Source organism: Anomaloglossus baeobatrachus, chromosome 1 (assembly GCF_048569485.1).
Source record: "Anomaloglossus baeobatrachus isolate aAnoBae1 chromosome 1, aAnoBae1.hap1, whole genome shotgun sequence".
Lineage (NCBI taxonomy): Eukaryota > Metazoa > Chordata > Amphibia > Anura > Aromobatidae > Anomaloglossus > Anomaloglossus baeobatrachus.
The window spans coordinates 228,725,598-228,797,686 of NC_134353.1; positions in this window are offsets into that span (position 1 = coordinate 228,725,598).

The window sequence follows — 72,089 nt, forward strand, 5'->3', positions numbered from 1 at the left end:
TCCAGAGAATAGTAGTCATGCAGGGTCAAAAACATTAATTGAGGAAGAGGAACAGAATGGGATGGCCAGGACTTAATCACAAAACAAGCAGAGGTGAAATGCGGATCGGCCAACGAGGTACATAAACAGCAAGCAGGAAAAGTAGTCAGGTAACAAGCACACAAACTCATAAAACTGAACTGGGGGTAACAGTAACAAGAGGTTCATAGCTTTGTCTGGCAGTGGTCTGCAGACAGGAGGGGCCTAAAAAAGGGTGTGGTGTCTTCCCATTGGTTGTAGCTGAATGATGGTACTTCATCTGTGAGATACCCACCACCTACATTCAGCCTGTAGTTCTGTATCTGTCAAGGTAATGCAACCCAGTGGGTGACCATAACCTGCATCCAGCTGCGCCGCAGGCATCGACTCCTTTCCCATCATCAGCACTATGCACGAAAGGAACACGTTGTCACCTGGCGACCGGAGTACAAATTGATTGAGTGGACTACGTTGGTGACTTAACAGCCGTGTGCGGCAATGATGCAAACCTGTCTGCGGCCCTTCGTCAGGGCAATGTGACACACGTGCCTTGTATGGCTCACGTGTTGAATCTGATTCTCCAGCAATTTTTAAAATACCATCCCGGCCTACATGGCCTTGTGCAGCGGGCACTCTGCTATGTGCTCACTTTCATCCTTCGCACCCAGCAGCTCAACAACTTTCATCGCTCCTGAAGTCTTAGGGTCTGGCGGTTAAACGCCTGAAATGCGATGTTCCGACACGCAGGAATTTGAATCTGCACATGTCGCAGCGTCTTTGGCAGCACCGCAGAGCCCTGCTGAAATACGGTATGACGTATACCCTGGGCTAACTTGATCCAGAGGTGGTGCAGATCACGCTGCTGGAGTGGTGTCAGATCAAGGACCTATGCACCCTTCTACACAGTTTACAAATATCGACGAAGATCTTTAGCACTGGCGATGCCATTCTCAGCGTGACAATTCTGGTCATCTACAAGATGGAGCACACTGTATGCATTATTCGGAGTCAGGTGTTGGTCCAAGAGGAAGGGGAGGAAGTACAGGAAAAGTCATATGCAGAAGGGATAATAAGATCTACAAGGTTTAGACGGTGAGCGGCACCTAGGCGGAAGTCAAGGGACGGTGGGGGAGAGGGATTAACAAGGGCGCATAGTATCTGCAAAAATTGTTGAGGAAGGTGCAGGAGCCTGTGAAGAAATGGAGGACGAACTGGCGATGGGCATGGAAGACTCAGCAAATGAGTGAGAGCTTGCTCACATTTAGGTTGTGCGAGGTTGGGGGGAGAGGGCAGAGGAAGGAGGCACGATTCTCACCTCTCTGCCACCAACACACCAAGGACTTGGTCCTCCTGGATGCACAAGACACATGAGCGCCTTCTTGCTGCACTACCTACAACATGACCCTCGGATTGTACGAATTTGAATTAATGCTGGGTTGCCACACTGTTAGATCCCCGGTACAAGACAAAATTTGGCGAAATAATTCCTGCCATAGAAAGGGACGCACGTATACAGGAGTATCTGCAGAATGTGGTACGCAATCTTAGATCTGCTTTTCCAGTAAACAACAGTGCTGCACAGAGTGTATCTCAATGCTTTGTCATGGATAGGAGGAAATGGTCTTTTACTTGTCCACATATGAGGGACCGAGGGCTGGCTGCTGTGCTGAGATGGCATTGAGTACGGTGTCCCTGCAGAGTTGCACTTTTGGTCATATACCAAATGAGTTGAAAAAGGACAGATGCTGGTGGAAAGGGGAACAGGTGTGTTGGAAAGGGGAAGAAAGTTTTTGTCCGTGGGTTTGGTGGTTAAGCAAAAGTAACATTTGATGAAGAAACACCATCTGTTACGGTGGGACTGGCAGATTTGGATAAGGTAGTATATACTATGTTACCGCTATATAACGAAAATTAATAAGAAAAGAAAGAGATAGGTATATATCCCCATCAGCAGTCAATGTCCACCGTGCTCCCAGATGGAAAAGGAGAGGTTGGCAACTGGAAGGTTAGATGGAGGATACAGATCTGTGTGGCTATGAAACTAATAGTTGCCTGAACCGAGTTAGACGCCACTTGGATCTGGAGACTGGGAGCCCTGTTAGCTTCACAGGGTCCACACGCAAACCCAGCCCAGGAACTCCCTGTTAACATCACAGGGGCCATTCAGTACGCTGACCGTGTGCATTGGGGCCACACCTGTGGACAGCAGGCGCATCAGCAGCAGCAGGCCTGTTAATGCCACTGGGCTGCACAAGCAGGACTTGTAGGACAGGAGCTGGTCTTAACCGTTCTGCGTTACCAACTGTGGTGGCGGCCTGCATCGATGCCCTATCCCTGCCTACCTCTGGCCTAAAGCCGCAATGGGTTCAATACATGGAGGTGTGCTCTTTCGGAGCATAATAGAAGACTGCGCACCTCCTTGTTGGCTCCAGCACGTTTTATAACCTTGGTCCGCCCCAAACCAGGGTGGACCACAATGCACCTCCTGGAGACAAAAGCAGAGTGACACGTCATGAGTGGCATAACTAGCATCCTATTTGGAACCGAAACTTCAATAATGACCTCATGGCTGCCACGAAACAAACACCTCACCAGTCATCGTCTGACCATCAATAATGAGGTGACAAGTCATAGGGGCGGGTCTCTGCAAGCCATTTGGGAGTGGCCTATCCACATCGTCAGGACACCTGATGCCCTGTGGTCTATATGGGCCCCCCACATCAGGGGCAGGGCCAAAGAGTTCATTACCGGACCTAGTCTCTGATGCAGTAAGTGCCTGAGCATGCTCAGTTGCATGAAATACAGTCTCTGAAAAAAGACTATCAGCTTTAGCATGGTATCTAGGCACAAAACAGGACTTAGACCCGGCACAGAATGCAAGTACATGTGCAAAGAGGCTTTTCGCACTAAGTGTTGGAGCATGCGCTGTATCCCGAAATGAAGACTTAGCCTCAGGAATGGCACAGTCAGGCTGAGCATACTCACTAGGCGAAACACTGTAGTTAGGCTGCAGCTGGGGTAAATCGGCACACGCATGCGCACTAGCTGCCTCTCCACACTTAGACGTGGAGGAGAAATTGCTCTTCGGATGTGGACTTGGAGATGCTGTCTATGAACAGAAGGAAAAGCTAAAGGAAGCATCACTTTCTATCCCTCCGAATTATAAAATGCAGCAATGAATTCCCTGAGTTTGCTATAAAATTAGCATAGCAAAATGTGCATGAGGGTGTAATGCAGAGGTGCTGCAAATAGATTTGCACCAGTAGGACACTAATGGAAGTCCAACAGGCAGTTCTATGATGCCACTAAATGGCAGTATTTTTTGCTATCATTATAGCTTATTAAAAACAGAGCAGGAGGGTGTCCTGCACAGGTGCTAGAAATAGCTTGGCACTAGTGGGACAATAATGAAATACAACAGCCAGTTCTTTGATGCCACTAAATGGCAGTATTTTTTGCTATCATTATAGCTTATTAAAAACAGAGCAGGAGGGTGTCCTGCACAGGTGCTAGAAATAGCTTGGCACCAGTGGCACAATAATGAAATACAACAGCCAGTTCTATGATGCCACTAAATGGCAGTATTTTTTGCTATCATTATAGCTTATTATAAACAGAGCAGGAGGGTGTCCTGCACAGGTGCTAGAAATAGCTTGGCACCAGTGGGACAATAATGAATTACAACAGCCAGTTCTATGATGCCACTAAATGGCAGTATTTTTTGCTATCATTATAGCTTATTAAAAACAGAGCAGGAGGGTGTCCTGCACAGGTGCTAGAAATAGCTTGGCACCAGTGGGACAATAATGAAATGCAACAGCCAGTTCTATGATGCCACTAAATGGCAGTATTTTTTGCTATCATTATAGCTTATTAAAAACAGAGCAGGAGGGTGTCCTGCACAGGTGCTAGAAATAGCTTGGCACCAGTGGGACAATAATGAAATACAACAGCCAGTTCTATGATGTCACTAAATGGCAGTATTTTTGCTATCATTATAGCTTATTAAAAACAGAGCAGGAGGGTGTCCTGCACAGGTGCTAGAAATAGCTTGGCACCAGTGGGACAATAATGAAATGCAACAGCCAGTTCTATGATGCCACTAAATGGCAGTATTTTTTGCTATCATTATAGCTTATTAAAAACAGAGCAGGAGGGTGTCCTGCACAGGTGCTAGAAATAGCTTGGCACCAGTGGGACAATAATGAAATACAACAGCCAGTTCTATGATGCCACTAAATGGCAGTATTTTTTGCTATCATTATAGCTTATTAAAAACAGAGCAGGAGGGTGTCTTGCAGAAGTGCTGCACATAGATTTGCTCCAGTGGGGCACTAATGGAGTACAATAGCCACTTCTTGTATGCCACTAAGTTTACTCAATTTTTGGTATTATAATGTCTTAGTAAGTAACAATGAGTTTGAGTGTGCAATGCAGGCAGAGGTGCTGCAAATATCTTTGCACTAGTGGGACAATACAGAAGTCCAACAGCCACTTTTTGTATGCCACTAAGTTGCAGCAGTTTTTGCTATTATTATAGCTTTTAAAAATAGAGCAGGAGGGTGTCATGCAGAGGTGCTGTAAATAGCTTGGCACCTGTGGGGCACAAATGGAGTACAACAGCCACTTTTTGTATGCAACTAAGTTGCAGCAGTTTTTGCTATTAAAATGGCTTAGTAACAATGAGCTTGAGTGTGCAATGCAGGCAGACGTGCTGCAAATATCTTTGCACTAGTGGGACTATACAGAAGTCCAATAGCCACGTTTAGGATGCCACTAAGTTCACTCAGTGTTTGCTAGTATAATGGCTTAGTAACAATGAGTTGGAGTGTGCAATGCAGGCAGACGTGCTGCAAATATCTTTGCACTAGTAGGACAATACAGAAGTCCAATAGCCACGTTTAGGATGCCACTAAGTTCACTCAGTGTTTGCTAGTATAATGGCTTAGGAACCATGAGTTTGAGTGTGCAATGCAGGCAGATGTGCTGCAAATATCTTTGCACTAGTGGGACTATACAGAATTCCAATAGCCACGTTTAGGATGCCACTAAGTTTTCTCAGTGTTTGCTAGTATAATGGCTTAGTAACAATGAGTTTGAGTGTGCAATGCAGGCAGACGTGCTGCAAATATCTTTGCACTAGTGGGACTATACAGAAGTCCAATAGCCACGTTTAGGATGCCACTAAGTTCACTCAGTGTTTGCTAGTATAATGGCTTAGTAACAATGAGTTGGAGTGTGCAAAGGGCAGGAGGGTACAGTGGCAGTGTTGTGGGTCTCTGGGTAGAGGAAAGGAAGCCTCCCTTTCTATCCCTCCTAATGGGGAAATGCAGCGAGGAAATCCCTGACCTTAGCTACACAGACGCTGTCATCTTGTGTAGCTGTTAAACTTTGTTTTCACGGACCTGTCACCTATGGCTCTGACCCTGCCGGTATGAGCCCTTAAAAGGACTGATAGAAAGTGCTATGCCTAAGCTGTCCAGCGCTGTGTATGGAGCGTATACAGCAGTATCGGCGATAGGACTCAGGACGGAGCTGCGCCAGTGATGTCTGACACCAAGGACGCAGAAGGCAGATAATGGCGTGCTGGAGGAAAATGTCCGGTTTTATAATGCAGGGACATGTGACATCCTATCACACATGCCGTTGCTTCTCTGGCTAAAAGTCCACTTAGCTGTGTGTGTGTCTGGGATTGGCTGACATGCTGGCCCACCCCACTACACGCGCGCGCTTAGGGAAGGACTAAGGACATACAGCAGTGATCTGAATGCGCTGTTCCCGCACACTATACACTGAAATGTCATAATAGTGTGAGTCACAGAGTGACTTACACTATTACAGCGGAAAGCCAGCTAGGAATTAGCTGTTTTTTTTGCTGCTAGAACCGTTCTCGACCGTAACTAGAACTATCGAGCTTTTAGCAAAAAGCTCGAGTTCTAGTTTTATCTAGAACAACCCCCAAAAGTACTCGTATTGCGAACTGGAGAACCACGAACCGCGCTCAACTCTAGTCAGAATGGACAGATACTTGGCAACGAGGTTTAATGTTGATAAAAGTAAAGTAATGCACCTAAGACGGAGTAATCCTAGAGCTGCATATACATTAAATGGAAGTAAGCTCGGGACTACAGAACAGGAGAAGGACTTTGGTTACAAGTAAGCTGAGCAGCAGCATTCAATGTCAAGCAGCTGCTGCTAAAGCAAACAATATTTTAGGGTGTATAAAAAGAAGTATTGTTACTCCTCTATAAATCACTTGTAAGGCCACATATGGAATATGGGATCTAGTTTTGGGTTCCACATTTTAAAAAGGACATTCAGAAGTTAGAGTCAGTTCAAAGGTGGCTAACTAGACTACCACAAGGAATGGAAGGCCTCCTATATGATGAGAGGTAAAAAAAATTAGATAAGTTTAGCTTAGAAAAAAGACGTCTCAGAGAAGATCTCATTTATATGTATAAATACATGTGTGGTCAATATAAAGGACTGGCACATGACTTATTTCTTCCAAAGACAATACTAAGGACCAGGGGGCACTCACTGTGACTAGAAGAAAAGAGATTCCAGCAGCTGAATAGGAAAGGGTTCTTTACAGTTAGAGCGGTCAGACTGTGGAATGCCCTACCACAAGAGGTAGTAATGGCAGATACTGTAAGAGCTCTTAAAAAAGGGCTGGATGACTTCTTCAATACACATAACATTGTTGGTTATAAAAGACTTAATGGCAAAATGTAGAACTGGTGGAGGAAGGTTAAACTAGATGGAGCTAGGTCTTTTTTCAACCTATGTAACTGTGTAACTATGTAAAAATCAAGGGCTGTGTATTGTAGAGCTATGATTTATTTCCCTGGCACAAGTCACTTAAATCATCTAAAGTGATACAAGATAACAAAATCAAACACAGTGAGGTCCGCTGTTTTAACACAGTTACCGTTAATCATTAGTTACCAGTAGGAAGATTTCTATTATATTATGTTCAATCCAGGTTAATGCAATGATGAACAGCATCATAACAAATGTAACAGATAATAATAGAATATGGGATGCTCTGTGTAAATATATTTGCAAGTCCATACCTATTTGTTTCCCACCATGTAGCATGTTTTGCCATAAGTATGTGACCTGCTTTAGCCTACTCAAAATAGTTTGCCTCATCTGGAATATATTTAACAAACCTCTAAATATAATTAATATAAATAACACTCTACCATATCATGATTAATTCTTACCAACAGAACACTGCCATGTAAATACTGTATATTAAAGAAAGGCAGATAAACAGCACTTTATTCACATATATGTAAAGTACTGAGTGTAAATTAGTACAACTCAACAGATTTGTCAGAAAACCTTTAGCTTTCTTTCAGAATCAACAATTTTGATGGGATATAAAACTACAGAAAACTCTAACAAAATGTGGGCCATTGATTGCAAAGACTTGTTATTTTGCACACCCAAAATGTAATTTCCCTAACAAATTAATTCAAGACTATGTTGCAAAAATGAGAACACCCCAATGAAAGTGTAAGGAGCAAAGCTAAAGTTTAGGCAAGGGCTGTGTGCACAACACAGCGCATATGATGAATAGTAAAGAGATTTAAGTAGCTGCAACAAGATCATCTAATGCTAAAGGATCCTTCTGCTGTTCTGTGATAATATCTGTTTGTTCCTCAGTTATATGAATAGGACGGTGGCCTTCCATTTGAAACATACTGAATCTGAAATTTTCTTCTAGCTGCTGATCACCTTCATTATTCTCATTCATCAGTTTAATTGTACTCATCATGTTTGAATCATTGCCAGTTACAATTGCAAGAACCGATCCCAGAAGTCCTGAGATGAGTGCAGATGTTCCTTCCTTCCCAGTGTGTTTTTACCCTTATCTATGGAGGAGGAGCTTCACTTTTTATCATGTACTTATAGTGCAGCACAGATTCATCACAACTAAAAGCCTAGATCCTTTGATCAGGAATAGAACAGACATTTATAGAACATTTCATAACTTTCCCAAATTCTTATGAAAAAATATTCAGCACATTCTGCATTGAACTCATGTACCCAATTTATTATATATTTTTGGAGTCGGAGTCGGTCCATTTTATACCAACTCCAACTCTGACCAAAGTAGAAACTTAAGGCTACTTTACACACTGCGATATCGGTCCCGATATCGCTAGTGTGGGTACCCGCCCCCATCTGCTGCGCGACACGGGCAAATCGCTGCCCGTGCCGCACAACATCGCCCAGACCCGTCACACATACTTACCTGCCCGGCGACGTCGCTGTGACCGGCGAACCGCCTCCTTTCTAAGGGGGCGGTCCGTGCGGCGTCAAGCGACGTCACTGAGCGGCCGCCCAATAGCAGCGGAGGGGCGGAGATGAGTGGGACGTAACATCCCGCCCACCTCCTTCCTTACTCATAGCGGCCGGGAGGCAGGTAAGGAGAGCTTCCTCGTTCCTGCGGCATCACACATAGCGATGTGTGCTGCCGCAGGAGCGACGAACTACATCGTTACTGTTGCAGTAACTATAATCGAAAATGGACCCCCATGTCACCGATGAACAATTTTGCACGTTTTTGCAACGATGCAAAATCGCTCATCGGTGTCACACGCAGCAACATTGCTAATGCGGCCGGATGTGCGTCACAAATTCCGTGACCCCAACGACTCCGCATTAACGATGTCGCAGCGTGTAAAGCCCCCTTTACTCTGACTCCAACTCCACGATTCTAACTCCGACTCCACAGTCCTGGTTTAGACTACAATATTCTAATTAATAAGAATGTAACAAACTTAATTATTCACTAAACAGGAGTCCAGCAAACAGTTGGTTATAAAAGGGCATTACTGAACAATGAACACCCTTTCCCATTTCATGCGGTCAGCAATGGGACCACATGGAAGAGAAATGTCACAAGAACAGGAAAAGAAAAAAAAATTCTTTACACAAAAAAGATGAGGTCCACAAGAAGATCAGCAAAGCTTTACTTATTAGTCAGAATACAGTAGCAAAAGTGATACAAAAATATAACAAAGATGGAACTGTAACCATCTCACAGCGATATCTAGGCCAATCACGAAAGTCTTAAACAGGAGTGTATTCTGATGAGGCATAAAGAAAATCAACATGCAGAAAATGAAGTAGAAAGCTATACTGGGGTGAGTGTTTTGGGTGACACTGTACAGTACGCACTGGAGAGGAATGGCATGAATGCATGTTATTCACTAAGGTAGCCTCCTCTATTGCCCATGAACAAAAAAGCCCACCTACAATAGGTAGTAAGGTTTAGGGGACTGCAAAAGGAAGCAAAATGGGGATAAGAGCAGGACGATCGTTCGGCAAACAAATGTGGATAAGATAAATAAAATAAATAAAAAAATGACGTGTGGTCCTCTCTATTTTTTGAGGATTTTTTTTAATTTATAAATTGGTGCATGAGGGAGTGTGGGGGAGTCTTTATTCAAAGAAACTTATTTATCCAGCCTGTGTGTGCTCCCTTTAACTGTATACTTACCTGGTTAGTAATCAATGTGTCTGATGGATTACTTTCCATTATTAAACCGGGGCTTGATGCCAGCTGTCAATTCACAGCTTATATCAACCACAAAAGTATTACTGCGATTACCACCCTAAAACGACAATTTTGAAATTAATCCCTTATTGAAATTTAAACAACTATTATCAGATATAATTGGGGTGGGGCTAAGTGACAACGTTGTCACCGAAAGTCTGGCTACTGCTCTACAGATTAAAGAACCATCTATCTCAACCTTCTATTTGTTGCCGAAACTGCATAAGAATATGGAAACCTCCTGGCCGCCCTATTATATAAGGCTGCGGTAATTATTTGGAAAATGTCAACAAATGGATTGACTTCTATCTCCAGCCAATGGTGGAGTGCCTTCCATCTTTTCTGAGAGATACTGGGGATCTTCTCAGAAAGGTGGACGGCCTACACCTTGGCAAAGATACCCTTATGATCACTGGAGATATCGAGTCTCTTTACACTAGTATTAAACACGTAGACAGTCTATAAGCTACAAAATTCTTTTTAGACACATCTAATGTGTCGAGGTCTACAGGCAACTTCCTCATGTCACTTCTGGAATTCGCATTGATGCATAATTTTTTTACGTTCAAGGGATCCTTCTACCTGCAGCTCCAGGGTAGAGCAAGGGGCGCATCGTACGCACCATCTTATGCTAATCTGTTCCTGGGGCTGTGGGAGAGGGACCTCCTCCTGTCAGATTGGGAGTTATCGATAGACCGCGTCCTTTTTTGGGCGCGGTATATCGATGACATTTTCCTGATCTGGCAGGGGACTGCTGATGAATTACATCTGTTTATGAGTTATCTTAACATTAATGATTTAAATATTAAAATTACGTATCAATGGTCACGGGATTTGATTGAGTTTCTAGACGTGACACTAAAGAGGGATGAGCAGGATGTCATACAAACGGATCTATATAGAAAACCATCTGCTGCTAATGTACTACTTCATGCATCCTCCTCTCACCCTAAATTCATGGGGAATGCTATTCCAATTGGGCAATTCTTAAGACTACGGCTTGTATGTTCTACGGACGCCGACTTTGAAAAACAGTCAGTGGATCTTATCGCCCGGTTTAGAAAACGAGGATATAGTAATAGAATACTTAAACGTGCGTACCATAGAGCAAAATATTCCACTCGACATGCACTCTTATATTCTCAGAATAAAGATCGATCAAGTGATGAAATTCGATTTATTACGAATTTTCACTCTGAATCTGAATCCATGCGGAAATGCCTTGAACGGGCATGGCCTGTTTTACAGGCTGACCCTATCTTGGCAAAAATTATTCCTAATAGACCTTTAATAACATTCCGTAGGTCCAAAAATCTGAAAGACCACCTAGTTCATAGCCACTATGATGTTGGCTCACAGAGGACATTATGGGATACGAATATGAAGATGGTTGGTAAGGGAAGTGCCCCTTGCGGAGGTTGTGTTGCTTGTCCCAACATTGAAAAATGCCAATCCTTTACAGATTCGAGTGGAACAAAAAGTTTTAATATCACAAAAACCATCAATTGTAATACTCGGGGCGTAATTTATTACGCCACCTGTCCCTGTCCAAAAATTTACATTGGGCTAACAACAAGACAGCTAAAAGTCTGTGTAAGGGAACATGTGTTGGGGATTTTTGCGGCACCCGATGTGAGTGACGCATCTACATTAAAAACCATCCCCCGACACTTTTTGCAACATCATCAGGCGAATGGAGCCCTTTTGAAGGTCCGAGGCATCGATATGGTCGATATGGGTATCAGAGGGGGCAATTTGGGTAAACGGTTGGCCCAGCTTGAGACCAGGTGGATATGGATGCTGTCCACACTATGTCCATCTGGTCTCAATGAAAATCTTAGTTTTGCCCCATATTTATAAACTTGTTGATGTATATGCGTGTGTACATTTAATTATGTGCACGTGTATATGTAATTATACGTATGTATGTGTGTGTTGATATATACAGTTAGGTCCAGAAATATTTGGACAGTGACACAAGTTTTGTTATTTTAGCTGTTTACAAAAACATGTTCAGAAATACAATTATATATATAATATGGGCTGAAAGTGCACACTCCCAGCTGCAATATGAGAGTTTTCACATCCAAATCAGAGAAAGGGTTTAGGAATCATAGCTCTGTAATTCATAGCCTCCTCTTTTTCAAGGGACCAAAAGTAATTGGACAAGGGACTCTAAGGGCTGCAATTAACTCTGAAGGCATTTCCCTCGTTAACCTGTAATCAATGAAGTAGTTAAAAGGTCTGGGGTTGATTACAGGTGTGTGGTTTTGCATTTGGAAGCTGTTGCTGTGACCAGACAACATGCGGTCTAAGGAACTCTCAATTGAGGTGAAGCAGAACATCCTGAGGCTGAAAAAAAAGAAAAAATCCATCAGAGAGATAGCAGACATGCTTGGAGTAGCAAAATCAACAGTCGGGTACATTCTGAGAAAAAAGGAATTGACTGGTGAGCTTGGGAATTCAAAAAGGCCTGGGCGTCCACGGATGACAACAGTGGTGGATGATCGCCACATACTTTCTTTGGTGAAGAAGAACCCGTTCACAACATCAACTGAAGTCCAGAACACTCTCAGTGAAGTAGGTGTATCTGTCTCTAAGTCAACAGTAAAGAGAAGACTACATGAAAGTAAATACAAAGGGTTCACATCTAGATGCAAACCATTCATCAATTCCAAAAGTAGACAGGCCAGAGTTAAATTTGCTGAAAAACACCTCATGAAGCCAGCTCAGTTCTGGAAAAGTATTCTATGGACAGATGAGACAAAGATCAACCTGTACCAGAATGATGGGAAGAAAAAAGTTTGGAGAAGAAAGGGAACGGCACATGATCCAAGGCACACCACATCCTCTGTAAAACATGGTGGAGGCAACGTGATATCATGGGCATGCATGGCTTTCAATGGCACTGGGTCACTTGTGTTTATTGATGACATAACAGCAGACAAGAGTAGCCGGATGAATTCTGAAGTGTACCAGGATATACTTTCAGCCCAGATTCAGCCAAATGCCGCAAAGTTGATCGGACGGCGCTTCATAGTACAGATGGACAATGACCCCAATCATACAGCCAAAGCTACCCAGGAGTTCATGAGTACAAAAAAGTGGAACATTCTGCAATGGCCAAGTCAATCACCAGATCTTAACTCAATTGAGCATGCATTTCATTTGCTCAAATCCAGACTTAAGACGGAAAGACCCACAAACAAGCAAGACCTGAAGGCTGCGGCTGTAAAGGCCTGGCAAAGCATTAAGAAGGAGGAAACCCAGCGTTTGGTGATGTCCATGGGTTCCAGACTTAAGGCAGTGATTGCCTCCAAACGATTCGCAACAAAATATTGAGAATAAAAATATTTTGTTTGGGTTTGGTTTATTTGTCCAATTACTTTTGACCTCCTAAAATGTGGAGTGTTTGTAAAGAAATGTGTACAATTCCTACAATTTCTATCAGATATTTTTGTTCAAACCTTCAAATTAAATGTTACAATCTGCACTTGAATTCTGTTGTAGAGGTTTCATTTCAAATCCAATGTGGTGGCATGCAGAGCCCAACTCGCGAAAATTGTGTCACTGTCCAAATATTTCTGGACCTAACTGTATGTGTCTATATGTGTCAATCATCGGTAACTGTGTTGTTTGTATTTTAATTGTTTTTAATTATCTTTTTAGGGTGGTTATTACTTTTTGGAATACCTTATTATTGGTATATTGAATTCTGATCGATCTGGATTAACTCAGCGTGTGCTACTGTCAACTTTTGGATATTGTCTATATGGAATATCTAATGACTATTTATACTGTTTTATGTATTTATGGAATGTATTGACTGTCCTCTAGTATGCTGTATTTATGTATTATTTCCATTTGGATATTTTTTACTATTGTATTATATGATGGATCTTTCAGATTGATATGCCTATTCGAAATGCAATATCTATTGAATGATCAGTATCGTCTATGTAGTATGTGTTAAATGTCTGTTGCATTACTGTATCTTACCTGCATAGCAGCGATGCTGTTTGCAGAGCTTATATCTCTTATCGGTAAGCGGACGTCCAGCACGCATGCGCGCGGTGGTTCCCCTGGCCCTCTCTGGCTGCCGTATCTCTATGGACGGACGGCATTCCGATCATGTGACTGTATCTGGTGCCGCCCGGACATGACGCGGTGGCCGGCAGGCGTCGGGGATGGCCATGGCGACGCATGCGTCACGATGGGAGTTGCCCGCTTCCTGATGTATGGACATCAGTATAAAAGGCTGCAGGCACCATTCTAACATTGCCCCTGGACGAAGGCGTTGCCGAAACGCGCGTAGGGCGTGTTTGGACTTGTTTGACCTTCTTTACTTGCAGGTAAATATACTGTCTTTATCCTTCTAATCTTATCTTTTGGAGACTTATGAAGGTTGGCTACCACTGACACCTAGTGGTTGGGCTAATTATATGCAATCTCTATGTAGTTATTCAAGCCTCTATTTATGGTTTACTGACACCTAGTGGTTGGATTGATTATATGCAATCCCAATGTAGTCGTATAGGCTTGGATATGGTTGTCTATGATCATTGTATCAATACTTATATCCTTTAAGGAGATTATATTGCTATATATTAATCCATCACTATATACAGCCTTCTTGCCTTCCTCTATAATAATTGATTTATCACTCCTCTATGACATTATTGTGTTTTTGCACAAGAATTTCTTTCCATATGGTATATGAATTATATATTTACAAGTATCGTGTGGTGTGAATTAAGGATATCATTGGTACCTGCTTCCTATGCGGTTTTTTGCTCATATGGCGATTGTGTATAAGGTCATTCATTGTTCCTTGATATTGTTTTTATATTGCACATTGTGGTGTCTATCCTCCTGGTCTTATCAATAAAAAATGTGGTTGTAATGCATAGGACTTTGGTCGTTTTCTTTCTTCTTTCTTAGTAATCAATGTGTCTGATGGATTACTCTCCATTATTAAACCGGGGCTTGATGCCAGCTATCAATTCACAGCTTATATCAACCACAAAAGTATTACTGCGATTACCACCCTAAAACGACAATTTTGAAAAGATGAGAAAAATGCCAGAATTGGTGCATCTAATGGATGCACCACTTCTGGGGTGGCTACAGGCTGTATATTTAGACTGGGAAGGGCCAAATAACCATGGGCCTTCCCAACCTGATAATACCATCCCCTAGCTGTCTTCTTTACCTTGTCTAGTTATCAAAAGATGGGGGAATTGCATGCCATTTTCTTAAATAATTAAAATAAATAATGTAAAAAAGGTATAGGGTCCCTTGTATTTTTGAGAACCAACCCTTCTACAGCAGAAATGCACCAAAAATGCATACGCTATTTTTACTTGCAAATTTTCTGTTTCCAAAGCAATTCTATAGGGAAATTTGCCATGTAAAACTGAGCATACTCGCAAGAGAAATTAACATGTTGCTGATTTGAAACATGCACAGCAGGTCACATTACACTGAGTAAAAAAAAACACAGAGAGCCTGAGATTTCTATAAATCTCATTAACTTTTTTGAAAACTGTAAAACGCTGTATTTTTGACACAGTGGAAATTCACAGCATCAAAAATCACCAAAATCTCATCACCTCATCTATCAAACACCCCCATTACTAACACAATAAGCGTAACATTAAAAAACACCGACAGGAAAAACTAGTTTATTTGAATAAAGACTTCCCCACACAATCCCTCTTTCACCAATTTCTAAAAAAAACATGAAAATTCAGATATTATCCATTGTTCAGTGTTCCCACGATATCCCCCGAATCCGTACATCATTAGACTTCATAGCTCACTTTCAGTCAGTGCCAGACCCGGACTTTCTCATGCGCGGTGATATCACTGAGTTACTCACCTTGAGTGAGAAAATCAGGGGTGCATGTGTAAAACCCTACCTATATGCCTGATCTATTCTAAGCTGTACCTTTTATGTGAACTCTCCCTGTACCGCAGTACACCAAGCATCACACCCCCAGGACGGAATGCGGCCGGCCAATCACAGCAATGTCAGTATCTAACATGGCTATAGCATTACTGTGATTGGTAGGCAATCCCCGCATATTTAGTGCCTGAAAAACAGCTGCAAAACATTTGGGGCAGGCATTCGAGCATAGCACTCAAGTACTTACCATACTTAATCAAGTAAAGAACGTGCCTAAGCACACTGATGCTCAATCAAGTATCGAGTAGTGACAAGTCCGCTCGGTCAACATCAAAGCCAAGAAAACTCTCAATTAGTTTCAGAGAAAGAAAATAAAACTGCTAGAATGGCCAATCACTTGACTTGAATCTAGTAGTAAATTTATGGAAAGAACTAAATCTCAGAGTTCGTAGAAGGAAATCACAGAACCTTTAAGATTTGAAGAGTGTGTTGAAGAGTAGGCCAAAATCCCACCTGAGCAATGCATGGGACTAGTTTCTCCATATAGGAGGCGTCTTGAAGTTGTCATCCCAACAAAGACTAGAAATGTATTTACTTACAAAATTGGGGATTTCTAAAGGTGATTTTGACATGAATGTCTCAGCAGGTGTTGGTAACAACAAATCCAATCCACAAGGGCAAAGAATTAAAACTATAGATATGCATAAATTTAGTGATATGTAATAATGAGCAATGACTGAGAAAAAATATTGAACACACTTACTGAAAGTTATTTAATACTTTGTATAAAAGCCTTTGTTGGTGATGACAGCTTCAAGGCTCCTCCAGTATGGAGAAACTAGTCGCATGCATTGCTCAGGTATAACTTTGGCCAATACTTCCACTCACTCTTCAGATCCTGAAGGCGATGTGTGCACCTTCCATGAACTCTGAGCTTATTTTATTTCCATACATTTTCTGTTGGACTCAGGTCAGGTGATTGGCTAGGCCATTCTAGCAGCTTTATTTTCTTTCTCTGAAACCAATTGTGACTTTTCTGGGCTGTGTGTTTGGAATCATTGCCTTGATGAAATGTCCACCCTTGTTTCATATTCATCATCCCATGCTTTTTGTTCAGCAATGCAGGTTTGCATAGTGAGCATTCATGCTGGCCATGGAGGTTGAAGGCATTACTTATTGTTTTCTTTGAAACAATTGTAGCTGCTGATTCCAGGTCTTTCGGAGTATCTCCTTATTTAGTTATAGACTCTTGGACAACCCTTCCAATAATTATTTTTTATTCCTCTGTCTGAAATTTTGAGATGAGCACTTGGTCATGACCAGTTTATGGTGAAATTATGTTCTTTCCACAGCTGAATTATGGACTCAACAGTGCTCACTGAAACCTTCAGTAATTTAGAAATTCTTCTGTAACCAATGCCATCAGGATGTTTTGCAAAATTATGGTGGCAAAGTTCTTCTGGTTTTACCCATCATGAAATATTTCTTGTGTGGCAATTTGGTAATGAGACAGCTTTTTATATGCCATCAGTTGAACCAGCTGATATTATTTTTCACTAAGTGGCAGGATTGCTAGATTTCAGCCGATGTCCTGACTTTCTATGGGGTTTTTTGTACTGCTCATTCTTTGTGTTCAATACTTTTTCCCTGCATAATTTCTCATTATTACACATTACTAAATGTATGACCATCTATGGTTTGATTTAATTGCCTGTGTGGATTGCATGGGTTGTTACTCACATCTGGTGAGAAATTCATGCCAATAGCACCTTTAGATATATACATCCATGAGTAGAGTTGAGCGCGGTTCGCGGTTCGAGGTTCTCCAGTTCTAGGCTCGAGTGATTTTGGGGCCTGTTCTAGATCGAACTAGAACTCGAGTTTTTTGCAAAAGCTCGATAGTTCTAGAAATGTTCGAGAACGGTTCTAGCAGCAAAAAAACAGCTAATTCCTAGCTGGCTTTCCGCTGTAATAATGTAAGTCACTCTGTGACTCACACTATTATGACATTTCAGTGTATAGTGTGCGGGAACAGCGCCTTCAGATCACTGCTGTTTGTATAATGGCGATCGCCATTTTTTTTTTTAATTTCCTTGTCTTCCTTCCCTAAGCGCGCGCGTCTTGTGGGGCGGGCCAGCATGTCAGCCAATCCCAGACACACACACAGCTAAGTAGACTTTTAGCCAGAGAAGCAACGGCATGGGTGATAGGATGTCCATGTCACATGTCCCTGCATTATAAAAACGAGTATCTGCCCGTCCGGACGCCATTATCTCTTCTGCGTCCTTGGTGTCAGACATCACTGGCGCAGCTCCGTCCTTTGTCCTATCGCCGATACAGCTGTATGCGTTCCATACACAGCGCTAGAAAGCTTAGGAAGAGCACTTTCTATCAGTCCTTTTAAGGGCTCGTACCGGCAGGGTCAGAGCCATAGGTGACAGGTCCTGAAAACAGAGACAGCGTCTGTGTAGCCAAGGTGAGGGATTTCGTCGCTGCATTTCCCCATTAGGAGGGAATAGAAAGGCAGGCTTCCATTCCTCTACCCAGAGCCCCACAATCCTGGCACTGTACCCTCCTGTCCTCTGCACACTCCAACTCTTTTTAACTAAGCCATTATACTAGCAAACAGTCAGTGTACCTAGTGGCATCCTAAACGTGGCTATTGTACTTTTGTGTAGTCACACTAGTGGAAAGATATTTGCAGCAAGTCTGCCTGCATTGCACACTCAAACTATTTTTAACTAAGCCATTATACTAGCAAACAGTCAGTGTACCTAGTGGCATCCTAAACGTGACTATTGTACTTTTGTGTAGTCACACTAGTGGAAAGATATTTGCAGCACGTCTGCCTGCATTGCACACTCAAACTCTTTTTAACTAAGCCATTATACTAGCAAACAGTCAGTGTACCTAGTGGCATCCTAAACGTGGCTATTGTACTTTTGTGTAGTCACACTAGTGGAAAGATATTTGCAGCACGTCTGCCTGCATTGCACACTCAAACTCTTTTTAACTAAGCCATTATACTAGCAAACAGTCAGTGTACCTAGTGGCATCCTAAACGTGGCTATTGTACTTTTGTGTAGTCAAACTAGTGGAAAGATATTTGCAGCACGTCTGCCTCCATTGCACACTCCAACTCTTTTTAACTAAGCCATTATACTAGCAAACAGTCAGTGTACCTAGTGGCATCCTAAACGTGGCTATTGTACTTTTGTGTAGTCACACTAGTGGAAAGATATTTTCAGCACGTCTGCCTGCATTGCACACTCCAACTCTTTTTAACTAAGCCATTATACTAGCAAACAGTCAGTGTACCTAGTGGCATCCTAAACGTGGCTATTGTACTTTTGTGTAGTCAAACTAGAGGAAAGATATTTCCAGCATGTCTGCCTGCATTGCACACTCCAACTCTTTTTAACTAAGCCATTATACTAGCAAACAGTCTGTATACCTAGTGGCATCCTAAACGTGGCTATTGTACTTTTGTGTAGTCAAACTAGTGGAAAGATATTTGCAGCATGTCTGCCTGCATTGCACACTCCAACTCTTTTTAACAAAGCCATTATACTAGCAAACAGTCAGTGTACCTAGTGGCATCCTAAACGTGGCTATTGTACTTTTGTGTAGTCAAACTAGTGGAAAGATATTTGCAGCATGTCTGCCTGCATTGCACACTCCAACTCTTTTTAACTAAGCCATTATACTAGCAAACAGTCAGTGTACCTAGTGGCATCCTAAACGTGGCTATTGCACTTTTGTGTAGTCACACTAGTGGAAAGATATTTGCAGCATGTCTGCCTGCATTGCACACTCAAACTCTTTTTAACTAAGCCATTATACTAGCAAACAGTCAGTGTACCTAGTGGCATCCTAAACGTGGCTATTGTAGTTTTGTGTAGTCACACTAGTGGAAAGAAATTTGCAGCACGTCTGCCTGCATTGCACACTCAAACTCTTTTTAACTAAGCCATTATACTAGCAAACAGTCAGTGTACCTAGTGGCATCCTAAACGTGGCTATTGTACTTTTGTGTAGTCACAATAGTGGAAAGATATTTGCAGCATGTCTGCCTGCATTGCACACTCCAACTCTTTTTAACTAAGCCATTATACTAGCAAACAGTCAGTGTACCTAGTGGCATCCTAAACGTGGCTATTGTACTTTTGTGTAGTCACACTAGTGGAAAGATATTTGCAGCACGTCTGCCTGCATTGCACACTCAAACTCTTTTTAACTAAGCCATTATACTAGCAAACAGTCAGTGTACCTAGTGGCATCCTAAACGTGGCTATTGTACTTTTGTGTAGTCAAACTAGTGGAAAGATATTTGCAGCATGTCTGCCTGCATTACACACTCCAACTCTTTTTAACTAAGCCATTATACTAGCAAACAGTCAGTGTACCTAGTGGCATCCTAAACGTGGCTATTGTGCTTTTGTATAGTCAAACTAGTGGAAAGATATTTGCAGCATGTCTGCCTGCATTGCACACTCCAACTCTTTTTAACTAAGCCATTATACTAGCAAACAGTCAGTGTACCTAGTGGCATCCTAAACGTGGCTATTGAACTTTTGTGTAGTCACACTAGTGGAAAGATATTTGCAGCATGTCTGCCTGCATTGCACACTCAAACTCTTTTTAACTAAGCCATTATACTAATTCAATGAAGAAAAAACAAAAAGCAGCACCAAATGTGCACTACAGCACTAAACATTCCAAACTGTACTTATTTTAAAAAAAAAAAATTTTTTTAAAAAATTTTTTGAGATTTTTGGCAAAAAATTGCAATTTCTTGAGCTGCTTCTCCACGTCACGGCAAATCTCATTTGAAGCAGTCCTACACTAAAATATTTTTATAAAATGTGCCATACGGCCTCACATATGAATAGTAGAACTGCTCTTAGCAGCACTCACCTGGTCTATTTCAATCCCGTACCCATGACTGAGCCATGGCTGTGGGCGGGACAGGTCCAAGCAAATGCTGCATGAAGTAAATAGCCTGTGGACAAAGCCTGATGACTTAATGTGAACAGTCACCAACCGCCAAAATCTAGACAGATGGAATACATCCCAAATTGGGGTGCAAAGCAAGGTGGAGGTCAACCACCGACCAATTCAATGAAGAAAAAACAAAAAGCAGCACCAAATGTGCACTACAGCACTAAACATTCCAAACTGTACTTATTTTAAAAAAAAAATTTTTAAAAATTTTTTTGAGATTTTTGGCAAAAAATTGCAATTTCTTGAGCTGCTTCGCCACGTCACGGCAAATCTCATTTGAAGCAGTCCTACACTAAAATATTTTTATAAAATGTGCCATACGGCCTCACATATGAATAGTAGAACTGCTCTTAGCAGCACTCACCTGGTCTATTTCAATCCCGTACCCATGACTGAGCCATGGCTGTGGGCGGGACAGGTCCAAGCAAATGCTGCATGAAGTAAATAGCCTGTGGACAAAGCCTGATGACTTAATGTGAACAGTCACCAACCGCCAAAATCTAGACAGATGGAATACATCCCAAATTGGGGTGCAAAGCAAGGTGGAGGTCAACCACCGACCAATTCAATGAAGAAAAAACAAAAAGCAGCACCAAATGTGCACTACAGCACTAAACATTCCAAACTGTACTTATTTTAAAAAAAAAAAAAAATTTTTTTTTTTTTAAGCCATTATACTAGCAAACAGTCAGTGTACCTAGTGGCATCCTAAACGTGGCTATTGTACTTTTGTGTAGTCACACTAGTGGAAAGAAATTTGCAGCACGTCTGCCTGCATTGCACACTCAAACTCTTTTTAAGTAAGCCATTATACTAGCAAACAGTCAGTGTACCTAGTGGCATCCTAAACGTGGCTATTGTACTTTTGTGTAGTCACACTAGTGGAAAGATATTTGCAGCATGTCTGCCTGCATTGCACACTCCAACTCTTTTTAACTAAGCCATTATACTAGCAAACTGTCAGTGTACCTAGTGGCATCCTAAACGTGGCTATTGTACTTTTGTGTAGTCACACTAGTGGAAAGATATTTGCAGCACGTCTGCCTGCATTGCACACTCAAACTCTTTTTAACTAAGCCATTATACTAGCAAACAGTCAGTGTACCTAGTGGCATCCTAAACGTGGCTATTGTACTTTTGTGTAGTCACACTAGTGGAAAGATATTTTCAGCACGTCTGCCTGCATTGCACACTCCAACTCTTTTTAACTAAGCCATTATACTAGCAAACAGTCAGTGTACCTAGTGGCATCCTAAACGTGGCTATTGTACTTTTGTGTAGTCAAACTAGAGGAAAGATATTTCCAGCATGTCTGCCTGCATTGCACACTCCAACTCTTTTTAACTAAGCCATTATACTAGCAAACAGTCAGTATACCTAGTGGCATCCTAAACGTGGCTATTGTACTTTTGTGTAGTCAAACTAGTGGAAAGATATTTGCAGCATGTCTGCCTGCATTGCACACTCCAACTCTTTTTAACTAAGCCATTATACTAGCAAACAGTCAGTGTACCTAGTGGCATCCTAAACGTGGCTATTGTACTTTTGTGTAGTCAAACTAGTGGAAAGATATTTGCAGCATGTCTGCCTGCATTGCACACTCCAACTCTTTTTAACTAAGCCATTATACTAGCAAACAGTCAGTGTACCTAGTGGCATCCTAAACGTGGCTATTGTGCTTTTGTGTAGTCAAACTAGTGGAAAGATATTTGCAGCATGTCTGCCTGCATTGCACACTCCAACTCTTTTTAACTAAGCCATTATACTAGCAAACAGTCAGTGTACCTAGTGGCATCCTAAACGTGGCTATTGTACTTTTGTGTAGTCACACTAGTGGAAAGATATTTGCAGCATGTCTGCCTGCATTGCACACTCAAACTCTTTTTAACTAAGCCATTATACTAGCAAACAGTCAGTGTACCTAGTGGCATCCTAAACGTGGCTATTGTACTTTTGTGTAGTCACACTAGTGGAAAGAAATTTGCAGCACGTCTGCCTGCATTGCACACTCAAACTCTTTTTAACTAAGCCATTATACTAGCAAACAGTCAGTGTACCTAGTGGCATCCTAAACGTGGCTATTGTACTTTTGTGTAGTCACACTAGTGGAAAAATATTTGCAGCATGTCTGCCTGCATTGCACACTCCAACTCTTTTTAACTAAGCCATTATACTAGCAAACAGTCAGTGTACCTAGTGGCATCCTAAACGTGGCTATTGTACTTTTGTGTAGTCACACTAGTGGAAAGAAATTTGCAGCACGTCTGCCTGCATTGCACACTCAAACTCTTTTTAACTAAGCCATTATACTAGCAAACAGTCAGTGTACCTAGTGGCATCCTAAACGTGGCTATTGTACTTTTGTGTAGTCACACTAGTGGAAAGAAATTTGCAGCACGTCTGCCTGCATTGCACACTCAAACTCTTTTTAACTAAGCCATTATACTAGCAAACAGTCAGTGTACCTAGTGGCATCCTAAACGTGGCTATTGTACTTTTGTGTAGTCACACTAGTGGAAAGATATTTTCAGCACGTCTGCCTGCATTGCACACTCCAACTCTTTTTAACTAAGCCATTATACTAGCAAACAGTCAGTGTACCTAGTGGCATCCTAAACGTGGCTATTGTACTTTTGTGTAGTCAAACTAGTGGAAAGATATTTGCAGCATGTCTGCCTGCATTGCACACTCCAACTCTTTTTAACTAAGCCATTATACTATCAAACAGTCAGTGTACCTAGTGGCATCCTAAACGTGGCTATTGTACTTTTGTGTAGTCAAACTAGTGGAAAGATATTTGCAGCACGTCTGCCTGCATTGCACACTCAAACTCTTTTTAACTAAGCCATTATACTAGCAAACAGTCAGTGTACCTAGTGGCATCCTAAACGTGACTATTGTACTTTTGTGTAGTCACACTAGTGGAAAGATATTTGCAGCACGTCTGCCTGCATTGCACACTCAAACTCTTTTTAACTAAGCCATTATACTAGCAAACATTCAGTGTACCTAGTGGCATCCTAAATGTGGCTATTGTACTTTTGTGTAGTCAAACTAGTGGAAAGATATTTGCAGCACGTCTGCCTCCATTGCACACTCCAACTCTTTTTAACTAAGCCATTATATTAGCAAACAGTCAGTGTACCTAGTGGCATCCTAAACGTGGCTATTGTGCTTTTGTGTAGTCAAACTAGTGGAAAGATATTTGCAACATGTCTGCCTGCATTGCACACTCCAACTCTTTTTAACTAAGCCATTATACTAGCAAACAGTCAGTGTACCTAGTGGCATCCTAAACGTGGCTATTGTACTTTTGTGTAGTCACACTAGTGGAAAGATATTTGCAGCACGTCTGCCTGCATTGCACACTCAAACTCTTTTTAACTAAGCCATTATACTAGCAAACAGTCAGTGTACCTAGTGGCATCCTAAACGTGGCTATTGTACTTTTGTGTAGTCACACTAGTGGAAAGATATTTGCAGCACGTCTGCCTGCATTGCACACTCAAACTCTTTTTAACTAAGCCATTATACTAGCAAACAGTCAGTGTACCTAGTGGCATCCTAAACGTGGCTATTGTACTTTTGTGTAGTCACACTAGTGGAAAGATATTTGCAGCATGTCTGCCTGCATTGCACACTCCAACTCTTTTTAACTAAGCCATTATACTAGCAAACAGTCAGTGTACCTAGTGGCATCCTAAACGTGGCTATTGTACTTTTATGTAGTCACACTAGTGGAAAGAAATTTGCAGCACGTCTGCCTGCATTGCACACTCAGATAACAGAAAGTAGTAGATAGGGATGTTAAACCGCGCCACTGACTCAGCCGATCCAGGAGATTAATGGATAGGTGTTGCTTTAATTCATTACACAGATCAGGTCAACGCGTTTCGGGAGTCGCAGCTCCCTTCATCAGGACAGTCTGGCAAGCAAAACAAATCTGCTGTACAGGGAATACTTCCAGCAATATATACCTTACTGATGACGTCATAGTCCGCCCACTTCTGAAAAAAATCGGCGGGAATCCATATAGAAAAAAATGTGTATGTTTCATCTCTATTACCTTCAGCCTTTCTTATAGTACGTCACTTTGCCCTTGTCATATCTGTCCTGACGACTCAGAGGTTTAAAATAAAAATGAATTACAAAGAAAATAAAAACATATGTTTGTGCAAAATCTATATGCGTCTCTTTCTTTTTCATATGGTGTCAAAAAAAGTTCATGGGGAACCCATGTAAATGTGCACCTCAACCATCGCAACATTACCTAGAACCTGCTTAGGAAGATATCAATTTGATCAAGCGGCCGGAATGTGATCGTATAATCCGCCCGTACCATATGGGAGGTGACCGTCGGGATGTGTTCAAAAAACGGGAATCATTATAAGGAGTACTACAGGGAAAAAATATATATATATATAATGAAAAAAGGACGTAGCTAAGAGGATCAATTATCACATAAATGAAAAAATATATATATATATCTACATTATGAGATATTCACTGGATGGAAAACAATTTTCTTTTTTTTTTTTTTTTTTTTTTTTAATATAAATTGGATTAATAAGAAGAAGAGGATCACAATAATATACCTTAAAGAACGGTGCCATTGTCTGAGACCCAAAAACCTAATTCAGCCTGAGCTCCATGACGGGAACATAAAGCAAACCAAGGACGCTATAGTGTCTTGTGTGTATGTGCAGGTTTAAAAACCCTATTACTATGATTGCTAAACGCCTCGACCAACCCGCTGGTGCGGGTCAAGCTAAGGGAAAGAACTCCATCAATGTTTTTTAATCGGGAACCAGCATTACATCACCATGTAATCTAGTTTAATTTTATTACCGATCTGTGGAATAGTAAAAAAATTTTTTTAAAATTATTATTAATTACTTGACTATACCCGGTTACTAAGTGTGGGAAAAAATACAAACAACTATTTGGTGAAGGTATGGAAATAGTATAAAAAGACTGAATTATGCCGTGAGGGTGAATAAGTACAACATGGGAGGAAAAATCAGGTGCCCATATCAAGAAGAACCTCTTTCGAGGAATGTGCGCAGACCTCTGCTGAGTGAAGGTAAGGAGCTAGTGTAAAATTGAGGTTGAATAAAGTTCAAAACCGTGGGAAAAATTCCAGTGCGCATGTCAAGTCAAACCTCTCTCGAGGAAAATGTCCAGATCTCTGTTCAGTAGAAATATGGAGCTAGTATGAGAGAAGCTATACCGTGCGGGTGAAAGAAGTTCAAAATCGTGGGAACAATTCCAGTGTGCATGTCAAGGAGATCCCTCTTGAGAAATCCGTTTCTCTGAAGCTATGTGTGGTCTGTAGTGTGTCATAAAAACCTTACAACTGTTGTATCTCTAGCTATTATTAAGAATAAATATATGTACATATGAAGAAGGAAATTGTGTATAAAAGTGTCTAAAATTATGTTAAAACCTGAAGCTATGACCTGATCAAATTATTACAATAAATTCTTAAAATTATTAAGATAATGACTACCTGACAGGATGTAAATCCTCTAAAACAATATATATATAAAAAAATTTATTAAAACGTCATAAAGATACATAAAAATACATGAAAAATACATAAAAATTAGATTAGTGAAAACTACATAAGGACTCATAGTCCATGATATTCTCTAATCAGGGAAGATCCATTGCTTATTAGACGGCGGCCCTGAGCCATCCTATCCTTGGGGACATCATTGTCATTTCTCTTACAGCACAGGTATATCAGTATTAAAGGGACTTTCTTTCGGGAAAAACTAGTGAACTAATAAAATAGATCCGTTACTTCATTGAGCCCAAATGGTTTTAATGTGTTAAGTTTATAGATCCAATAGGTCTCTTTCCTCTTTAGAGCATCAATACGATTGTGTGAAAGAGGGGTTATCTGTTCGATCGGGGTGATCCTGATCTTTGCTCTCCCATTATGCTCCATAGTGATGTGTCTCGACAGACCATGTAACATGAATCCTATTTTAATGTTGTGTCTGTGCGAGTTTAACCTCTTATGCAGTGCCTGTATTGTTCTCCCAATATATTGTCTATCGCATTCACATTCAATCAAGTATATCACAAAGTCAGACTGACAATTTAAACGTGATTTGATGGAAAACACTTCCCCCCCCGTTTTAGAGCAAAAATTGACTCTTTGATGTTGAATTGACCTACAGCATAGACAATTCTTAGAGAAACATTTGAACGATCCCTTAGTATTATCCATGGATTCCATGGGTTTATTTTCTCTGAGCCGGCTAGGAGCTAACTGGTTTTTTAATGTCGATGCTCTTCAATAGGTGATCCCAGGCACCTCTGGGATAGCATCCTTCAGAAAGGGGTCATTCCGAAGAATACCCCAGTGTTTACGGATAATACTCTTGATCAAATCCCCATCGTTACTGTAAGTCGTCACAAAATTGGACGAAAAATTTACACTCGTGTCCTTCATCCCGTGACTGTTTGAACTTACTAAATCTTTCTGTGTAAGTTTTTTGTTGATCTGGTATGCCTTCTTAATTAATGGTATAGGATAGTCTTTCTCCAAAAACCTTTCTCTCAGGATATTGGCTTGTAGTTCAAAATCCCTATCTAAAGAACAATTCTTTCGGATTCTTTGGAACTGATTCTTTGGGATATTTTGTAACCATTTATTGTAATGGCTGCTAGTAAAATGAATATAGCCATTGCTATCAACTTTTTTGAAGAAAGTTTTCGTAAGGATAGCTCCTTCATTATGTGATATAGTCAAGTCTAGGAAATCAATGCTATCCTTATTTATAATAGGGGAGAAAATGAGACCCCAATTATTATTGCATATTTGTCCTAGGAATTCATTCACATTATTTTGTGAGTTGTCCCAAATCAGGAACAGGTCGTCGATGTACCTTTTATAGACAATCACATGCTTGAATAATACCGACCCAAAAATGTATAATAACTCAAACATACCCATGAACAGATTTGCGTATGTAGGTGCGACTTTGGACCCCATCGCAGTCCCATAGCATTGGTGGTACAGTGTGTCTCGGAAAGTGAAGTAGTTATTACATAGTATAAACCTCATTCCTTCAAGGAGGAAGTTTTTTTGCCCTTCCGGCAGACGTTCATCCACTAATAGAAATTGTCTGAAGCACTCTATTCCCAATCGGTGGGAGATGTTAGTATACAGGGCTGAGATATCCAGGGTTACAAAGACAAACGTATCTTTCCACTCAATATTCTTAAATGTATTAATGAGCTCTGTGGAGTCACGGAGATAGCTCCTCAAGTTGGTGACATGACTTCTCATAATGCGGTCAATATAAGCTGCCAGATTTGCAGTCAATGAATCTATACCTGAAATGATAGGTCTCCCAGGGGGATTCTCCAGATCCTTATGGATCTTCGGTAGGTGATAGTAAAAGGCTAGTTTCGGATCTTTAATATTGAGAAACTTAGCCTCATCCTTATTTAATATTCCTTCTTTGACCGCTTTATTAATCAAAGTATGGTACTCAATAATAGCTTGATTATAAATGGCCATGTCCACAGTCTCATAATGGAGAGGGTTCGATAGGTTCCTAAGTGCCTCCTGTATGTAAGTTACTTTATTTTGTACTACGACCCCACCTCCTTTGTCAGCGCATCTAATCACTAGGTCAGGATTATTTTTTAAGGAGAGTAAAGCTCTTCTCTCCTCCATATTTAAATTAGTTCTTATTGAATTCCTATAGCATGAGAGTTTTTTAAAATCTTCCAAAACTAAATCACTGAACGTCTGTAGATGGTGACCCTTGCTGCGTACAGGGTAAAAATTGGATTTTGATTTCAAATCCGTATGATAAAAATTATTAACAGGACTCTCCAGGTCCATATTAGGGCGAGTTTTATGTATCTCAAAATGTCTTGTTAGAGTCAGTTTCCTCACATACTTCTGAAAGTCCAAATACAACTCGAAGTCATTGGCATTAGTGGCAGGACAGAAGGATAAGCCTTTCCTGAGAACTTTAAGCTCCCCTTTGGATAGCGGGTGATCAGATAGATTGAAAATCCCTATATTAGTGTCTCGTGTAGTGGATCTCTTCTCTCTTTTTTGTTTGACCCTAATTCCAGCCCTGGATCCTCTGTAGTGCTTTTTCTCTTTCTTATTCTTGGTGTTAGAAAGTGGGTTATGTGGCTCTGTGATTTTTTGGCTAGGGCTAAAAAAGGAACACAAGTATTACCTTTTTGGGAGTTATCAATGGTGATCGTGTTAATTTTAGGGCTTATATTAGGGGGGTCCCTAGGGGATAGGATAGTCATCGGTTCATTAACATTGGGTATCTCTGGTAGGGGAATTAACTCCTCATGTGTCGATAGTTCAAGGAGATCTATGAAATCCTTGTCAGGTTCATCTAGGGGGATCAAATTATTGAACTCTTTTTCTAAGGCTATATCTCTTTCCTTACGGATTCTTTCAATCTGAATCCTTAAAGATTCGAGTTGTCTTTTAGTACTCTCAAAATCTCTCACTTTGCCATCATTTTTGGGAACGTCTGTCAAAAACTCATTGGACGGTTCACTAGGAACCACTTCCTTAGGTGCCATGTTTAAATTTCCCCCTGGAGGTTCAATGGAGAATATTTTGAATTGTGATCCCCTTGCATCAGAATTTATGGGAGTCTGATGAATAGGGGTCGTCTCAGAGTTCAAGGAAATAGGGCCCACCATCTCATTCCTAGATGAGGATAAAGATCCTTTTCTGCTCTTATGGAACTTGCTGTTAAAAAAGCTTTTGCTATTGAAGCTATTAATCCTGAGCCTGCGATTGACCGGTTCTCTGGACGAATCACGAGGGATAGGGACCTGAGATTTTGAGGGAATCATGTCCTGCCTGTCTCTCTGTAATTTTTTCGACTTTCTGAAAATCGTATCTTGTTCCATTTGTGTGAGTTTAGTGTTAATATCGGAATTGGCTATTTTATATTCAGGGTGCAATTCAAAATGACTGAGTTCTTTATACAGATCCTCAATTTTAGCAGTGGCCTCATTGGCAATCATAGTTCTTTTCTTATATAAACATTGTAGCATATTCCTCATACAATCATTAAGGATCTCCTCCCATTCCAGTGAAAAAACCGGATCAGAGGGGAAAGGAGAGTCATGTTTAATCCTTAAGCCCCTAGGGCACAACTTCTCTTCCATATATATGGTCAGAAAACGGGCATCCAACCCAAAGCGGAGTTCTTCTTTCAAAAGATCCTCCAATCGTACAAACAGTCTTTTCATGCTCAAAGTATCCTCCTCTGAATAGACATTAGGTAGATCCAAATCACAGTCAGTATTGATCAATTCACGGGTACCTACTGTTTGTAGGATTAGTTTTTCCCTAGAGGACAACCGGTTGTTGAAATAATCCATTATATAGTCAAACGACCCTCTGCAGCTATATCCACCAAGGGAGCTGGTCACACCAGATCCGGAAACAGTCAGAGAAAAACACTGTGGAAAGAAAGCGCAATAGGGTCTTACCCCAGAAAAATGGGGGAAATTCAAGGAGGGTGGTCTTACTCACCTATAGGGGTTGTGAAAGTCACAACGCCTATAACAGCATATGAAATTATCCAAGCCACGGCAGCGGACCCAAGAGTAGCAGATAACAGAAAGTAGTAGATAGGGATGTTAAACCGCGCCACTGACTCAGCCGATCCAGGAGATTAATGGATAGGTGTTGCTTTAATTCATTACACAGATCAGGTCAACGCGTTTCGGGAGTCGCAGCTCCCTTCATCAGGACAGTCTGGCAAGCAAAACAAATCTGCTGTACAGGGAATACTTCCAGCAATATATACCTTACTGATGACGTCATAGTCCGCCCACTTCTGAAAAAAATCGGCGGGAATCCATATAGAAAAAAATGTGTATGTTTCATCTCTATTACCTTCAGCCTTTCTTATAGTACGTCACTTTGCCCTTGTCATATCTGTCCTGACGACTCAGAGGTTTAAAATAAAAATGAATTACAAAGAAAATAAAAACATATGTTTGTGCAAAATCTATATGCGTCTCTTTCTTTTTCATATGGTGTCAAAAAAAGTTCATGGGGAACCCATGTAAATGTGCACCTCAACCATCGCAACATTACCTAGAACCTGCTTAGGAAGATATCAATTTGATCAAGCGGCCGGAATGTGATCGTATAATCCGCCCGTACCATATGGGAGGTGACCGTCGGGATGTGTTCAAAAAACGGGAATCATTATAAGGAGTACTACAGGGAAAAAATATATATATATATAATGAAAAAAGGACGTAGCTAAGAGGATCAATTATCACATAAATGAAAAAATATATATATATATATATATCTACATTATGAGATATTCACTGGATGTTGTACTTATTCACCCTCACGGCATAATTCAGTCTTTTTATACTATTTCCATACCTTCACCAAATAGTTGTTTGTATTTTTTCCCACACTTAGTAACCGGGTATAGTCAAGTAATTAATAATAATTTTAAAAAAATTTTTTTACTATTCCACAGATCGGTAATAAAATTAAACTAGATTACATGGTGATGTAATGCTGGTTCCCGATTAAAAAACATTGATGGAGTTCTTTCCCTTAGCTTGACCCGCACCAGCGGGTTGGTCGAGGCGTTTAGCAATCATAGTAATAGGGTTTTTAAACCTGCACATACACACAAGACACTATAGCGTCCTTGGTTTGCTTTATGTTCCCGTCATGGAGCTCAGGCTGAATTAGGTTTTTGGGTCTCAGACAATGGCACCGTTCTTTAAGGTATATTATTGTGATCCTCTTCTTCTTATTAATCCAATTTATATTAAAAAAAAAAAAAAGAAAATTGTTTTCCATCCAGTGAATATCTCATAATGTAGATATATATATATATATTTTTTCATTTATGTGATAATTGATCCTCTTAGCTACGTCCTTTTTTCATTATATATATATATTTTTTCCCTGTAGTACTCCTTATAATGATTCCCGTTTTTTGAACACATCCCGACAGTCACCTCCCATATGGTACGGGCGGATTATACGATCACATTCCGGCCGCTTGATCAAATTGATATCTTCCTAAGCAGGTTCTAGGTAATGTTGCGATGGTTGAGGTGCACATTTACATGGGTTCCCCATGAACTTTTTTTGACACCATATGAAAAAGAAAGAGACGCATATAGATTTTGCACAAACATATGTTTTTATTTTCTTTGTAATTCATTTTTATTTTAAACCTCTGAGTCGTCAGGACAGATATGACAAGGGCAAAGTGACGTACTATAAGAAAGGCTGAAGGTAATAGAGATGAAACATACACATTTTTTTCTATATGGATTCCCGCCGATTTTTTTCAGAAGTGGGCGGACTATGACGTCATCAGTAAGGTATATATTGCTGGAAGTATTCCCTGTACAGCAGATTTGTTTTGCTTGCCAGACTGTCCTGATGAAGGGAGCTGCGACTCCCGAAACGCGTTGACCTGATCTGTGTAATGAATTAAAGCAACACCTATCCATTAATCTCCTGGATCGGCTGAGTCAGTGGCGCGGTTTAACATCCCTATCTACTACTTTCTGTTATCTGCTACTCTTGGGTCCGCTGCCGTGGCTTGGATAATTTCATATGCTGTTATAGGCGTTGTGACTTTCACAACCCCTATAGGTGAGTAAGACCACCCTCCTTGAATTTCCCCCATTTTTCTGGGGTAAGACCCTATTGCGCTTTCTTTCCACAGTGTTTTTCTCTGCATTGCACACTCAAACTCTTTTTAACTTAGCCATTATACTAGCAAACAGTCAGTGTACCTAGTGGCATCCTAAACGTGGCTATTGTACTTTTGTGTAGTCACACTATTGGAAAGATATTTTCAGCACGTCTGCCTGCATTGCACACTCCAACTCTTTTTAACTAAGCCATTATACTAGCAAACAGTCAGTGTACCTAGTGGCATCCTAAACGTGCCTATTGTACTTTTGTGTAGTCAAACTAGTGGAAAGATATTTGCAGCATGTCTGCCTGCATTGCACACTCCAACTGTTTTTAACTAAGCCATTATACTAGCAAACAGTCAGTGTACCTAGTGGCATCCTAAACGTGGCTATTGTACTTTTGTGTAGTCACACTAGTGGAAAGATATTTGCAGCACGTCTGCCTGCATTGCACACTCAAACTCTTTTTAACTAAGCTATTATACTAGCAAACAGTCAGTGTACCTAGTGGCATCCTAAACGTGGCTATTGTACTTTTGTGTAGTCAAACTAGTGGAAAGATATTTGCAGCACGTCTGCCTGCATTGCACACTCAAACTCTTTTTAACTAAGCCATTATACTAGCAAACAGTCAGTGTACCTAGTGGCATCCTAAACGTGACTATTGTACTTTTGTGTAGTCACACTAGTGGAAAGATATTTGCAGCACGTCTGCCTGCATTGCACACTCAAACTCTTTTTAACTAAGCCATTATACTAGCAAACAGTCAGTGTACCTAGTGGCATCCTAAACGTGGCTATTGTACTTTTGTGCAGTGAAATTAGTGGAAAGATATTTGCAGCACGTCTGCCTGCATTGCACACTCCAACTCTTTTTAACTAAGCCATTATACTAGCAAACAGTCAGTGTACCTAGTGGCATCCTAAACGTGGCTATTGTACTTTTGTGTAGTCAAACTAGTGGAAAGATATTCGCAGCATGTCTGCCTGCATTGCACACTCCAACTCTTTTTAACTAAGCCATTATACTAGCAAACAGTCAGTGTACCTAGTGGCATCCTAAACGTGGCTATTGTACTTTTGTGTAGTCAAACTAGTGGAAAGATATTTGCAGCATGTCTGCCTGCATTGCACACTCCAACTCTTTTTAACTAAGCCATTATACTAGCAAACAGTCAGTGTACCTAGTGGCATCCTAAACGTGGCTATTGTACTTTTGTGTAGTCAAACTAGTGGAAAGATATTTGCAGCACGTCTGCCTGCATTGCACACTCCAACTCTTTTTAACTAAGCCATTATACTAGCAAACAGTCAGTGTACCTAGTGGCATCCTAAACGTGGCTATTGTACTTTTGTGTAGTCAAACTAGTGGAAAGATATTTGCAGCATGTCTGCCTGCATTGCACACTCAAACTCTTTTTAACTAAGCCATTATACTAGCAAACAGTCAGTGTACCTAGTGGCATCCTAAACGTGGCTATTGTACTTTTGTGTAGTCAAACTAGTGGAAAGATATTTGCAGCATGTCTGCCTGCATTGCACACTCCAACTCTTTTTAACTAAGCCATTATACTAGCAAACAGTCAGTGTACCTAGTGGCATCCTAAATGTGGCTATTGTACTTTTGTGTAGTCAAAGTAGTGGAAAGATATTTGCAGCACGTCTGCCTGCATTGCACACTCCAACTCTTTTTAACTAAGCCATTATACTAGCAAACAGTCAGTGTACCTAGTGGCATCCTAAACGTGGCTATTGTACTTTTGTGTAGTCAAACTAGTGGAAAGATATTTGCAGCATGTCTGCCTGCATTGCACACTCCAACTCTTTTTAACTAAGCCATTATACTAGCAAACAGTCAGTGTACCTAGTGGCATCCTAAACGTGGCTATTGTACTTTTGTGTAGTCATTCTAGTGGAAAGATATTTGCAGCACGTCTGCCTGCATTGCACACTCAAACTCTTTTTAACTAAGCCATTATACTAGCAAACAGTCAGTGTACCTAGTGGCATCCTAAACGTGGCTATTGGACTTCTGTGTAGTCCCACTAGTGCAAAGATATTTGCAGCACCTCTGCCTGCATTGCACACTCAAACTCTTTTTAACTAAGCCATTATACTAGGAAACACTGAGTGAACTTAGTGGCATCCTAAACGTGGCTATTGGACTTCTGTATAGTCCCACTAGTGCAAAGATATTTGCAGCACGTCTGCCTGCATTGCACACTCAAACTCATTGTTACTAAGCCATTATACTAGCAAACACTGAGTGAACTTAGTGGCATCCTAAACGTGGCTATTGGACTTTTGTCTAGTCACACTAGTGCAAATCTATGTGCAGCACCTCTGCATGACACCCTCTTGCTCTGTTTTTAATAAGCTATAATGATAGCAAAAAATACTGCCATTTAGTGGCATCATAGAACTGGCTGTTGTATTCCATTAGTGCCCCACTGGTGCCAAGCTATTTCTAGCACCTCTACATGACACCCTCATGCATATTTTGCTACGCTAATGTTATAGCAAACTCAGGGAATTCATTGCTGCATTTGATAATTCGCAGGGATAGAAAGTGAGGCTTCCTTTAGCTTTTCCTTCTGTTCATAGACATCATCTCCAAGTTCACACCCGAAGAGCAATTTCTCCTCCACGTCTAAGTGTGGAGAGGCAGCTAGTGCGCATGCGTGTGCCGATTTACCCCAGCTGCAGCCTTACTACAGTGTTTCGCCTAGTGAGTATGCTCAGCCTGACTGTGCCATTCCTGACGCTAAGTCTTCATTTCGGGATACAGCGCATGCTCCCACACTAAGTGTCAAAAGCCTCTTTGCACAGGTACTTGCATTCCGTGCCGGGTCTAAGTCCTGTTTTGTGCCTAGACACCATGCTAAAGCTGATAGTCTTTTTTCAGAGACTGTATTTCATGCTACTGAGCATGCTCAGGCACTTACTGCATCAGAGACTAGGTCCGGTAATGAACTCTTTGGCCCTGCCCCTGATGTGGGGGTCCCATATAGACCACAGGGCATCAGGTGTCCTCCCAAATGGCTTGCAGAGGCCCACCCCTATGACTTGTCAGCGCATTATTGATGGTCAGACGATGACTGGTGAGGTGTTTGGGTCATGGCAGCCATGAGGTCATCATTGAAGTTGCGGTTCCAAATAGGACGCTAGTTATGCCACTCATGACGTGTCACTCTACTTTTGTCTCCAGGAGGTTCATTGTGGTTCACCCTGGTTTGGGGCGGACCCAGGTTATAAAAGGGGCTGGAGCCAACAAGGAGATGCGCATTCTTCTATTATGCTCCGAAAGAGCACACCTCCATGTGTTGAACCCATTGCGGCTTTAGGCCAGAGGTAGGCAGGGATAGGGTGTCGATGCAGGCCACCACCACAGTTGGTAACGCAGAACGGTTAAGACCAGCTCCTGTCCTACCAGTCCTGCTTGTGCAGCCCAGTGGCATTATCAGGCCTGCTGCTGCTGATGCGCCTGCTGTCCACAGGTGTGGCCCCTACGTACACGGTCAGCGTACTCAATGGCCCCTGTGTTGTTAACAGGGAGTTCCTGGGCTGGGTGGGCATGTGGACCCTGTGACGCTAACAGGGCTCCCAGTCTCCAGATCTGAATGGCATCTAACTTGGTTCAGGCTACTATTAGTTTCATAGCCACACAGCTCTGTATCCTCCACCAAACCTTCCAGTTGCCAACCTCTCCTTTTCCATCTGGGAGCACGGTGGACACTGACTGCTGATGGGGATATATACCTTTCTCTTTCTTTTCTTAATAATTTTCGGTATATAGCGGTAACATAGTATATACCACCTTATGCAAATCTGCCAGTCCCACTGTAACAGATGGTGTTTCTTCAGCAAATGTTACTATTGCTTAACCACCAAATCCACGGACAAAAACGTTTTTCCCCTTTCCAACACACCTGTTCCCCTTTCCACCAGCATCTGTCCTTTTTCAACTCATTTTGTATATGACCAAAAGTGCAACTCTGCAGGGACACCGTACTCAACGCCATCTCAGCACAGCAGCCAGCCCTCGGTCCCTCAGATGTGGACAAGTAAAAGACCATTTCCTCCTATCCATGAAAAAGCGTTGAGATTAACTCTGTGCAGCACTGGTGTTTAGTGGAAAAGCAGATCTAAGATTGCGTACCACCTTCTGCAGATACTCCTGTATACGTGCGTCCATTTCTATGGCAGGAATTGTTTTGCCAAATTTTGTCTTGTACCAGGGATCTAACAGTGTGGCAACCCAGTAGTCAGGATTACTTTGAATTCATACAATCCGAGGGTCATGTTGTAGGTAGTGCAGCAAGAAGGCGCTCATGTGTCTTGTGCATCCAGGAGGACCAAGTCCTTGGTGTGTTGGTGGCAGAGAGGTGAGAATCGTGCCTCCTTCCTCTGCCCTCTCCCCACAACCTCGCACAACCGAAATGTGAGCAAGCTCTCACTCATCTGCTGAGTCTTCCATGCCCATCGCCAGTTCGTCCTCCATTTCTTCATGGGCTCCTGCACTTTCCTCAACACTTTTTGCTGATACTATGCGCCCTTGTTAATCCCTCTCCCTCACCATGACTGCCGCATAGGTGCCGCTGACCATCTGGACCTCGTAGATCTTGTTATCCCTTCCGCATATGACTCCTGTACTTCCTCCCCTTCCTCTTGTCCCAACACCTGACTCCGAATAATAATTACAGTGTGCTCCATCATGTAGATGACCAGAATTGTCACGCTGAGAATGACATTGCCAGTGCTAAACATCTTCGTCGACATTTGTAAACTGTGTAGCAGGGTGCATAGGTCCTTGATCTGACACCACTCCAGCAGCGTGATCTGCACCACCTCTGGATCAAGTTATCCCAGGCTATATGTCATACCGAATTTCAGCAGGGCTCTGCGGTGCTGCCACACACGCTGCAACATGTGCAGATTCCAATTCCTGCGTGTCGGAACATCGCATTTCCGGCGTTTAACTGCCAGACCCTAAGACTTCCGGAGTGATGAAAGTTGTTGAGCTGCTGTGTGCGCACGATGGAAGTGAGCACATAGCGAGCGTGCCCGCTGCACAAGGCCATGTAGGCCGGGATGGTGTTTTAAAAATTGCTGGAGAATTAGGTTCAACACGTGAGCCATACAAGGCACGTGTGTCACATTGCCCTGACGATGGCCCGCAGCCAGGTTTGCATCATTGCCGCACACGGCTGTTAAGTCACCAACGGAGTACGCTCCGTCAATTTGTACTCCGGTCGCCAGGTGACAACGTGTTCCTTTCATGCATAGTGCTGATGATGGGAGAGGAGTCGATGCCAGCGGCGCAGGTGGACGCAGGTTATGCTCACCCACTGGGCTGCATTACCTTGACAGATGCAGAATCTCTGGCTGAATGTAGCTGGTGGGTATCTCACAGATGAAATACCATCATTCAGCTACAACCAATGGGAAGACACCACACCCTTTTTTATGCCCATCCTGTCTGCAGACCACTGCCAGACATAGCTATGAACCTCTGGTTAATTTTACCCCCAGTTCAGTTTTATGATTTTGTGTGCTTGTTACCTGACTACTTTTCCTGCTTGCTGTTTATGTACCTTGCTGGCCGATCCGCATTTCACCTCTGCTTGTTTTCTGATTAAGTCCTGGCCGTCCCATTCTGTTCCTGTTCCTCAATTAATGTTTTGACCCTGCCTGACTACTATTCTCTGGAACTGCAGCCTTCCACAGGTATTCACCTTGGGCCCTGTGTAATTCCTAATCCCTGTATAGGGGTTAAAGGGTTTCAGGGTTCTAGGGGTCCTGCTTGGTGAGTGGCTTCCCTCTAGCCTATCATTTACAGCCCATCTGAGTGTGTGGATAAAGGAAGGCGTTACACCGTGCTCTCTGCAGAAGGCCATGTGGGCCAGGATAGTGCTTTAAAAATTGCTGGACAACCAGGTTCAACACGTGAACCACACAAGGCACGTGTGTCACATTGTCACAGCGAAGGGCCGCATCCATGTTTGCATCATTGTCGCACCCGGCCTTCCCTGGCTGCTGGTTGAGTGGAGACAACCATTGATGAAACTCGGTCTCCAGAGCTAACCGTCCACAACTTCTCAGTGGTGTGACTCACATTTCCCATACATTTCAAAGTAAACCTTTGACCGCCTGATGGCATTGAGCTCTGCTGCCAGCATAGTAAGGAGGTGTGTGGTAGTCCTTGTGCGCAGTTACAAGGAAGGGTGGCCTGACCACACAGGGTTTGCGCCAAGGTGGAGGACCCACACGAGGTTGAAGAGGCAGAAGCAGTGTATTAACTTCTACATACAGAAGAAGAATTGACACAACTCGTGGGGACGGCAAGACTTGTACAGCAGACCCTTCTCCATCTCTCCCCACAGTAACCCATTGCCCAGTCAGCGACATGTAACGCCCCTGTCCATGCTTACTGGGCCAATTATCTGTGGTGAAATGCACCCTGTCACACAGAGTTTCTCAAGGAATCAGTGATGTTTAGTGCGACATGCTGGTGTAGCGCGTGCACGCCTTTGTTGGAGAAGGAGTGGCGCCTGGGCATCAGCTCTTGGGGCACTGCGATGGGCATAACGTCTCGAAAATCCTCGGTTAAAAAGGTTGGAAAGGCAGCATTTTGGTAGCCAACAGTTTCCAGATGCTGAAAGTCAACCTCTAAGCCATGTCATGCCCTTCTAAAAGCATGTAAAACACAGTAAGGAGACTCCAACCACAGTCTCCCTCGTTTCCACTAACTGGGCCACACACACCCCACTTGACTGGCATCAGTTGACCCAATTTTCAAGATGAAAAAGATGCTTTGCATAAAGCACTCTCAAAAATACGCGTGCCTTTCACCTCCCCTGAATGACCCAGGGGAAGAAAAGTCCTCTGAGAGCCATGACTTGTTCATCTTGGTTCTTTTAGAAACACAGCGAGGGGACTCCTACCACAGTCTCCCTCGTTTCCACTAATTGGGCCACACACACACCCCACTTGACTGGCATCAGTTGACCCAATTTTCAAGATGAAAAAGATGCTTTGCATGAAGCACTCTCAAAAATATACGTGCCTTTCCCGTCCCCTGGCTGACCCAGGGGAAGAAAAGTCCTCTGACAGCCATGACTTGTTCATCTTGGTTCTTTTAGAAAGACAGCGAGGGGACTCCAACCACAGTCTCCCTCGTTGCCACTAATTGGGCCACACACACCCCACTTGACTGGCATCAGTTGACCCCCCCTTTTGAAAAAGAAAAAGATGCTTGGCATGAAGCACTCTCAAAAATACGCGTGCCTTTCCCGTCCCCTGGCTGACCCAGGGGAAGAAAAGTCCTCTGAGAGCCATGACTTGTTCATCTTGGTTCTTTTAGAAACACAGCGAGGGGACTCCAACCACAGTCTCCCTCGTTTCCACTAACTGGGCCACACACACCCCACTTGACTGGCATCAGTTGACCCAATTTTCAAGATGAAAAAGATGCTTTGCATGAAGCACTCTCAAAAATACGCGTGCCTTTCCCGTCCCCTGAATGACTCAGGGGAAGAAAAGTCCTCTGAGAGCCATGACTTGTTCATCTTGGTTCTTTTACAAACACAGCGAGAGGACTCCAACCACAGTCTCCCTTGTTGCCACTAATTGGGCCACACACACCCCACTTGACTGGCATCAGTTGACCCCCCCTTTTGAAAAAGAAAAAGATGCTTGGCATGAAGCACTCTCAAAAATACGCGTGCCTTTCCCGTCCCCTGGCTGACCCAGGGGAAGAAAAGTCCTCTGAGAGCCATGACTTGTTCATCTTGGTTCTTTTAGAAACACAGCGAGGGGACTCCAACCACAGTCTCCCTCGTTTCCACTAACTGGGCCACACACACCCCACTTGACTGGCATCAGTTGACCCAATTTTCAAGATGAAAAAGATGCTTTGCATGAAGCACTCTCAAAAATACGCGTGCCTTTCCCGTCCCCTGGATGACCCAGGGGAAGAAAAGTCCTCTGAGAGCCATGACTTGTTCATCTTGGTTCTTTTAGAAACACAGCGAGTGGACTCCAAGCACAGTCTCCCTCGTTGCCACTAATTGGGCCACACACACCCCACTTGACTGGCATCAGTTGACCCCCCTTTTGAAAAAGAAAAAGATGCTTGGCGTGAAGCATTCTCAAAAATACGCGTGCCTTTCCCGTCCCCTGGCTGACCCAGGGGAAGAAAAGTCCTCTGAGAGCCATGACTTGTTCATCTTGGTTCTTTTAGAAACACAGCGAGTGGACTCCAACCACAGTCTCCCTCGTTTCCACTAACTGGGCCACACACAGCCCACTTGACTGGCATCAGTTGACCCAATTTTCAAGATGAAAAAGATGCTTTGCATGAAGCACTCTCAAAAATACGCGTGCCTTTCCCGTCCCCTGGATGACCCAGGGGAAGAAAAGTCCTCTGAGAGCCATGACTTGTTCATCTTGGTTCTTTTAGAAACACAGCGAGGGGACTCCAACCACAGTCTCCCTCGTTGCCACTAATTGGGCCACACACACCCTACGCTTGACTGGCATCAGTTGACCCCCCTTTTCAAAATAAAAAAGATGCTTTGCAAGAAGCATTCTCAAAAATGGGCGTGCCTTTCTCCTCCCCTGGCTGACCCAGGGGAAGAAAAGTCCTCTAAGAGCCATGACTTGTTCATCTTGGTTCTTTTAGAAACACAGCGAGGGGACTCCAACCACAGCCTCCCTCGTTTCCACTAATTGGGCCACACACACACCCCACTTGACTGGCATCAGTTGACCCAATTTTCAAGATGAAAAAGATGCTTTGCATGAAGCACTCTCAAAAATACACGTGCCTTTCACCTCCCCTGAATGACCCAGGGGAAGAAAAGTCCTCTGAGAGCCATGACTTGTTCATCTTGGTTCTTTTACAAACACAGCGAGGGGACTCCAACCACAGTCTCCCTCGTTGCCACTAATTGGGCCACACACACCCTACTCTTGACTGGCATCAGTTGACCCCCCTTTTCAAAATAAAAAAGATGCTTTGCATGAAGCATTCTCAAAAATGGGCGTGCCTTTCTCCTCCCCTGGCTGACCCAGGGGAAGAAAAGTCCTCTAAGAGCCATGACTTGTTCATCTTGGTTCTTGGAGAAACACAGCGAGGGGACTCCAACCACAGTCTCCCTCGTTGCCAATAATTGCCCCCCCCCACTTGACAGGCATCAGTTTGCCCCCTTTTCAAAATGAAAAAGATGCTTTGCATGAAGCACTCTCAAAAATACGCGTGCCTTTCCTGTCCCCTGGCTGACCCAGGGGAAGAAAAGTCCTCTGAGAGCCATGTCCACATTGTCAGTGGACAGACACGTGTGCTTATCTGCCAGCAGACCCCCAGCAGCACTGAAGACAGGTTCCGAGAGAACGCTGGCTGCAGGACACGACAAGATCCCCAAGTCGTACGTGGCGAGCTCAGGCAATTTATCAAGATTGGAAGCCTAAAATGAGCAGGGCTCAAGTTGCACAATAATGGAATCGATGTTTCCTTGCATATACTCATATATCTGTGTGTCCTCCTCTTTTTCCTTGTCCAGCTCTTTTGTTTTCGCATGAGTATATGTCCTTGTCACTTTCCCATGTGTTTGTGTTGTGTTGTGAGTTGTTTGTCACCTTTTGGACACCTTTGAGGGTGTTTTCTAGGTGTTTTTCTGTGTTTGTGATTGCCTGCCATTGTTTCCAATGCAGTTCGAGTTCGGTTCGTCGACGAGCCGAACTCGAACGGGAGATCCATTCGGCGAACCGACCTCGAGCCGAATCGGGACCGGTTCGCTCATCTCTACCCATGAGCAAAAGGGTACCAATGTTTTGAACTTTTGATTTTCAGGCTCCATATCTCACCATTAGAGATGAGCAAACGTCAGGCTCGAGGCTCAGAGTTCGGGCTCGGAAAATTATGTAAAAATCCCCATAGTGAGTATCGCACTGTGCTTGTGTCTGAGTGATTACCTGCATAGTGCGCGCTACTAGAAGTGTTTGTTCATTGCAAATGAGGCTTTTATTCAGCATACTGATCTTTTTTGTTCACAGAGAATTAAAAAAAAAACTAAAAAATCCCTGTTTTTTTGCATTTTTGGGCTAAGAAATGCAAATTTGGTGAGGAAATTTTTACACCATATTCATGCACCCAATCTGGGTATGACGTGGTAGTGATGCTTTTTCGCTATCAGGTGTAGAATGGGTGCAGAAATATGGTGTAAAAATTTCAGCACCAAATCTACATTTGTTGGCAAAAATGCACGGTTTTCTGCCAGGAGATGCGAGAATCACCTGTAGTGAAGTCACTGAGTTTACTGAGGTCACCTGAGGTCACGTTACCTGCGATCACAGGTGGAGTACTATGGGAACCTTCAGCTGTGACTGCAACTCATCGCTGCAGCTCATTCTCTGCCTGAAGCTCAAAGCAGATGGTCACTGTTCTATGGCCGCTTGCTTTGACTTCAGATGTAGCAGAGCTTGAATCATTATGGGACCTCGTGTGGATTCCGTCGGATCTGGGTGTTTTGGGTGTTAATAAAGGGTTAAAAAAGGGTGTTTTTTAATTTTATTTCAAATAAAGGATTTTTTGGGTGTTTGTTGTTTATTTATTTTCACTTAAAGATTTGTGATGCACGGTCTCATAGATGCCTCTCATTATTTATGTAGGGCTTGGTGACAGATGTGAGCTGTTATTAAGCCCTTATTACTCCAATTGCTACCACACCAGGTCAATCATGATGAGACGGATAAAGTACTGGAATTGTTGCATCTAATGGATGCTGCAATTATGGGCAGCTGCAGGCTGCTATTTTTAGGCTTGGGGGACCAAAGAAACTTGGGGATGGGGGCACGTCTGACTGCAACCAATCACAGACGCCAGGACTACCAGTGGGCAGGGGAAGCAGTGATTATGGATGAGCAATAATGAGCGGCACTTGAAGAAGAATGAGTGGCCACGGAAGCAGTTACAGACTTGCCGGAGACTCGGTAAGTATGAAGCACTTGCTCGAATCCCCGTAATCCCTCTACCACCATTTTTACGCAACGGATTCTGGTCCCCATAAACTTATATGGGGACCGTCATCCAGCCAGATATCTGGGATCAATTCTGGGCCATAACTGCATTTTTTTTTAATCCAGTTACATCACCAGTCCCAGTTATCTGCGAGTCTGCCCAGCAATAGCCTGGACATGTACTGGCATTAACCAGGGGATCTTGCATGCCATGCAGGATTTTGATCCATGATGCTGTAGTGTAGTGTACTAAGGCCATGTGATTTTCATGGATAAGTGCAATCCGATAAAACATCTAATTGCACTCGCTCCAATATTAATCTATCAGGCAGTGTCCATTTGCTATTTTTTCCTCAGCTCCAATGGTGCTGAGGATAAAATCGCAGCATGCTGTGTTTGGCTTCGTTGATCACACAAGACTTGCCAATGCAAGTCTAAGGGTGCAAGAAAAATATTGCATGGCATTACATAAGCATGTCACACGTATGGCATATGCATGTCACACGGATGCTAGGCAAGAAAAACTTGCATAACACTCGCATAGCAGTCGCATGGCACTTGCATGTCAAATGGATGTAGAGGAGAAAAATAGTCGCACTCGGATAATATACGCAAGACCATATGCAAGACACTTGTCCCACTTTTCAGGACCAGTATCAAAGCGATTATTTGTACACAAGTGGAACCGAGCCCTAATGGTAATCTTTGAGACGATGGTCCTAGTTCTTTACAGGTCATTGATCAGGTCCTCCCGTGTAGTTCTGGGCTGATTTCTGGCCTTTCTCAGAATCATCCTTACCCCATGAGGCAAGATCTTACATGGAGCCCCAGACCGAGCGGTGAAGAGGTTGGATTGTAATTGATTCAGTGTGTGAACAGGTGTCTTTTATACAGGTAAAAAGTTCAAACAGGTGCAATTAATACACTGTGTGCAGAGTGTGAGGGCTTCTTAAAGAAAACAATAACAGGTCTGTGAGAGCCAGAACTCTTGCTGGTTGGTTGATTATCAAATACTTATTTTATGCAATAAAATGCAAATTAATTATTTAAAAATCATTCAATGTGATTTACTGGATTTCTTGGGGGGATTCTGTCTGTCATAGCTGAAGTGTAGCTATGATTAACATTACAGGCCTCTCCATTCTTTATGTATATATATATATATATATATATATATATATACAGTACAGACCAAAAGTTTGGACACACCCTCTCATCTCTAGAACATCTATTAAGAGGAGACTTTGTGCAGCAGGCCATCATGATAAAATAGCTGCTAGGAAACTACTGCTAAGGACAGGCAACAAGCAGAATAGACTTATTTGGGCTAAAGAACACAAGGAGTGGACATTAGATCGGTGGAAATCTGTGTTTTGGTCTAATGAGTCCAAATTTGAGATCTTTGGATCCAACCACCATGTCTTTGTAGAAAAGGTGAACGGATGGACTTTACATGCCTGGTTCCCACCGTGAAGCATGGAGAAGGAGGTGTGATGGTGTGGGGGTGCTTTGCTGGTGACACTGTTTGGGATTTATTCAAAATTGAAGGCATACTGAACCAGCATGGCTACCACAGCATCCTGCAGCGGCATGCTATTCCATCCGGTTTGCGTTTAGTTGGACCATCAGTTATTTTTCAACAGGACAATGACCCCAAACACACCTCCAGGCTATGTAAGGGTTATTTGACTAAGAAGGAGAGTGATGGGATGCTACGCCAGATGACCTGGCCTCCACAGTCACCAGACCTGAACCCAATCGAGATCTTTTGGGGTGAGCTGGACCGCAGAGTGAAGGCAAAAGGGGCAACAAGTTCTAAGCGTCTCTAGGAACTCCTTCAAGACTGTTGGAAAATCATTTCCGGTGACTACCTCTTGAAGCTCATCAAGAGAATGCCAAGAGTGTGCAAAGCAGTAATCAAAGCAAAAGGTGGCTACTTTGAAGAACCTAGAATATAAGACATATTTTCAGTTGTTTCACACTTTTTTTAAAGCATTTCATTCCACATGTTTTCATTCATAGTTTTGATGTCTTCAATGTGAATCTAAAATTTTTAGAGTGAGAAAACTCTTTGAATGAGGTGTGTCCAAACTTTTGGTCTGTACCGTATATATATACTATATATATATATATTTACAGTATATACCGTAGTTCTTCTTATTTTACAGTGCTTCAGATTTTGTAGAACGAAGTAAATCACGCACATCACCCTTTATACTCAGCGGGGCTTGCATTCAAATTCAAATTTGTCTATTTCAGACACACAAGTACCAGGGTCATTTTTGTTAATAGGAAGCCAATTAACCTATGTGCATGTTTTTGGAGCGTAGGAGGAAATCATGAGCACAAGAAAAACATACTAACTATTCAAAATTTATTGAATTAGCTCAGTGACTGTATGATATTTCATTGTTTTTCAGACCCACTTTTACTTTTACCAAGGGCCACACTGTGTTTAAAACATTCTCTGTTCATATGTATGTAATGCTTGTAACACAAATGCTACTCAAATGTGAAAAATGGTAAGCCTTGTTGACATTTAATTTTTGCACTAGAATTGGTGTATGGTCTGTAGAACGCTTTGCCCATATGTTAAATATTTCCATAAAGTACCACTTTTCTCTAAACAATATCTAGTGCCTATAATCCTTGAATAAAGAGATTTTGGATTAACACGCTGGCAGATCACGCTCTGTATAGTCTAAGATATCAGCCCTAGTGATGAGCGAACTCATGGATATTTGGGTTTGTCGAACCAGGACGGGTTAGGCAGCTGAACTTGACCCCAAATTTAACCCAGGATGCCACATCCCATATAAGTCTAAGGGACCTGGGCTTATGTGTTATAAAATGGTGATACTAAGGGCCAGGGGAGCTGCAAAAGAGATAAAATAAGGAATAGTAGGACAGTTATTCTTACGGACCTTCTTTGTGGCTGTAACACTGCTTCCAAGTCGTATCAGCTCTCATACGTATTCGCTGCTTCCCCTGACTACTGTCCGTGTTCGCATCTGTGATTGCTTGAAGTCAGACTGCGCTCCTACCCTCTGTGAAAGTGACTCGCCCACCCCAGGGCTATGGGACACCCGGTGCCGGGCTGGACTAGTCCGGTGGTAGTCAGTGGTGGCTGGGCCCGGCTCCGTGGCCCTGGTGGGTGTCAGTAGAATATGTGGCTTGCTTGTTAATGGTTGTGTTCGTGACGCCACCTGTGGTATGCGGCTAATAAGCCGCCGCTGCTGTGTGAGGCCTCCGGGATGATATTATGGCAGCTATGATGGTACTGCTCCCCACAGGTGGAGCAATGCCCGGGGCACAGTTGGTGCTTGTGAAAGTCTATGGTGCTGTGTGACTAACACGGTGCAGGGCCGACAGGCGAGGAAAGAACCAGGCACAAACAACAGTCTCTTTACCTTTTCCTCTTTTACTCTGGGAACAGTCCAGTCCTGGGAGACCGTTACAGGTGGTGATGGGGATCCGGTCGGCCTGGAAGTACTTGGGGTGATCTTTCTGGCCAGCTGAGTATGAGGCCTACTCCTGTACCTTTCTTGGTGATGATAGGACCCTGCTTCTCTGAATCCAGCAATGGCCCTCTTCGCTGCTGGGACCAATAGCACGTCCCTTCCCTCTGTAGGTGGCTGCGTAGGCCCACTCCCTGGTGCTTCTCCGCTGGGGTCCACACCGGGCCCTGATGCTGCAGCTGTACCTTGGATGTGTCTGGGCCAGGGGCTTGCAGCTCCCCTGCCCTTCGGATTCGGCTACCAGGGACGGATTTTATACCCTGGCAACCACAGACTCCGATGTCCGAGTCTCTCTGCTGCCTCTCAGCTACTCCTGCTTCTCTGGGCCAAACTGCTCCAGCTCTAGGCCCCAGATTCACAGGACAGCTCACTCTGTGTCTGTTCACTTCTGCTGCTCCCTACAGACTAACTAACTCCTCCCCCAGGTCAGGCTTAAGGAAGCTCCCTGAAACTTCAGGTTCAGAGCTCCCCCTACTGGCCTGAGGGAGAAACTGCGGTGGATGTTAACTTACTGGCCAGTAGATTTCCCCATTACCTCCAGGCTCAGCATTAACCCTCAGGAGGGCAATGCCGTTGTGGCGACCAGGTCCTAGGGCGCCACACTCCCCCTTAGTTAAATTCAGTACTCCCGGACTGTAGAAACAAAACATAACATGTCATACATTTCATCCCAATATGGGAGGCACATTCTCTTTAACGTTACAATCTTAAACATTTCTATAAGAGTCCAGTGTGGCTCCCTGCCGGGTGTCCATTACACTGCTCCATGGGGGACCCGCCGCGATCAAACCCCCAACGTAGGCTCTGGGCGTGCGTCAGAGCATTGATGACCCCACTCTATGCACGCCGGACGGGTTTTTCTTCAGGGGTGTTTGAGCACACTGGTGCTAACTATGAACAATTTAGGTGTTGGCCACCCATAGTCCAGTGGCCCAATTGTCCATTTTCGCAATCAAAGAAAAAGAAAACATTTTGTGCACAACATGACAGACATTTTGCATAACTATTTACACTCTAATAAGTACTCTTTACTTTATACAGTAGACTCCCTATACCTTAGAGGGGGTTGTCCCCGAGTGCTGCGCTGGGACCTACGTAGCTCTGGTGTTTGCCCCTGACTACGTGGTACGTCTTCTATCTCAGCACTACAGGTGGGCCTAACCCCAATAGGTAAGCGTGATGGTTGCCTTTGTGGTCCAGGAGTCGCCAAGGGTATGACAGGTTCACCACTGACAGGGGGTTGATCCTCCTGTTCCACTGCTGGCGTGTCATCTCGTGCTGGAGCGGACGATTCTTTAGGTGGATCCGGAACCTTTTCTGTTTCTGGCTCGACCAACTGCGGAAACGCCAAAACTGGTACCACTATGGCATTGTTGATTCGGGTCCAAGTTTTGGGGAACTTCCCAAGGATGGTTTGAATCATCTCCCCTTCTTTCTCTTGACTTTGGGGACTTCCTTGTACTCCTTCCATTTCTCTTTGGATTCGGCACCGTTCAGGGCACGCTTTCAGGCGGTCTCGGGAAATTGCTTGACAGGTCTTGCCTTCATCTTTGCTTATGAGGCATACCTTACTATTGTCAAAGTTGGAGGGGATAATGGTGTAGGGCTCGTTTTCCCACTGATCATCCAACTTATGCGTCTTCCGCTTCTTCTTGAGGACTTGTTCTCCAGGTGCTAAGGGAGTTGCTGGGGCTGTTTGATTGTAATGCTGTTCTTGTCTCGTTCTTGCTTGAGACAGGCTCCTTTCCACGCACTCCTGGACCTTACGGTACCGCTGCTGCCGTTCTGCATCCCAATCCTCTATTTCTTGAACCGCCTCAGGCGACACAGTCCCCATCTCAAAGTCTACAGGCAACTTGCCTGGTCTGGCTCGCATCAGGTAAGCGGGGCTGCAGTTGGTCGAATTCACTGGGATGTGGTTGTACAAGTCTACCAGATCTGGCAACTTTTCTGGCCATTGGTTCCTCTCTTCCAGCGGTAGGGTCTTCAGCATATCAATAACCACATGGTTCATTTTCTCGCACAGTCCATTGGTCTGGGGGTGGTACGGTGTGGTTCGAATTTTCTTACAACCGTACATGTTACAGAACTCTTGGAACACTTCAGCCTCGAATGCAGGACCCTGATCCGTCAGTACCCTTTCCGGATAGCCGTGCGGTCGACAAAAGGATGCCTGGAACGCTCTAGCTGCCGTCCTGGCTGTCTGGTCCTTCACAGGCACTACTACCAGGAAACGAGAGTAATGGTCCACAATGGTGAGGGCGTACACATAGCCTGACCGGCTTGGTGTTAACTTCACGTGGTCCAGGGCCACCAACTCCAGGGGCTGCTTCGTGACAATTGGCTGTAGGGGAGACCTTTGGCTGGCATCATCCTTCCGCCTCAAGTTACACGGGCCACAGTCTCGGCACCATTTCTCGATCATCTTTCTCATGTGCACCCAGTAGAACCGATCACGGAGTAAGGCCTCCAACTTCTTCCACCCGAAGTGCCCGGCGTTATCATGATACGCTGCTAGGACCATTGGAGCATCCCTCTGCGGAACCACTATCTGCCAGACAAGTTCATTTGTTCGATAGTTGACATATCTCTTGCAGAGCTTGCCCTGGTAGGTGAACAGTCGTCCCCTCTCCTTCCACAGCTGCTGGGCTTCCTCTGGAGCGTCTGGGCCAAGATGGGTCTCAGCTTGCGCTAGCTTCTCTTTGACCAATCGCACGGCCGGGTCACCATTCTGTGTTTCTTCCCAATTATGGTGGAGTAATGGATTGACCGAGACCTCGTGCTGGTTTAAGCGCTTCACTCCCACAGCATGCTCACACTGTGAAACACCCTGGTGATGGAAAGCCGGTAACTCTATCTCTTCGAGTTCATCCAGGTCTTCTCCAGACTCGGGTAAGTGAGGCATTCTGGACAGCGCATCAGCATTGTTATTCTTCTTGCCAGCCCGATACTTGATGGTAAAGTCAAAGTTAGACAGCCGGGCCATCCATCGCTGTTCCATCGCACCTAACTTGGCTGTTGCCAGGTGTGTCAACGGATTGTTGTCCGTGAAGATGGTAAACTTGGCCGATGCCAGATAGTGCTTGAAGCGTTCAGTCACTGCCCACACAATAGCGAGGAACTCCAGCTTGAAGGAACTGTAGTTTTCTGGATTCCTTTCCGTGGGCCGAAGCTTCCTACTGGCGTACGCTATTACCCTCTCTCTGCCTCCCTGTACCTGGGACAGAACTGCTCCCAGTCCCACGTTGCTGGCGTCTGTGTACAGTATAAACGGTTGGCTGTAGTCAGGGTAGGCCAGAATTTCTTCTCCCGTGAGAGCCCCTTTCAGCCGGACAAAGGATGTTTCCAGTTGGCTGCCCCATTCAAATGGAGGGCTCTGCTTCTTAGCCTGCTTCGGCTGGCCCACCAGGAGATCTTGAAGGGGCGCTGCTATCTTGGTGAACCCATCAATGAACCTTCGGTAGTAGCCCACCAGTCCAAGGAACTGCCGCACCTCCTTCACCGTGGTGGGTCTTGGCCAGTCCTTAATTACCGTGACTTTCTCCGGATCAGGTGCCACGCCTTCTGCGCTGACCACATGACCCAGGTACTGTACCTTTGGCTTCAAGAGGTGACATTTGGACGGCTTGATCTTCAGGCCATATTTCGACAAGGACTCAAACACTTCTGCTAAGTGCTTCAGGTGGTCCTCATAAGTCTTGGAGTAGACTATTACGTCATCCAGGTACAGCAGCACGGTTTCGAAGTTGTGGTGGCCCAAGCAGCACTCCATCAACCTTTGGAATGTCCCTGGGGCGTTGCAGAGCCCGAATGGCATACAATTGAACTCACAGAGACCCATTGGTGTCGTGAATGCAGTCTTCTCCTTGTCCGCCTCTGCCACGGGAACCTGCCAATACCCACTGGTGAGATCCAAGGTGGAGAAATAGTTAGCTGACTTTAAGGCTGTTAGTGACTCCTCTATTCTGGGTAGTGGATAGGCATCTTTATGTGTAATGCGGTTAATTTGCCTGTAATCTACACACATTCTCATTGTACCATCTTTTTTCTTTACGAGCACTAGTGGAGCTGCCCAGGGGCTACAACTATCTCTGATAACCCCAGCCTCCTTCATTTCCCGTAACATTTCCTTGGCACACTGATACTGTGCGGGGGGTACAGGGCGGTATCTTTCTTTAATGGGATGATGATCACCCGTGGGGATTTGATGTTGAACCCCTTTCACCTGCCCAAAATCTAGGGGGTGTTTGCTGAAGACCCGCTCGTACTCCTGTACCACCCGGTAAACCCCATGCTTTTGGTGTGAGGGGGTGGAGTCGGTGCCCACATGTAATTTTTGGCACCAGTCTTCCGGCTGCCCCTTGGAGCCATTGTCTTCCGCCTGGTCGGACGGGATCAAGGGTTCCACTGCTTTAATGGTATTGTTGCTGACAGTGTACAATTTTGCCACAGTGGCATACCGGGGCAATTTGGCCTCCTCCTCCCCACAATTCAGGACACGGACGGGCACTCTCCCCTTGCGGACGTCCGCTACCCCTCTGGCTATCAGGACTCCAGGCCTACTGTCTGAATACATTGGTTCTACCAAGGCATGGTAATCCTGACCCTTGAGGCCTATTGCTGCCCGACACCATATCAACATTTCACTTCTTGGGGGTATTACAATGGGGAGGGGGTCACTTACCCTCACACTGCCAATTTCTCCTCCGGCCAGCTCTACCTGCTGCCTCCTCATCAGGGCTCTGATCTCCCTCTGTAGGACACGCTGCTGCCCGGAGCTGGCAGTTTCAGACGCCTGTTGTAACAAAATTATCACTTCGGCAATACAATTTTCTATCACATTTGTACCAAGAGTTAGCAGTGGGTCAGATTCTTTGCGATCAATATCTACAATTATCATCCCCTGACATGGCAATTCCACCCGCCCCACTTTAATGGTTACTTCTTTGTACCCAATCTGAGGTAAGGGCTGACCATTACTGGCCACAATTGTTAAATCATCATCTGGGCCATGGTCAATGTCTGAATCGGCCCAATATCTTTTGTACAGTTTGTGGGGGATGGTTGTTACCTGGGACCCCGTATCCAGGAGGGCATTCAAAGGGATCCCATCCAGCACAATGGGAAGGACCGGTCGTCCTCCCACATATTTGCTGCGGCTGGGGGTTGAGCCGGGCTTCCTTACACCTGGGGGTCGGCTCCTGGCCCCAGGCTCGGCCCATTTAAAGGACAGCGTCGTGCAATGTGGCCCGCCTGGTTGCAGTTGCGGCAGATCGGTTGTCCTGTTGAATCGTACCGGTCTGTGTCTCTGCCTCGGGTCGGCGGAATCCTTCTCTGTCGCATCCATGGGACGTCCTCTGGGCTGGAGGCCAACTCGAGTCTTGCAGGCGATGGGGTCATTTGTAGAGACTGCACGGTCTTGGCAAGGGCAGCCACAGTCTTGGTCAGCTCCTGGACCTGTTGTCTGAGCTCCGCAGTGGGATCCTTATCCAGGGACTGCGCCTCAGCCCCTGCAGTGGCTCGTGTTGCAGGCACCACCCCGGGGTACGTGATAGCAGGAGGCCGGAGGGGTACTGGGTCATTCGGCGTAGATTCTCTCAGTACCCTGATGGCCTGGTCCTTAAACTTGGCAAAGTCCAGAGCAGGGTTCTGCAGGACCAGGATACGCAGCTGGGTCCTGTGGGCATCTGACAGGAGCCCCTCTATGAACTGCTCAGTTAGGAGTTTGTCTTCTTCACGTACACTCTCTGGGTCCACCTGTTTAACTGCTTTCAGGGCCTCTTGCAGGTTTAGGGCATAGTCCCTTATGCTGTCTGTGGCCCGCTGCTTGCACCCAAAGAATCTCATCTTTATCTCTGCTGCGGTGCGAGTGTCAAACGTACTCTTTAGCTTGGCCAGTATCTGGGCTGCTGTCCCTTTATCTGTATCAGGCCATGACTTCGCTTCACGCTGGGCTGCGCCGGCTAGCTGTCCCATTAATATGCCCACCTTCTGGCTCTCAGTCAGCGGATACACCCGGAATAAGCTGTGCAGGCTTTCTCTGAAGTCACTCAAGGTATGGGACTCCCCGGAGTATTGCGGCAGCCATTCTGCTCCCGGTATGTATGGCATGGTGATCGGCATTACCGGCGCTACAGTGGGGGCCGGGGCGACGGCGACTGGGATTGCTTTTGCTGGTGCTGCGGCGTCTCGGGCTATGGCAGCCACCTGCCCTCCCTCTGAGTCGGACATCTTCCTCCCCCTTAGTGAACCTTACCAGGCTCCGTTCACTTTTCAAATTTTCTTCCGGGTCGCGCGGGGTTAACAGCGCTCTGCTCTGATGGCGCGCTCCCTTCGCGCTCTTTGTCAGGCACGCCCCCCTTCTTCCTGCGCTCGGCGAGGCTAATGGCGGCGGTGGTCTGCAGCCAGTACACAGTCTTTTAAGCACAATTCCGGCAGGTGCACAGTACCCGGTGGGACCGGGCACGAAATCCTGTTCGTGACGCCAAAAGTTGACTCGCCCACCCCAGGGCTATGGGACACCCGGTGCCGGGCTGGACTAGTCCGGTGGTAGTCAGTGGTGGCTGGGCCCGGCTCCGTGGCCCTGGTGGGTGTCAGTAGAATATGTGGCTTGCTTGTTAATGGTTGTGTTCGTGACGCCACCTGTGGTATGCGGCTAATAAGCCGCCGCTGCTGTGTGAGGCCTCCGGGATGATATTATGGCAGCTATGATGGTACTGCTCCCCACAGGTGGAGCAATGCCCGGGGCACAGTTGGTGCTTGTGAAAGTCTATGGTGCTGTGTGACTAACACGGTGCAGGGCCGACAGGCGAGGAAAGAACCAGGCACAAACAACAGTCTCTTTACCTTTTCCTCTTTTACTCTGGGAACAGTCCAGTCCTGGGAGACCGTTACAGGTGGTGATGGGGATCCGGTCGGCCTGGAAGTACTTGGGGTGATCTTTCTGGCCAGCTGAGTATGAGGCCTACTCCTGTACCTTTCTTGGTGATGATAGGACCCTGCTTCTCTGAATCCAGCAATGGCCCTCTTCGCTGCTGGGACCAATAGCACGTCCCTTCCCTCTGTAGGTGGCTGCGCAGGCCCACTCCCTGGTGCTTCTCCGCTGGGGTCCACACCGGGCCCTGATGCTGCAGCTGTACCTTGGATGTGTCTGGGCCAGGGGCTTGCAGCTCCCCTGCCCTTCGGATTCGGCTACCAGGGACGGATTTTATACCCTGGCAACCACAGACTCCGATGTCCGAGTCTCTCTGCTGCCTCTCAGCTACTCCTGCTTCTCTGGGCCAAACTGCTCCAGCTCTAGGCCCCAGATTCACAGGACAGCTCACTCTGTGTCTGTTCACTTCTGCTGCTCCCTACAGACTAACTAACTCCTCCCCCAGGTCAGGCTTAAGGAAGCTCCCTGAAACTTCAGGTTCAGAGCTCCCCCTACTGGCCTGAGGGAGAAACTGCGGTGGATGTTAACTTACTGGCCAGTAGATTTCCCCATTACCTCCAGGCTCAGCATTAACCCTCAGGAGGGCAATGCCGTTGTGGCGACCAGGTCCTAGGGCGCCACAAAAGCGACTGTGATTGGTTGGAATAACACATGCTGTTTTTATCCCTATAGTAGTGTAAAACTAAATAAATAAATAAAATGACTTAGGGTCCCCTGTATATTGTTACCCAGCGCAGATAAAGCAGATGGTTACAGGCTGCAGATCCCAGCCGTGCGCATTATCTTGGCTATATATCAACATACGAGGGACCCCATATGGCATTTTTTAAAAGTATTTAAATAAATAATTTTCAAAAAATGACATGAGGTCCTGCCGAATTTTGATACTCAGCCAAGATAAAGCAAACAGTACTACTGGTGTTCTCAGGCTGGGGAGGCCCATTGTTATCAGGCCCCCACAACCTAAAAATAACAGCCCACAGCGTACCAGAATTGACACATTCATTACATGTGACAATTGCTGCGCTTTATCGAGCTCATCCTGATTGCCCTGGTGTGATGGCAGTTGTGATAATGTCAAGGGTTAGTGGCAGCTGTGATTTGTCAAGAATCACAGCTGCCACTAAACCCTGGATTAGTAATGGGTAGAGGGCAATGAGACCCACCCCATTACTAATGCTACAAGTAAATAGAAATAAACACAAAATGTATAGAAAAATCCTTTACTAGAAAACAAACAAAAAAACACTCTTTTTCTCCAATGTATTAACCCCCAAAATACAAAAGTCTGACATAATCCACACCATGACATCCCATGAAGATCCTAACTCTGCTACACACTGCAGTCGCAGTGCTCAGGCACATTAGACAACATGACTGCCCGCTGCAGCTTGAGGCAGACACTGACTAAGCAGTAGCTGTGAGCAGTTACATCACTGAATTTACCTGTGGTCACAGCTAGAGGTTCCCATGGTAGCCCACATGTGACCGCAGGCAAACTCACCTCAGGTGAACTCATTGAACTCAATGAGACCTGCATCTCCTGGCAAAAAAAAAAAATTTTTCCCCCCAAGAATGCAGATTTGATGATGAAAGCAATATACTAAATTCCTGCACCAAATCTGCATCTTCTTGCAAAAAAAAATTATCAAAACATGATGTGGTTTTGATGCATTTTTGGTCAGGAGATGCAGATTTAGTGCAGGAATCTGGTGTATAAATTCCAGCACCCAATCTGCACAAACACTGCACAAAAATCATGGTTTTGATGCAGTTTCATTTTTTTTTCCAGGAAATGCAAATTTGGTGACAAAATCTGGTGCAGACATTTCTACACCAAATCTGCACCTGCTTGCAGGAAACTGCACCTAAACTGTGCTTTTTTGTCAAGAGATGCAGATTTAGTGCTGAAATTTATACACCAAATTCCTGCACCAAATCTACATCTTCTGGCAAAAAATGCATGAAAATACACTGTGGTTTTGATGCTTTTTTTTGCCAGGAGATGCAGATTTGGTGCAGGTATTTGGTGTATAAATTCCAGCACCAAATCTGCATCTCCTAGCAAAAAACCATGGGTCTCAATTAACATCTAAGGTGAGGTCACAGAGTTCAATGAGTTCACCTGAGGTGAGTTTACCTGCAGTCACCAGTGGGGTACTGTGGGAACCTCTAACTGTGACCGCAGGTAAACTCAGTGACACCACTGCTCACACTTGCTGCTCAGTCAGTGTCCGCATGAAGCCACAGAGGGTGATCGTATTCTCTGTGACTTCAGCATGTAGCAGAGTCGGGATCATCGTGGGACATTGTGGTGTGGATTATGTTGGACCTGGGTGTTTTGGGGTAATAAATTGTAGACAGAGGGTGTTTTTTAATAAACGATTTTTCTCTGTGTTTCATGTTTATTTATTTTTATTTACAGGATTAGTAATGTGGGTATCTCATAGACCCCTACCCATTACTAATCCAGGGTTTCATGGAAGCTGTGATTTTTGACAAATCACAGCTGTCATCAACTCCTTATATTACCCCTATAACCACAACGCCAGGACAATTGGGATGGGCCTCGTAAAGTGCCGGAATTACCGCATCTAAAGGATGCAACAATTTTGGGTGGCTGTGGGCTGCTTTTTTTTAAGCTATGGATCCCAATAACTATGGGCCTCCCCAGCCCACAGCTATTGGATTTATCTTAGCTGAGTGTCAAAATTGGGTGGAGCTCATGTTGTTTCTTAAACTTATTTATTGAAAAAATTAAAAAATCCACATGTGGTCTCTTGTATTTTGATCCATAGCCAATATAACACACTTGGCTGGTGGCTGCAAGCTGTAGCCATCTGCTTTACCTGTCCAGAGTATCAAAATACGTGGGACCCTATGTAATTTTTTAAATTTATTTATTTTTACACTTCATTAGGGACCCAGAATGCCTCTGTGAGGGCATCCGATCAGAGATGCCGATACGCAGTGTGACACTGGTAAGTAATCCCCTCCTCTCATCAAACATAATTCATTGCTATTGCATATTGTGATACTATATCTGCATATTTTTAGATACATCTCTGCATATGGTACCCTTGTAGATGGTTGGCATTATCTGCATTAATATAACCCACTGTTATGGCATATTGCGGTATTATTGCTACATATACTTTGTCACTCTGTGTATTGTACTCTCTTGGATGGTTGCACTAATACAACCCACTGTTACTGCATATTGCTGTGTTATAGCTACACACACTCTGTTACCCTGGGTATTGTACTATCTTGGATGGTTGATAAATTTCCCATCTATACCCCCTTTTTGCATAAAATTATACTGCATGGCTCCCCTCTATTGGCAGCAGAGGATAGTCCAATCTTAACAGAGGTTGGGACATCTTTTGATATAAGGCCTCTAGGCTTTATGATTTTTTAAATGATTTTAAGTGTGTGATCCTGTGTTCTATTTTGTAATAAAGTACCTTTTTATACAAGTTTGGTGTATCCCTCCTTTATGCACACTTCTTTTTCTCTCTTTTGGTATGTTATGCATTAAGTGTGCTGAGGCGAACCCATCTACTGATATTGGGTAAAAATTATCCCTGTAGGTGGTGCCCTCCCCCCCCCTCTTTGATACTCAATGTATCTTACAATGTGTCGGAGGGGTCACGTCGTAAGTGACGCACATCTGGCATCGTAAGTTACATTGCAGTGTGTGACAGGTACGTGCGATTGCGATTGAACGTTAAAACGTTCATCGCATACACATCGTACCTTTCTCTAGAATTGCACGTCAGATTGTTCATCGTACCCGTGGTAGCACACATTGCAGTGTGTGACACCCCGGGAACGATGAACAGATCTTACCTACGTCCTGCGGCTGCCAGCCCAAAATGCGGAAGGAGGTGGGCGGGATGTTTACGTCCCACTCAGCTCCGCCCCTCCGCGTGACGTCGATGTGATGCCGAATGTCCCTCCCACTCCAGTAAGTGGACGTTCGCCGGCCACATCGAGGTCGTATGGAAGGTAAGTGTGAGGTAAATCCTGGGATATGAAGAGGAATTATGACTAGAAGTCATAATTGCTCTCATCACTCCCTGGCAGTGCCCCCCCCTCCCTTCTTGTTCTCAAATGTCCAGCATCTGTGGAGGTGTCACATCCCACTTACACCTCCAACAGCCATCTCCTCTGATATGGAGATGAGATGATGTGAGGACAATGGACCCAGGATGACTCCCTGCCGTCACCCTGTAACAAGAGTTGTATCTCATTAGCAAGGCTTGGAAGTAGCCAGACAGAACGACTCCAGTAAAAAATGGTTCATATCTCGCAAGCCATATCTCCGATAAATATGGCAACCATAAAAATGGTGTTTGCGCAGGCGGACGATGCTGGCACACCTTTTTTATGGAAGGGGGAGCTTGGGAAATACCCCAGGCGTGATATCAGCCATATGGGAACTCGTAGACAGGTCATGAGTCCCCTCGTTCTGTAGCTAAATTCATAACTGTCACAATGAGAGCATTGGCGTCCGCCTACGACGCTCCCAGGCAAAGTTATGGCCAATATCCCCTTTGCTGGATAATTCTGATCCATGCAGGGGGAGTGGCAGTGCTTCCCTGTGAGGTCACTAAGGTAGGAGGGGACCTGGATCTGCCCAGGTTGATAACCCTACTTCGGCCATTTTCCAGGGTTCTTCTCGCTGGGGGCACGTGTAGGAAACATCTGTGGGAGTTCCTGGAAACCTGGTCTACAGCGCCCCCCTGTGGCCAGACGCAACAAGGTAACTGATTGAACTGTGTATGCCTGTTTGTAACCCATGCTTTGATTGTAACTGTACTCTGACATATGTATATTCTGTAGATTCCCTATTGTATATATTGTAGTTTCTAGTGTGCTTTAGGCTGATTAAATTATATAATTAATCTTGGGCTGTTCTGTTATCTCGATCTAGAATCCCACGTCTGTGTGTTCGGCTAATAGTTACCGTGAAGCGGTTGGTGGCAGCGAGTTTGTGCCAAGGATTATTGTGGGGAGGCCAGTGAGATTCGGGAAGATATTATATATTCCGCCCGCGGAGGTCGGGGGAATATATACCCTACTCTCACCGGGGACCCTTCAATAATCGGCATAAGTAGTATAGCGGCCTCCTTGCTTATTGTCGGGCAATTCCATAATTGGCCTGACTATAAGAGGGGCGCTAGAGAGCGCGTCACGTGCTCTGTCTGTCGGTCGGGAGGTATAAAGGAGGGGTGACCCCACTTGTTACCCCCCGATTGTGACGTACTGGTAGCCAGCGCGGGGGATTTCTGAGTGACCCCCCCCGGTGGTTTGTGACATATTGGTGGCAAGCGGTGGGATCGAGATAATAGTGTGTGTGAGTGTGAGACCCATACTCCCAGACACTAAAGACTGCCTGCAGCAGCTGTGGCTGCTGGGGTCTTCAGACCAGCTCAACACTAGAGTGTCAGAGTGCAGATACTGTAAGGTGTGTGGAGGCATCAGGTGTCAGTTCTGTGTCAGTGACCAAAGTCTGCAACAATGGCTGATAGCACCAGGAGCAAAGCCAAAGGAATGGCCGATGCTCAGGCCAGAGACGATGAGGAGGTTGTCCACGAGCCCTCCAGGAGCTCGACGCCAGAAAGCCGTTCTGCCGAGGACATTGCACAACCTGGCACTGCTGGACAAGATGAGGAGGAGCTCGCCCAAGGTTCCTCAACGAGCCAGATGCCAGCCCTCCGCTCTGCAATGGACAGTGAAGCACCAGGCTCCGCAGCGGGCCGCAGATCACCACGTGCCATTCCACCGAGCCTGGGAGGCTCGGATAGCCTTCTTCAAATGGCTATGGCCCTTCTCCAGGCTGGAGACCGGGATACCTACGAGATACTCATGGCAGAGCGCAGGGCAGAGCGGCAGGCAGCGCGTGAAGAGCGCCAGGCAGAGCGTGAGGCTGCGGAGCGACGGCAACAGGCAGACCGTGACCACCAGCTGCAGCTAGCTCAGCTCCGGCCCTCATCAGCCACACGTGACCTTCAAGACACCAAACTTCCAAAGGTCCGTGTTGAGGACTTCCCAGTGCTGGAGAAGGATGGAGACTTGGACTCTTTCTTGACTGCTTTTGAGCGGACTTGCTTGCAGCACCATCTGAACAAGGACCAGTGGGCCAAATACCTGACCCCCCGTTTAAGGGGTAAGGCCCTGGATATCCTTGGGGACTTGCCTGCTGAGGCAGATCAGGGCTACGACACCATCAAGCGGGCCCTGATCCAACAGTACAACCTCACCCCGGAGTCCTACCGCAAGAAGTTCCGGAGCCTACAGAAGGGACCAAAGGACTCCTGGGCTGACCACAGGCGGGCACTTGCCCGAGCTGCCGACCACTGGACCCAAGGCCTGCAGCTTTCCACCGGACCGGAGATCCTGGACTTGTTCATCACGGAGCAACTCTTGTGGAACTGCCCTGAGGATCTCCGCCAGTTCATCCGAGACCAGAAGCCAAAGGGGTCCACGGCTACAGCTGCCCTGGCCGATGACTACACCAACAATCGGGCTCCTGAAGCCAGGAGAGCAGCCACCAGCAGCACCTGGAGAGGGGGTAAGATGAACTCTGCGACTGCCCCACCTGCCCCTAGACTGCAGGGGGTGTCCCCCTCAACTCCCCTCTCCAGGCCCGTGGCGGAACCAAGACGGTGCCACCAGTGCAACCTACCTGGACACTTCAAGGCCATGTGCCCTCAGCGTCCCAAGGCCCCGGCTCCGTCCCCGTCCCAAGGGCCGCCCAAGGTGGTAGGTCCCTGGACAGCTTCCAACCTGTCACCGTCGGCCGGTCTGTGACCATAGGACTGCGAGACAGCGCCTCGGAGGTGACTCTGGTGCGGCCTGAGATGGTGTCCCCCCAAGACTTGATCCCTGGAAAAACCCTCGCTGTCTCCGGGATTGGAGGCACTGACCCGGCGCTGCCTGTTGCTGACATTTATGTGGACTGGGGCGCAGGGCGGGGGGTGAGGGAGGTGGGGGTAACTGATCGGATCCCTGCAAACGTGCTACTTGGGACAGATTTGGGGCAGATAACCTCCCAGTTTGGGCCCCAACCAAGGGCTGAACCTTCAGCCCGTACTGACATGCCTCCGGACAATGTTAATGTGTTATCTATGAATGATGTAAGGGAGGAGGGAGTGAACTCTGATATTTCTGCTTGCATAGACACCATAGACACACACTCAGCTGCAGCTGTGACAGGGGAGGGGGTCAGAGAAAGGTGTGACAATGCCTCTACAAGTAACCAGCCTGTGAGCTGGGATCTGTTGCCCTCTGCAGGGATAAGCAGAGAGCAGGGTGCTGCAGGGGGAGGACCAGTGTGTGGGGTGGGGGCTACCACAGCAAATGTGGGGTCCCCAGAGATTTCACAGCGGGGTTCTGTTGCTGCAGGAGGGGAACAGGCAGGTGAGATTGGGGCCGGTCCAGGAGCGGAAGTGCTCCCAGGTAAGATCTCGGTGCATGGTTCCCCCACAACCGGGGTGTCAGGAAGCCAGGTAGGTCTGCCTGAACCGGCGACTTGGTCAGGAACGGAGGAGGAGCAGGCACGACCCACGGTCGCAGCGGCTGTGGCCGCTGTCACCCGCAGTGGGAGTGCTGGGAGCCAAGGGGCCTCCCGGAGGTCCGATAGCTCTTCCCCTTCTGACCAAGTGGCAGCCGAGTCAGGTGGAGGCCAGGACACAGGTCCCGGGGTACGGACTGAAGATGTGACAGTCTCGTCGATTCTGGCCACATCTAGTCAGGGGTTTCAGGCAGCGTTAGAAGCTGACGACAGCCTGAAAGCTCTTAAGGAGCAGGCGGCACAGCCTCCCTCGGACTCGGACCCGGAGCGAGTGGTCTGGGACCAAGGACGGCTGTACCGGGCCACGGTCCAGCAGGGTTCACCGGAGGCGTGGCCCAGGGACCGACAGTTGGTGGTACCCTATCCGTTCCGGACGGAGTTGTTGCGGATCGCACATGAGATTCCGATGGCCGGACACCTAGGGATCGCTAAGACCAAGGCCAGGTTAAACCAGCATTTCTACTGGCCAAAAATGGGGGCCGATGTGGCTGCCTACTGCCGTTCGTGTGAAACCTGTCAGAGAGTGGGGAAGGCGGGGCCACGCCCCAAAGCCCCACTGGTATCTCTGCCAATCATCGATGAGCCTTTCAGGAGGGTGGCTGTGGATCTGGTCGGCCCGCTGGCCATCCCCAGCAGCTCCGGGAAACGCTTCATACTGACGGTAGTGGACTATGCCACCCGGTACCCAGAAGCAGTGGCCTTGTCGTCCATTCGGGCTGACAAGGTGGCCACCGCATTGCTGGAGATTTTCTCCCGAGTGGGTTTTCCCCAGGAAATGCTCACTGACCGGGGGACCCAATTCATGTCCCAGCTGATGGAGGCCCTCTGTAAGCAAGTCCAGGTGCGACATCTGGTGGCCAGCCCGTACCATCCACAGACTAATGGCCTGTGCGAGCGGTTCAATGGCACCTTAAAGCAGATGCTTAAGATGTTGGTCGACTCCCATGGGCGTGACTGGGAGCGGTATCTCCCACACCTGTTATTTGCTTACCGGGAGGTTCCACAGGCCTCAACAGGATTCTCACCGTTTGAGCTCCTGTACGGGCGACGTGTGCGGGGCCCCCTGGCTCTGGTGAAAGAGGCTTGGGAAGGGGATTTGGCCACCCCTGGAGTGTCGGTTATCGAGTATGTCATGCGCTTCCGGGACAAAATGCAGGCCTTGACGCAACTGGTACACGACAATATGGCTCAAGCCCAGGCCGATCAGAAGCGTTGGTACGACCAGAACGCTTGTGAGAGGACCTACCAAGTGGGTCAAAAGGTGTGGGTACTGGTCCCCGTACCACAGGACAAGCTTCAGGCAGCCTGGGAAGGCCCATACCTCGTGTACCAGCAGCTCAACCCTGTAACGTACCTGGTCACCCTGGACCCTGCCCGTGGAAGGCGGAAGCCCTTCCATGTGAACATGATGAAGGCACATCATGAGCGGGAGGCATGTGCGCTCCCCGTGTGCAACCTGCCCGAGGAGGGAGAAGCGGAAACCCTCTTGGATATGCTAGCCCAGGTTAGGGCAGGCGGATCCATTGAGGATGTGGAGGTTGGCCACCAGCTCTTGGAGGACCAACGGTCCCAGCTGTGGGCCACCCTACACCCCTTCCGGGGGTTGTTTACCAACCAGCCCGGAAGGACTGACTTGGCTGTCCATCACGTGGACACTGGGGATCATCCCCCGATCCGGCGTTCAGCATATCGGGTCTCCCTGGAGGTGCAGCAACACATGCGCCAGGAGATTGACGAGATGCTGAAGCTGGGGGTGATCCAGGCATCCAACAGCGCTTGGGCCTCGCCTGTAGTCCTCGTCCCTAAGAAGGACCGAACCACTCGGTTCTGCGTGGACTACAGGGGGCTCAATGCGGTCACGGTCGCCGATGCGTACCCAATGCCACGCATCGATGACCTGCTCGATCAGTTGGCCGGGGCTCAGTACCTGACCATCATGGATCTGAGCCGGGGATATTGGCAGATCCCCCTGACTCGCAAGGCCAGGGAACGCTCTGCCTTTATTACCCCATTTGGACTGTACGAGTCCACGGTGATGCCATTCGGGATGAGGAATGCCCCTGCCACTTTCCAGCGGATGGTCAACACCCTGCTCAAGGGACTTGAAGGGTACGCGGCCGCGTACCTGGATGACATTGCCGTCTTCAGTCCCACCTGGGAGGACCACCTAGAGCATCTAGCACAGGTGCTCAGGCGGATCCACCGGGCAGGTTTGACCATCAAGCCGGGAAAGTGTCAGCTGGCCATGAGCGAGGTCCAGTACCTCGGTCACCGGGTAGGTGGGGGAACGCTGAAGCCCGAGCCTGAGAAAGTGGAGGCCATCGCATCCTGGCCCACCCCCAGGACCAAGAAGCAGGTGATGTCCTTCTTGGGGACCGCTGGGTACTATAGGAGGTTTGTTCCATGCTATAGTAGCCTGGCAAAGCCCTTGACGGACCTCACCAAGAAGAAGCTGCCCTCTGCAGTCGATTGGACAGTGGACTGCGAGACAGCCTTCCGGGCCCTAAAGGACGCCCTGTCCAGCCCGCCCGTGCTACAGGCAGCCGACTTCACGCGGCCGTTTGTAGTACAGACCGACGCCAGTGACTTCGGCCTCGGTGCGGTGCTCAGCCAGGTGGACTCTGCGAGCCAAGAGCACCCAGTCTTGTACCTGAGCAGGAAGCTGTTACCAAGGGAAGTGGCCTATTCTACAATGGAGAAGGAGTGCCTGGCCATAGTGTGGGCCCTGCAGCGTCTGCAACCCTATCTATACGGGCGCCACTTCATCGTGGAGACGGACCACAATCCCCTCAGCTGGTTGCACACCGTCTCTGGGACGAATGGGCGATTGTTGCGATGGAGCCTTGCGCTCCAGCAATACGACTTCACCATTCGCCACAAAAGGGGCCGTGACCACGGTAACGCAGACGGGCTGTCCCGACAAGGAGAGGTCGCGGACGGGCGCACGGGGGAACACCGGAGTGTGCTGCCCCCTAGCGCCCTCAAAAGGGGGGAGGTGTGAGGTAAATCCTGGGATATGAAGAGGAATTATGACTAGAAGTCATAATTGCTCTCATCACTCCCTGGCAGTGCCCCCCCCTCCCTTCTTGTTCTCAAATGTCCAGCATCTGTGGAGGTGTCACATCCCACTTACACCTCCAACAGCCATCTCCTCTGATATGGAGATGAGATGATGTGAGGACAATGGACCCAGGATGACTCCCTGCCGTCACCCTGTAACAAGAGTTGTATCTCATTAGCAAGGCTTGGAAGTAGCCAGACAGAACGACTCCAGTAAAAAATGGTTCATATCTCGCAAGCCATATCTCCGATAAATATGGCAACCATAAAAATGGTGTTTGCGCAGGCGGACGATGCTGGCACACCTTTTTTATGGAAGGGGGAGCTTGGGAAATACCCCAGGCGTGATATCAGCCATATGGGAACTCGTAGACAGGTCATGAGTCCCCTCGTTCTGTAGCTAAATTCATAACTGTCACAATGAGAGCATTGGCGTCCGCCTACGACGCTCCCAGGCAAAGTTATGGCCAATATCCCCTTTGCTGGATAATTCTGATCCATGCAGGGGGAGTGGCAGTGCTTCCCTGTGAGGTCACTAAGGTAGGAGGGGACCTGGATCTGCCCAGGTTGATAACCCTACTTCGGCCATTTTCCAGGGTTCTTCTCGCTGGGGGCACGTGTAGGAAACATCTGTGGGAGTTCCTGGAAACCTGGTCTACAGCGCCCCCCTGTGGCCAGACGCAACAAGGTAACTGATTGAACTGTGTATGCCTGTTTGTAACCCATGCTTTGATTGTAACTGTACTCTGACATATGTATATTCTGTAGATTCCCTATTGTATATATTGTAGTTTCTAGTGTGCTTTAGGCTGATTAAATTATATAATTAATCTTGGGCTGTTCTGTTATCTCGATCTAGAATCCCACGTCTGTGTGTTCGGCTAATAGTTACCGTGAAGCGGTTGGTGGCAGCGAGTTTGTGCCAAGGATTATTGTGGGGAGGCCAGTGAGATTCGGGAAGATATTATATATTCCGCCCGTGGAGGTCGGGGGAATATATACCCTACTCTCACCGGGGACCCTTCAATAATCGGCATAAGTAGTATAGCGGCCTCCTTGCTTATTGTCGGGCAATTCCATAATTGGCCTGACTATAAGAGGGGCGCTAGAGAGCGCGTCACGTGCTCTGTCTGTCGGTCGGGAGGTATAAAGGAGGGGTGACCCCACTTGTTACCCCCCGATTGTGACGTACTGGTAGCCAGCGCGGGGGATTTCTGAGTGACCCCCCCCGGTGGTTTGTGACAGTAAGTATGGGAGTACTCTTAGGGCATGACTATTCTTAAAGAGCCAGTATGCCTTAACACGCTGAGAGGCACCAGGTATTTAAGCCACTCCCCCCTTATAGGAGGTGCCAAGGCAATGTTGTCTATTTGTTGCTAGCTCTCAGGTCCCTGTGCTGCTGGTGCCGCTGCTGTTATATTAATGTGTTGCTGTGTCACTCATGCCAGTCCTTATTCTAGTACCAACTGTATCTGCCATACCTGCTGATGCATCAATCCACATGAATCATGTCTGCCGTACCCACTGCTGCAACAATGCATACCAACCATTTCTGCTGTACCTGCTGCTGCAACAATCCATACCAGTTGTATCTACTAAACCTGCTGCCACATCCTTCCATACCAGCCATCCCGGCTACATCTGCCATATCAGAGACTGTTAGCGTCTGTAGCTGTACCCACTGCTGCAACAATCCATACCGACATATCTGCCGTACCTGCTGCAACAATCCATACCAGACGTATCTGCTGAACCTGCTGCCGCATCCTTCCGTACTGGCCATCCAGGCTGCATCTGCCATATCTGAGACTGTAAGGGGCACTTTGCACACTACGACATCGCAAGCCTATGCTTGTGATTCCGAGCGCGATAGTCCCCGCCCCCGTCGCAGCTGCGATATCATGGTGATAGCTGCCGTAGCGAACATTATCGCTACGGCAGCTTCACATGCACGCACCTGCCCTGCGACGTCGCTCTGGCCGGCGAACCGCCTCCTTATTAAGGGGGCGGGTCGTGCGGCGTCATAGCGACGTCACATGGCAGGCGGCCAATAGAAGCTGAGGGGCAGAGCTGAGTGGGACGTAAACATCCCGCCCACCTCCGTCCTTCCGCATAGCCGGTGTGAACCGCAGGACGCAGGTAAGGAGATGTCCCTCGCTCCTGCGGCTTCATACACAGCGATGTGTGCTGCCGCAGGAACGAGGAACAACATCATAACATTGGTCCTTCCGAAATTATGGAAATGACCGACGCTACACCGATGATACGATTTGGATGTTTTTGTGCTCCTTAATCGTATCAAAATGGATTTACACACTATGATATCGACTGCGACACCGGATGTGCGTCACTTTCGATTTGACCCCACCGACGTCGCAGCTGTCGTAGTGTGCAAAGTGCCCCTTAGTGTCCGTACCCCTGGGGCCAGCAGTTGCAGTACCGAGTCTCCCTGAGTGGCACCTGATTTCTACCTGCAGATCAAACCCACCTCACCATCAAAGGCTCTGGTGAAAACCTGGTGTGAGCCATTGTCACTCCCCTAGGTATTCAGGTATTCTGTGTGCTATGGCCCAGTAGGTCAACTCCACGCTCGTACCTGCAGGTATTATATGTTATTTATGTCTATTTTGTGTCTTACTAAAGAATTTTTTTTCAACATTTATTTGAATTTTCCTGCATAAGCAAAAGGAAACACATTTTGCATTGTAAACTAAAACATTTAGAAGCAAAAGTCAGGCCCATATAGCCAGATTGTAGTAACAGAGCATGTAGAGCAGCAAGATCCCACAACCCTTTGCAGCCCTCTAAAAGTGACAGTGTGAGATCTTGCATGCTATAATCTCACTCTTTGCTCTATCTCCTGCACTGCTGTATTGTTCAATAAGGTACAGAACGATTTCCACTGTATGGACGTTAAAAGTCAGTCAACACTTTGTAAAGGACATAGCAATGCTTGGTTAACACAAACAGTGAGATCTCATGCTTTCACTGTGAGAGGGGCCTTTGAGGGTTGTGGCCTCCTACTCTCCATGTAAGGATCATACTAACAATTGAATATTTACAACAAGAAATCCAGCAGATATCCGAAAGTATAAAATCCACTGAAGAACAACTGAAACAATCCCTGTCGGTCTCTGATCTGGATCAGCTAAAGACCAAAACTAACAACCTCATCATGAGTTTCCGTTCTAACCTGGAAACTAAGAAACGACTTAATTTCTTCGTGACCAAGAGGATTACGCGAAAGGCGCAGTATACCGATGGCGATCTGGGGAAAATTTCCGACCACAGCGTCCCTACAGATTCGGAGGTTACATATTCACCAGCGATTCAGACGGGGAATACGGGACATCCTGACAGTCGCCCAGTTTTTTAGAACAACGGAGACCACCTACAAAAAGACCAGGCGGGGGAAGAGACCGGTATCCCAACAACCAAGACAACCGGATATGGACTCGGTCACAGGTAATACCAACCTCGTCTTCAACATTTCTTCCTACAGTTTATCGCCAGCGGAACATTTAGTCTTGCAAAGGGATTATCATTTAGTCCTACTGCAAGGTATGATACCTTCCAAGTGGAGCAAGAACTGAATCACTTTTTCAGATCCTTAAGACTGAAAGTACATTTTAACGATAGTGACATGAGATCTGGGCCTCCAACAGCGGATAGTGTCTGTTTTAATCCCAAGGATCTTGGTCTGGGTATGACCAGCACACACATGCCGCCAAGACACTACCACCCTGTGGAGACCTTCATCTCATTAGTGTCCAAAGACGTTGATGAGCTGAATACCAAGATACACAGGGGTGACTTCCGTATTAATCACAATCTAAGTCTTGAAGAATCAAGGGCTATTAGGAGTCTTAAGGACAAGGGCCATAGTGTTGGCCCCCTTAAAAATAGTCTTGGTGAAATGGTGGAAGGGGATGAGGGTAAAGCCAACCTGCTGAATGACTTTTTTTCTACGGTTTTTATACAAGAAAATGCCATGGCAGATGACATGACCAGTGATACCATAAATTCACCCTTGAATATTACCTGCTTAACCCAGCAGGAAGTACGCCGCCGCCTCGAAATCACTAAGGTTGACAAATCTCCGGGCCCGGATGGCATACACCCCAGAGTACTACAGGAATTGAGTTCTGTGATAGATAGACCATTATTTTTAATCTTCTCAGATTCCTTAATAACAGGGTCGGTACCGCAGGACTGGCGCATAGCAAATGTGGTGCCAATATTCAAAAAGGGGACAAAAACTGAGCCGGGAAATTATAGGCCGGTAAGTTTAACCTCTACGGTTGGTAAAATCCTTGAGGGTTTCTTGAGAGATGCTATACTGGAGTATCTCAAGAAAAATAACCTTATGACAGAGTATCAACATGGGTTTATGAGGGATCGATCCTGTCAAACTAATTTGATCAGCTTCTATGAAGAGGTAAGTTCAAGCCTGGACCAGGGAAATGCAGTGGATGTTGTGTATATGGACTTTTCAAAAGCTTTTGATACGGTGCCACACAAAAGGTTGGTACATAAAATGAGAATAATGGGGATAGGGGAAAATATGTGTAACTGGGTTAAAAACTGGCTCAGTGATAGGAAACAAAGGGTGATTATTAATGGTACGTACTCGGACTGGGTCTCAGTTCATAGTGGGGTACCACAGGGGTCAGTATTGGGCCCGCTTCTTTTCAACATATTTATTAATGACCTTGTTGGGGGCATGCGGAGTAGAATTTCAATATTTGCAGATGATACTAAACTCTGCAGGGTAATCAATACAGAGGAGGATAATTTTATATTACAGGGAGATTTATGTAAATTGGAGGATTGGGCTGAGAAGTGGCAATTGAAGTTTAATGTAGATAAATGTAAGGTCATGCACTTGGGTAGAGGAAATAACATTTATGATTATGTACTTAATTGTAGAACACTGGGTAAAACAGACACAGAAAAAGACTTTGGTGTATGGGTGGATGGTAAACTTCACTTTAGTGGACAGTGTCAGGCAGCTGCTGCCAGGGCTAATAAAATAATGGGATGTATTAAAAGAGGTATAAGTGTTCATGAAAAAAATATAGTTCTACCTCTGTACAAGTCACTAGTGCGACCGCACTTAGAATACTGTGTATAATTCTGGTCACCGATATATAAGAAGGACATAGCTGAACTGGAAAGGGTGCAGAGAAGAGCCACCAAGATTACTAGAGGAATGGGTGGGCTGCAATACCAAGACAGGTTATTAAACTTGGGGTTATTTAGTTTGGAAAAACGAAGGCTTAGGGGGGATCTAATCACAATGTATAAATATATGAGGGGACAGTACAGAGACCTTTCCAAAGATCTTTTTACACCTAGGCCTGCGACTGGAACACGGGGGCATCCGCTACGTCTTGAGGAAAGAAGGTTTAATCATAATCACAGACGAGGATTGTTTACTGTACGAGCAGTGAGACTATGGAACTCTCTGTCGCATGATGTTGTAATGAGTGATTCACTACTAACATTTAAGCAGAGCCTGGATGCCTTTCTTGAAAAATTTAATATTACCAGTTATGTATATTAGATTTTATGACAGGGTATTGATCCAGGGAACTAGTCTGATTGCCGGATGTGGAGTCAGGAAGGAAAATTTTTTCCCCATTGGAACTTGTTTGCCACATTGGGGTTTTTTTTGCCTTCCTCTGGATCAACATGTTAGGCTACGGGTTGAACTAGATGGACTTAGGGGTACTTTGCACACAGAGATAAATCTTTGGCAGATCTGTGGTTGCAGTGAAATCATGGACATATTGTTCCATTTGTACACAGCCACAAACCTGGCACTGATTGTCCACAATTTCACTGCAACCACAGATCTGCCGCAGATTTATCTCTGTGTGCAAAGTACCCCTTAGAGTCTCTCTTCAACCTTAAAAACTATGATACTATGAATTCTAACATCATTATTAAGCCGGCCGATAAGGGCGGAGCAATGGTCGTTTTGGACCGCAGTTATTATGTCGGTGAAATTCTAGGCCAACTGTCTGATACCAGTACCTATGAGACAATATCTAGGGATCCCACACATCAGATATCCTCTCTGATTAAGGACATTTCTGCGCATTATTTGCAACTAGGCACTATTGATCAGAAGTTGGCCAGCTTCCTAATTAATCCACACACCCTACCATACCTGTATTTTATACGTTACCTAAAATACACAAAAATTTAACTCATCTACCAGGTAGACCGATAGTGGCATCGACGGATTCTCTACTTTCCCCTCTGGCCAAGACCATTGAAAAAATATTATCCCCATTCATACCACTAATAACATCATACGTGAAGGACAACTCGCACTTTCTTGATATCATCAAGGATTTACATCATATCCCCATCAATGCATACCTTGTAACGCTTGACGTAAATAGCTTGTATACCAGCATCATGCATAATGAAGGTATCAACGCAGTACGATGGTTCTTAAGTGAATTTACAACCTTGCCCAATGACAATAAACAGTTCTGTCTGGATCTTCTTAAACTAGTACTGGAAAAGAATCATTTTATGTTCCAGGATCAGTTTTACATGCAGCGTAAGGGGACCGCTATGGGTAGTAACATGGCGCCCCCTTACGCTAACATCTTTATGGCCTACTTTGAGGATCGCTTCATCCATCCCAACCCACTCATTAACAAACACGCCCTGCTATGGCGGAGATACATTGATGATGTCTTTATGGTTTGGGATGGTGAATTGAGTACTCTCGCAGAATTTTTTGCTGATCTCAATGGGTTCATGCCAGGACTAACCTTTTCCATCCACTATGACAAACATCAGATTAATTATCTGGACTGTATGGTTATCGCCGAGGATGATGGCCTCTGGACGACCGACATCTTCATCAAGCCTACTGACAGGAATAGCCTCCTTTACTATACTAGCAATCACCCTAAGCATGTTAAGAAAGCCCTGCCAATTTCACAGCATACACGTGTTGACAGGATTGTCAGCAAACCCGAAACCAAAATCCTCCGACACAATGAGATGAGTCAGAAATTTGTTCAGAGGGGTTACCCTTAGAGGATAGCTGATGTCACACGTTCTACATCCAGCCGGAGTAATGTATCACGTAATCCATTAACATGCATCACTACATATCATCCTTTCCAACCTCTATTAAGAAAAATCATTTGCCAACATTGGCCCCTCTTAAAGTCCGCATATCCTAAGATTGAGGCTTTTCATGACTTACCCCTCTTCTGCCATAGGAAGTCGCCCAATCTAAGAAACCATCTTGTGCGTGCCGACATTGGGTCCACTAAAACGGTCCCACGTCAAGTTTTTCTGGACACACAACAGAAAGGCACCTTTCCGTGTCTAGGCTGCGCACAATGTGCTAATGTAAACAAAGGCAGTACCTTTACACATGCCAGAACCGGAAGAATCTTTCAAATTAAGGGCTTCTATACATGCGATAGTATGTACGTTGTCTATTATGTCAAATGCCCGTGCGGTCTCGGGTATGTTGGGGAGACTACCCAGCATATCCGGGACCGTATAAGCCGGCATAAATCTGATATTAGATGCGGTAATACTTTGCTGCCTATTCCCCACCACTTCTTGACAGCAGGACACCAAATTTCACAATTAAAATTTCAGGTCATAGATCATGTCGATGTAGCACGCAGAGGTGGCAATAGGATTAGGCGCCTGCTTGATAAGGAGGCTAAATGGATACACATTCTAGGCATACTAGAACCATATGGTCTGAATCGGAA